The sequence below is a fragment of the Cupressus sempervirens genome, chromosome 1 (assembly GCF_028749045.1).
Source record: "Cupressus sempervirens isolate cs-2001-9-10 chromosome 1, ASM2874904v1, whole genome shotgun sequence".
Taxonomy (NCBI): Eukaryota; Viridiplantae; Streptophyta; class Pinopsida; order Cupressales; family Cupressaceae; genus Cupressus; species Cupressus sempervirens.
The window spans coordinates 824,750,687-824,822,775 of NC_143118.1; the positions used below are offsets into that span (position 1 = coordinate 824,750,687).

Sequence of the window (72,089 nt, forward strand, 5' to 3'; positions counted from 1 at the left end):
GAACTTGGGACCATCAATAGAAATACATGTAATAAATTCTTCAAGTTTTCTGTTGATCATATGTTAACCCAGTCGGAAAAAGATAACAGGGAGAAGAAGGAACTCAAAGCCTTAGTGGTGACTATGGCTGCTTATATAGATTCACTGATGAATCTCAGGGCCCTACCAGTTGTTCAAACTCCTCAATCTTTCGATCCTGATTCTGCAGACAACCAACAACTAGTTAAATAGATGCAAAAGGGGAAGTTGCTTTCAAATGCAATGCAGGATTGGGTGAATTCCATCGTCAAAGAAGGTAACAAGTTCATCCTAGATTTTACCACTATGTATGCTGAAGGGGAAACACTCTTGGGTGAAATTCAAACCCTTATTCTAGGGTGGGAAACCAAATAGAGTCGATGTCAGGGTATTGTGTTCCAGGTGATCGAAGTTGAAAAATATGGAGTGCTTAAATTCCTAAGTGAGAACCTTATGAAAATTGTAGATTCTTGTATGTCGTTCATTATGAAGAATAATATGGGCTAGAAAGAATCAATCTACAAAGAAGTTATTAAAGAAATGCAATCCATTGAAAACAAGATTATTGGGATGCATGAGGAGCTTCTTAAAGATATGAACATAGTGAATCCTATAGGAATTCTACAGTTTGATGATGGCAACATGGATTCTGAAGCATTAACAAAAAGCTTCAATGATGCTATTGCAAAGATTAAGGACAATGAATCGCCTACTGCTAGTGATTTCACCACACTAGAAAATATTGAATCCATGCTATGTTTAAACAGGAACCTCATGCCGTGGCAAAGTCTGAAGATCAAAGAATTCAAATGGCACAAAGATGCCTGTAGGACTAAGCTACTAAGTTTGAAGAACCCCCATTCTCATGCAATGCAATAATTTATGAACACCTTTAGAAGCTGGAAATTGGTAGGACAAACTGTGGGCAAGGGGGAAAAGGTCGGCGATGAAGTCTGGTCGAGATAGTTACTTCCGTTTGTGTCTTTTGCAACCATTTTAAAACTATTTTTATTTTATCGTAACTATTTCAACCGAAATGGTTGGGCTTTAATGGAGGCCTTTCAGATATGTAACAAGACTATAAATGCTAGGGCATTGAACTGATTAAGGGTTAGAATAGAAAGCTAGAAAATACTCTGATAAAATAGGTACTTTTTGAATAGCAATAGACAAATAGCATATATATATATATATATCATTGTTACTTTGAGAACATTTGATTTATCGTTTGAGATATCTATTGTTGTTTATTCTGCAATCTACATTGATCAAATTTCTTGAATGGTTATTATGAAGTCACTGTAGCATTCATTTCTTTTGAATAAGTGGTTATGGTGAAAAGACTGTGAGTTTTTTTTAATCTTTATTGTATGAATGAATTATCACCTCACTACCTAGGAGTATGTGAGAGTCCTTATGCGCTTTCTGGAAAAAGTGCAAAATTGGTTTTAATTCATTAACAAATCTCATAAAGGACGTTGCACCTATAAATAGAGAGAAAACAAATAACATGAAGTTTTCTCAACTGTTGTGAACATTTTTGTACTTTCCAAATCTTGGGCATAGAGCAAATTATCATTGTGTAATTAGAAAGACAATCTGTTCACCAACACACATGTAGGAAGGTGACACCTCACAACCATTCACCTAATAAGACATGCTTTATTAACCTAAGCGAGATTATTAAAAGTGTAGGGGAAAAATAAATAACCTACTAGGAAATAAAACACTACACTAACACTATTAATTATGCAATAAACAATGGCAACAAGTTCAACCCAAACTCTTGTTCTAGATTAACACCTCTCAGCATACTCCTAGCTATTTCCATCAACATCTGTTCATTCTTTTTGCATCTCCATTTTGTTATGGAGACTATAGACTATTTACGAGTGCCATAATCAAAAGCCCCTTAAGAATGATAAAATTTACAAATAGATAACTATAATCTTATCCAAGAAAGCAATTACCTCTCTATTTAATTTTTAAATTTCCAATCTTTTCCATTGAAAATAGATTTTTCATTACAGCTTAGTAGTAACTAATAAATCTTAAAACATTGTTTTCCCCTAGGAATGTGCATCTTCTTCAATTTTTGAATTTAAAACAAGAGACGCAATGCATCATAGTTCCTGCCTAACGCATAATGGTTGTAGGGGTGTAGATGAGTGCGAATCTAAATTAACATTGTGAATGCATTAATTTTTGTCTAGAAATGCACTTGTGATCTGATAGGATTGCTCATATTTTGTTGTTAAATTCTCATCCTAGAAATGCATTTATGATTTGATAGGATGACTCATATTTTGTTGTTAAATTCTCGTCCTAGAAATGCGCTTGTGATTTGATAGGATGGCTCATATTTTTAATCATTGACACTGGACAAAAACTAGGATAGGGATATAGATAGAGATAAATAACAAAAAAAACATATACACAGAGAAAAAAAATGATAGATAATATAAAGGAGGAAGAGGAAGAGAGATAAAATAGTAAGATAGAGTGATACCAAAAAAACATATACACAGAGAAAAAAAATGATAGATAATATAAAGGAGGAAGAGGAAGAGAGATAAAATAGTAAGATAGAGTGATACCAACATAAGCTCTGTGTGTGAGAGAGAGATAATTAAATATAATTATTTTTCTTAATAAAACAAATAGTCAAAATAAAATCATGGTTATAATAAAAAATTTAAATATATTATATTTTAATCAATGAAATTAAGAACTTAATTTTTATATTAAAACTCACATTTTTATAAGAAAAAATGAAATGTATTGAAATATAAAAATATTTTATAAGTAAAACTAATTGTTTAATTTTACACAATTAGAGAAGGTTTACTATTTAATGTTTTGTATTTCCAAAATTTTCATAAAATTAAGTAATTTTTAATTACGATATAATATCTATATAATTTAATATGTACATTTGTAAATAATAAATAGATTTAATACATATAAATTTGATGTAATAAATAAGAAATAAAATATAACTATTTAATTTTAATACATAGTTTATAAAAAAATTAATAATAATTTATATATATTTTAGAATTGAATTATTTCTTTTTTGTGGTTATTTCTTAAGTATCTTTTTTTATATAAAATATAATTATATAAATTTGATGTTGATGAATAAATATGATGTAATAAATAAGAAATAAAATATAACTAATTTAATTTTAATAAATAATTTATAAAAACCTAATAATAATTTATATATATATATATATTAGAATTGAATTATTTCTATTTTGTGGTTATTTCTTAAGTATGTTTTTGATATATAATATAATTATTAATTTAATATTAAAATATATATTTAAGTTTTAAATGTATTTAAATTAAATGATAAATTGTTTAAATAAAAAATATTATTAATAATAAATGATATAATTTATAAATTGTAACACTTATCAATTATACATATTACAAACACTATTATAAAATATAATTAAAAAATAATATTATTTAATTTATTTTTATAAAAGTAAAATAATAATAATAATTTAACTACTCTTATTAAAAAAGCAAAATTTTAATAAAATTAGAAATTCAAATACAAAGATATAACATATTGAAATTATATTAAAAAGACATATTTATTAGTTATATATATATAATATTTGAACTTATGCATTACATGAAGTTTTAGGAACAAGTTATATCAAATAGTAAAAAATAAATATCAATGTAAAATTAGTAATAAATATATTTAAAATAAGAAATTAAAAATATATAATAGATTGTGATAATTAATATTGATTAGACATGTTGTGTGAGGTGGAAGATAAAATGATTCAAAAAATAAAATCTTATCAACTTGTCACAAATGTGAAAAAAATAAAGTTGTAATTAATACAAGATGAAGTTGGAAAATATTTGTATTTTTTGTTGAAGAAAATTAATTTTGTCTTCCACCAAAAATACCAAAAATACTATGAATCAATAGATGAAAAATGTGATTTATAAAATAATAAAAAATTAGACATATAATCTTTTAAATTATTTAATTTGATTGGTTAGTGTTAATGTCATATTTGCATTGACATGAATGCATAAGTATTCCTGGCAAAGACAGACAGGAACTAATAAAAAGTTACCCACACTGATACATACCCGAGAGAACTTCAGGTTTTCACAATTTTTTGGGAAGTGAAATAATTCAACATTCCCTTCTATGCTTCACTGAAACATTGCACAGATTAAAAAAAACGCACAACACGATCATCTACTCTCATCCTCTCTTCAACTTCGTGAAAATACCGACATATGCAATTTCTAACACCAATAAGATAATCATTTTTCTTCCTGTTTCGTGCCAGAATGTTATCAAAATATTGATTGATATATTGCTGCTTAATCTGCGTTTTCCACTGAATTTTCGATCGATTTTGATATTCTAGCGCGTTCATACTCTAGGTACGACAATTACTACCGTTAAAATTTACTTTTAATTTTTAGCTGCATTTTGTCAAATCTATTAGCTGCAAATGCCATAGCTTAGAACTTTACAAAAACTGAGAATTTTTGGTCCTTTTTCTCTAATTTAATTCGACAGATGTTAAAAAATATGTGAAGAGTCTAATCAGCTTGTGCAAAAGTTCAAAATAAAATAAAATTCCGTTATATTCTAAAACTTCGTGGATTCTGGACATCAGGTTTATTTTACAATCGGCAAAGCTCAGATAATTTAAATTGCTGAATGCAGGAAACGGGCTGAAAACTTACCCTAAAATTTAGATCATTGGTCAGAGGCACGGAATTTATATGTAGGTTTTGATATTTGGAGAAATATGCAGGAGTAGAACTTCTAAAGTGAAAGGTTAAGTTGTGTATAGCTGCAAACATCCGGCGATTTTAGAGTAAAATTTAGAGAATTGATTAGATGCAGCGCTGCTTATTGAAATTAATCTGTTCATTTGTAAATTAATTTTCTAAATAGTGCTTGACATCTAATTTGGCCGCTGAGGTTATCCAAACCTTGGAAAACCATAATGGCAATGTCTGTAGCTGCAGAATGGGAAGTTCTAGACAATCGGTATTACCGAAAACAAGAAATTTATTCTATGGCCTGGCAGAAGATGGATTTAACTCGCCACAAGGTTGCCTGTGCCCGTTTTGGAGGGCCTATTGCAGTCATAAGGGATGATTCTAAGATAGTCCAGCTGTATGCTGAGTCAGCGAGACGTAAGTTACAGATATTTAATTCTGCTGGAGTTCTTTTGGCCTCTACTGTGTGGGATCGGCCCGGGGGGAGATTGATTGGCTTGGGATGGAATGACGAAGAAACTCTGATTTGCATTGTGCAAGATGGGTCTGTCTATCAATATAACATTCACGGGGAGCTTCAGCAGCCCCAAATAAGTATGGGCAAGGAGTGTTGGGAACAGAATGTGGTGGAATGTGTCATTTGGGGAAATGGAGTGGTTTGTCTTACAGATGCAAATCAGCTGTTCTGTATTCCTGATTTGAAGAGTCCAAAGGCAATCAGGCTCGCCGATCCTAATCTTGAGGAGCCTCCACTGTCTATGACAGTAATTGAGCCTCAGTATACGATGTCTGGGAATGTGGAAGTGCTTCTTGCCGTGAATGATTATGTTTTGGTTGTGGACGAGGATGGTCTTCAGCAGCAAGGGTTTGGCATTGGGCCTTTGCAGAAGATGGCTGTTTCGCCAAATGGGAATATTCTTGCATCTTTCACTCACGATGGAAGACTTCTAGTGTTGTCCACAGATTTTTCTAAAGTTCTTTTTGAGTTCAGCTGTGAGGTAAATAATTTTCCGGTTGCATATTTGTTCTTTTATTCGATAACTTTTTAACTTCACTGCAAATCTGCATGGTTTTTCTTGGTAACTTAAATAGTTTATCTATTATCGGTAGTTTTAAATTTTTTAATGAACTCAAAGAGAATGTTGTAAAATTTACCAAAAATAGTACAAAACCTGCCTGTAAAGACTGTCATTTTTGTTGAGTCCCGGCTGATAGACAGCACATTACTTGCTGTGATATCTGTCAGAGAAATGAATTCCTAAAAGTCAGAAACCAAGATGAACCAGCCTGAAATATTGTCAGCAACACTGGGGTAGTAAGAATGCAAAAGGATTGAGTATGGAACCAAAAAGATCCAACTTAATATTACAGCGGAACTCCTGTACCGTGTGCATATACTCTTGAAGAGTCAAGCAAAGAAAGCATTAAGTACTGACATAACTGTGTCATAGGATAACTGTATATATCTTCTGGTTGTTTTTTCATCTTTTCATGTCCATTTTACTTAATTCATCACCGCTACGCTTTTATCACTCATTAAAAATCATGAAATATTTGTTAGAGGGGGGTGAATTAGTTATCCTCGGGCCCTTTTAAACAATTTACCAACTGTTAACAACTACCTTTCAAGTTTCCCTAACCAGTCACTCCACCGAGGCAATGCCGCACGAACCCACTGCCTTTCTACGCTACCTTATGCCAGCAAACAGATTTGTACTTCCTACCGAGTATCAGGTTCATTAACCAAATACAACAATAATGACAGTTTTAACATGTAAACAGAAAATAACATGTGAAACATTCATGCACACATTAACACTAGTATTTTTAACGTGGAAACCTGGTTGGGGTAAAAACCACTTGGGAATTTTCACCCAAAAATAATTCACTCTTTGAACTTGGTTAAGAGCCAACCCTGTCAAAGGTTACAAACACACTTGCTAGGTACCCTGTTAGGGGATTTTAATCAAAGATCGTCTAGACCTTGTCACTCTTCAATGAGTGGCATATTTAAAGGACCTACAAACATTCAATGAAATGTCACCTTACAAAAGGATTTACAAAGAGAACTGTTAAGTCCACTCAGTTAAGAGATTTTCTGCTACAATGGTTAGAGAATAATAGTGAAATGATCTGATAAATATGCAGCTACCTCTTGTTGGTTGAGATCTCCATTATGCTCATATCTTTCCTTACTGATTGGCCATCACATCAACTATGCACTCCACTTCAATTCACTCATAGTTTTGCTCAGTATCAACTCCTTTAGCAAGTTTGCCACCAACTTGACTAGCAAATAAACCAACAACATTTGCCTCTCTTGCTTATATAGATAGATTTTTGTCGCTTCATCTCATTCCTTAGGGTTTCCATGAATTACTCTCATCCACATGATCATTAACCAAATTAGGTTCAATGAATCTGGCACTAGGTGAAACATTTTTTGAATCTTAGGCTGTATCTACACTTTGGAACTTGAACTTTTCTTGGATCTCAAAACACGTCTCAAATCTTCACTAATTAGATCTTGCCTTATTAATTCCGTCCATTGATCTTGCTAACCGACTTCATCCTTATCTTGGAATCTTCTAGAATAGTCCAGATCTTTGCTTGATGTTGTCCTTTGCACTATCTTTCCCAAACTGTTCTTCTTTACTGAACTGTGTGCTTCCTTCGCCGAACACCTCCATCACTCAGTTAATACTGCCTCGGTTAATAGTAAAGCTCACTCGGTAACCATCCTTGCTTGGTTAACACTTGACTTTCTTACTTGACCTTTCTTTCTTCTTCATTTACTGACCACCATTTCTAGCTCTGTGTAACTCACTGATTCCTTATCTTTTCACCTTCCAACTTTACTCCTTTCTTTACCAACCAAAATAACTTGTTTCAACATCATCTCAACACTTCATCACATCATGTAAAACAATAAAACCAAAATTATATTGTCATAGACCAATTCACCAGTTGTCCAATTAGGTTTACATACTTAACATCACTTCTACATCTCATCTTCTATCTTTGTGCTCCACTACTCTATTCAACATGACATCCTTCAGATAATTTGCAACTTACATGAATTAGTACCGTCAATCAGCTTGACATCAATCACAACATAACAACTAATCTAACTCTTCTACGTAGACTACTTCATAGCTTGGTTCTGACCTTGTTCCTCATCAACATCAGTTGTGTCCAACAATATTCTCTCTTTCTATCGGCTATAGAGCAAGAAGCTAGCTTTGTTCAACAAGGTCAACCCAATATCAATTTTACTAAACATTTGTTTGCTGGGTTTGAAAAATAACTTAGTTTTTATACCTATTATTGCAAATCATGGGGTATTTTGTTTCTTTCTTTGAATACTTTGCAAAACTTAATTTGTATAATATTATTGTACGCCATGATTGGAACTTCACAGTATATTCTTTCCCGCCGTTTACTAGTTAAATTGAGGGAGTAGGTTCCTCAACTGTTAACATTTATATTAACTATTCAAATAACAGATTATATTTCAAGTGTAAGTCACCATCTAATGATGCTAGAAGAAGGAGACTTCATGGAATATTCTTAGTGTTATTGTTTTTCAACAAATAAATGGCTTAACATTTATCATGAAATTATATTAATGAACTTATGTGTGCGTATATGTGGTTCTATTTGTAACCTTTCTCTGGTTTCTCATTATGTTTTTGTTGTACTTGCCTTATCCTGGTCCTTGTCTATAGTATTTATGTCTTCAGTTGTACTTGCTTAAATAAGCTGTCTAGAATGTAGGATGCCAAATCCATCACTTCTTTTGTTTGAATCCCACCAGCTGTTCTTCTGATCAAGGTGACCTGATCTCTGTAATGCCCTGCTCGAAGATCCTTGGAACAAGGATAAATATAAGCCAAGATAATTTTTAAAAAATAAGTATTGATGCACACGACATACAACATACGAGATCACGAAGATCGCGACGGAAGACTGAACAAACATCCATACACCAATGGATCTCCAAACACAACTACTAACCCAAACGACTAACCACGAAAGGACGCAACGATTTCGAATCTGAAAACATACCGAATTCGAAATGCAATTGAGGTATTCAAGAACATTGTAAATGGGTATCCAAAACACCTTAGGAAAACTTCTAGTCAAACCGAAAAGTGCCCGCTGTCCGCTCGCACAGGTTTTTTCAAAACCCAAGCGATACTTTAAATCAGCATAGAGCGATACTTTCCAGTATTGTATGACCTTTTTGATGAAGGAGTGCGATACTTTCAAGGTTTGAATGACACTTCTCCTAAAGGCGTGCAATACTTGACAAGTATTGTATGACTTTTCTCCAAAGGGCATGCGATACTATAAAGTGTTGCACAATAGAGTTTGGGCGTGCAATACTTTCTAGTATTGCACGATTCTTTCTTCTTTGGGCGTGCAATATTTTAAAGTATCACCCAATGCTAATGCATGGTGACCCAGGAAAAACAATAAACGCACCAAGGCAAACAAGGGGATAAAACAAGAAGTTAAAACGTCCACACCAGAGAGTACCTGATCCACAATCGAGGCATAGACACTCGAACAATAACTACTAGATAGAACTGCATCTAACCATCTAACATAGCAGTGAAGGGAAATAACTAAAAGCAACATCACAGTGTACTGAAACAACATCACAATGAATTGAACAACCAAACTTAGTATGCGGTTCCTCCCAACTGTAATAACATCATGAGACTTCAAAGGTCCTAGCCATCCCCTGCGTGTAACATTCCAAACTGCTGACCAAATTGTTGGACCTGTCTTATTAGCATGTCACTACTAAAAATCCCACAAATCAAACTCATCATCTAACACATGCTAAATATCATAATACAAGAATGCGTCAAATAAACTAACATCATCTAACATGATATCCAAGCATTCCAATGAAAGCATAACTCACAAGATAACTTACTCCGAAACACGAAGTACCAAGTGAAACACAAGCAACGGTCGTACTGGAGGAAAGAACCGTCTTTGTACATCGGTCCCCAACAATGGTGAAGGTAGCTATGCCTCCCAACCACATGAAATCAGTTGGTCTACTCCTGCCATACTGATAGAGATAATGATCCAACCACAAACACACTAAAGTAAACATCCATGGCTATCACTCACACCAGACAGTAATGATGATTGGAACCAAGACCATGCAACAATGCAAGTACAACAGGTCCTAGTTAGACACTCTATGGGTAACTATGTAGGGACTCTTGGTGGAGAGCTAGTAACATGCTAACAAATCGTTCCTCTTGGTATTCCCTCAAGAGGTTGACATGGTGCGTTCGCGGCTTAACTACCAGGACTATATATCACTGACCATTCCCCTCGGCTCCACCCTCGGGAGGCTGACTTTAGCAATTTTATCTTATTTAATTCTCTAACAATTTATTAAGTTATCACTTATTAGAAGCTCCCTAATGCCAACTTGGGCTAGGACACAACAGTTGTGTTAGGAGCCCCTCCACCGACCTTACCCTACATACCCATAGTCATCACACAATGAGTTTCCGTAGGCATGTATATATTCCCAACCCAACCCCAAATGAACATAACTCCATTGAAATACAAACGGGAGATCGGGCCTTGCAAGTCCCCCGACAAATGCATGTGCACATGCTTGTGTGTGGTGCACCACCAACATGAAGATCAAACACAAGGGCTGGATGAGAACACAAGCAGAAATAACACTCAACCGAATAACAACTTGGGAGGATGGATGCGACACACATCCTAATGCAACATAAAAAGTGTAGCAATGATTTGACTGACATCTGTTGATGCGAGTTTTGTGTCACTACATAACATATTAGTAATTGGATGCTTGATACAGAATATCAAATACACAATTCCTCTCTTGAAAAGTTATCTCTCATGGGACATGAGTATAACTCCAATGTTCCTTACACCGTTGGATACTCGCTCAGTTTTATCAATGTGATTTGCTGGTAATCACGTAGGCGGCCTTACGTTTTCTTGTTTGAGAAAAATTTGGATCTTGGTGAGAAAATGGAGATGGTGGTTCGGTGTGAATGCTAGATGATGTTGATGGCGCGATGATGGCAATGTAGGGTGAATGGCGATGGAAGGTGAGAATGCCGATGTTTTGGTTTACTTCTCTAACTAACCTCTTCTAAGCATGAAATTTGGCTACTCAACTACTCCTACTCCTAAGAATGGAAGGTTAGCAAATGGACGGGGATCGAATCTAATGAAGGCTAACCAGCGGCCCTACCTCCATAGATGCAACGCTTCAAAGGAAAGTAAACTAGATCACCACACAAAGCCTCCCAACCAGCCGCTAGGATGCTAGTGGCCTAGTGTTGACCCCTATCAAACATCTACCAAAGCTACCATGCAACAATCCATTTTATTTTACTCTTACTCTAACAACTTGAAATGAAATTGCTTCAACTTGAAAAGAAAATTTAACTATGTGGGAGTAGAAAACATGCAATAACACCCAATGTTCTTAGTCAACATGCAATGAAAAAGAGAGCACTTTGGTATTATTTTCGCAACAATTTCTCCAACCCCCTCCCTTTGCAAATGAGAGCCAATGGCCTTATATAGAGGTCCAAAATACAATGGACGGTAGAGATCGAAACAAGATCGACGATCCAGATTGGATCCAAAAACCCTAATTAGGGTTGCCACCCCATCGGCCAATGAGAAGATGCCACCTCATCAATGGACCAATGAAAAAAGTGCAAAAGTGGCAACCAATGAGAAGGCACCAAAATGGTGGCCAATCAGAAACAAACACTTGTCCTATTCTAGAAGAAAGAGAAAGTTGCCACTTGGGCTTACATAAGATGATCTTCTAATATAATTCTTCCTTTTTCTTTTGTTCTTTTAACTAAGGCAATGAACTTAGCTAGCCTTTCGTTAACTTCTTCCATAGGAGGACAAGGAGTGTGCTTCACTCGGAGTTCTGCTGACTTTGCCACGCTGTTTGCTGCTTGTAGTATCCTTTCGTGATCCTTCTCATATTCCTTTGCAAACTCAATAAAAGCATTGAGTGAGGAAAGGGTGTTCAGATGTTTCCTTTTGACGGCAGCCTTTCCTAACTCATCCAATCTCGATCCAAATCCTGTCTCACTGACATCCTCCTCTCTAATACCCTCAAAATCAAGCGCCACCCCAACGTCGCTCATCATGGTCGAAATGGAAGTGTCGACGCTTGGGCCGTGTTGTGCAATCTCATCATGAATTTCTTCAAGTGTTCTGAATTTGGTAGTCAATGCGACATACCAAGATTCAACTATGCTCAATCCTCTCTCATCAACCAACTGGGCTCTTTCCAAATATGCCTCCGGTAACCTAATGAATGCCTGCAGCCTAGGAATAACCAAATCCTTGATGGGAAGAAAATTCTTCCATTCCTCTTCAAATAATCTGAATTTGTTTCTAACAGTCACCAATGACTGGAATGTTGAGATGAAGGAGGGCAAGAAATTTCGCCCATCTTGGATTGTATCATAGATCCAACCCCTTACTTCATGTAACTGAGCTGATACCTCTTCTGAATTGCTCCCGCTGTCTTGAGGAAGGGCTGCCTGATGCAGCTGTTGGATTGGCTGGCAATCTCTCCAATATTTGTTTTCGGCCTCCAACTTTACTATCCTTTCGTTTGCCTTCCTCAATCTTTCTCTGATTGATGCTATGCCTTCCTGAACCTCCTCATATTCCATATCATCTGTATTTCTTCCCAAATTATGTTCTACTATTTCGTACTCCTGGGCTGCAATCTCATCCGCTGCCTTATTGACTGTTGGTATAGCAATCTGAACCCTTCGGTGACCATCACTGTCGCTTCTGATTACCCTTGCCACCGTATTTGCCATCTGTTTTTGGTTCTCGCTATCATCCTTTTCTATTAGTCCTTGGATATCATCAATTGCGTGAGCCATTACCACCTCGCCTCTCGGCATAAGCATTTGCCTTAACCATAGTGGTGCAGTGCATCTCCCCAAATCCGGATTCGGTTCGACCAACAAAGCATCACCAACGGCCTTAGACGCCTGACTTACCTCTTCAATATCAATCGGCCCATCTTCTTCTCTACTAGTTTCTGCCATATTTCCTTGCTGGTTCTCCGAGAGAGGGGAGTACTCCGTACTTTCACTGTAGCCACTTGATTCCGAATCAGAGCTCACCTCCACTGCGGCCCCTTTATCACTCGAATTGACCTCTTGGCTTCTAGCCTTAGTTATACTCTCTCTTGACGGCGCTGCCCGCTGTCTCTTGGCTGGAGGTTCCGAACGTTCTTGGCTTTTCTCTACCTCCAAAGCCCTCTTCTTGCTATTTCTAACTGTCTCCGATTGCCGGCCACTTCCTTCACCCTTCTGTCCGATTAATTCTACTAGACCTTCCTTCGGTTTCATCATCTCATAAGTAAGGAGAACCTTTTGTCTTTGTAGCTTTCTCAACTTGGCATTATACCACGACTTGGTATGCAAATCTACTGTCCTTGTGACTGCCTCCAAGGAAGGATCCTGATGATCGTCCCAATCCACTGGATTCAACTCTGTTCCAACTACTGTCTCATAGTCTTCTCTCAACACACTACGATCATCCTCCAATTGATCGGGAATATCAAGGCCTCTCCATCTGATATCTCTCATCATGTTCACCGACAATCTCGAGAAAGCTAGCTTTCTCACGTGAAAATCATCCTTTGCATTGGCCCAAAAGTCCTCTATAGTGGGAACATGCTTAAATTCGCTTCCATGAGATGCCTTGATAAGACCAACAGGGTTGAATCCTTGCCTTGCTCTGTACCATCCTAGATGATACCACTCCAATTCCTTTTCCGCAGCCTCAAAGGTGGCCCGATTTGGGCAACTATCATTGCCAATTATAATTGAGAAGGAAACGCCTGTTTTCCCCTCATTCCTCATTACTCTATCATAGTGCTCAAGCTGCCTAGCCAATTCCATCAAAACTACCTTGTTGGGCGGGTATCTTGGAAGCCTCTTGGGACAAACTGTACTTCCTACCACTCTAATGTATGTGAATTGCGGGAATTGGATGAACCAACTCCCAAACTTCTTAATCCTTGCTTCTGCTTCCGATGAAAGTCTCTTAGCAGGCGCCCCTTGTAATACCCTTACTGTCTTCATGGCGAATGCATCGCAAAACATCTTGTAATCCTTGTTATTGTGCAAATGAAGCTGCGGATAGCATTCATGCACCAAATATTGCCCCGGCCCATTACCAATCTCTCCTAAGGCCCTAAGTCCCGGACTCTCATACAATCTAGCAATTAAGTAAAACAGATAGGATCCCATGTAGAATTGCCTTTGGTTTTGAACTGTTCTAAGTTGCAACTCTAAATTTTCACTTATGATCCTAGCCCAATCAAATTTTCCTTTTCCCTTTTCAATTTCATCAATGAAGAAGTACATCCAGTTTTCGAATTGCATAGCTTGAGCTAGGCCCATGATCCGGCTGAGAAGAACAATGAGATCGCCATATTCCGGCTTGAAATCTGCCACTGTAAGCCTTGTTGATTTGTTAACTCCTTTCCTCCCTTCGTGTATCCAATTCCGCTTTAGATGTGAGAAGTAGGCCTCTTGGTTACCTTGAAATGATTTGGCCGCTTGATCCACCATTACAACTGTCATGCCCTTGCTCTGGGGAATATTAAATGTCTCTTCAATTGCTTGTTCGCCAATGTTGGCCAACACTCTCTTCCCTTCGCCAAAAATGATGGATTTACTGTCTAGATCAAATCAGGATGCACACTCCATAATCAATTCCGGACAAGGCAAAGTAGGAGGAAAAGCTGCTGCATGTACAATTCCGCTCTTGTATATCCTCTTTGCCAAGGGGGATTGTCCTTCCTTTAGTCTGTCCCTCATCCGTATCATGTCCACTGTAGCGATATTAGTATCGGTTATTTTCTTCATTTTCGAGAAGAAGGAAGTTTTGGTCGTCATATCCTCTTTGTCTTTCTTAGCGTTTGCCCGCTTGGGATTCTTACTTGCACTATCATCCTCCATGCTCGTCGCCCTATTACGGGATGGTAGAGTGGTGGACCAAAAGGCAAGAAGAACCAAGTAGTGCAATTCTTAGAAAAGAGCGAAAGAATGGATGTCAGCTTAAGCACTCCTTGCAACTCTAGATGATGACTTTCACCTTAACTAATAATCTTACAGCAACTTTTCGGAACCCGGGATATGACATCAAAGAATTACAAATCCCTTTGCAAATTAGAAAACAAAGCCTCTAAGCTTATCCAACACTTGCCTTCTATGCAAAAATCAAACTTTCATATGTATCTCTTCTCCCAACAAAATTGCCCAAATCTGATATAAAAATTGCAGCCCCTCTAGAAAATCAGAATTTTGTCTTCCACAAATTTCGGCCCCCACAAAATTCGGCTCCCACAAAATTCGGCTAAGCAAAAAAAAAAATTTGTCCTTCCACAAAATTCGCCCAAGCAAAGAAGGAGCAAAATCTGTAAAATCTGCCACCTAGGGCACAAATCGCAGCCCACAAAGTGGAGCAAAAATCTCCAAAAACGCAAAAAATCTGGCCCTTAGACAAATCGCCCAACAATGGCAATGGAGAAATTGCCCAAAAATCGCCAAAAAACTGTCTTCCACCAATTTCGCCCAAGTCTGGAAATCTGCCCTTGCTTCAAATTCGCCCAAGCATGAGGAGCAAATGAATTGATGAAAATGAAATGGGAGGGGACTCCCTTTATAGCAGCTTTCACCTTCCTCCCAGGCTGGCCGACTTGGTCCTATAGAGGAAAAAAAAACCAAAATTAAAGCTAAGTTAGTGGCCCACTTTAAATACTTTGCCAAAATTTTAATTTTCTAAAATGAAAACTGCACTTTTAATTTACTAATTAACCACAAATTGCAAAACGAAATTAAATGGTGCCTTGGGGATGCTAAAAATTTCTATTTAATGAGGGTTTGCTAATTAATACATCCTTGAAGTTGAATTTTGGCTAACCAAAAGCCATTTCTTAATATTAATTTACCAATTTCATTAAATACCAAAAGCTTTCAAGGCAAATTTAATCTATTAAAGCCAATTTTTGCAATTTTCCTCTAAATCGATTTTGCTAAATAATTAAAATTTTATGACAAAAAATAAAATTGCCTCTAGAGTAAAAATCGATTTTGCAATTTAACTTCATCTTACAAAATTAAATTCTATTTCACCAAAAAAAATAAGATTTTCCAAGAACCTAAGTCTAACGAAAAATTTCCTTATTTGAAAATCATTCAAATTTACAATTAAATCCACATTTTCAAAAGAAATCGTCGAAGTACAAAATTCACAATCTTATCCTGCCAAGTTGAAATCAATTTTGAACTTATTCGGCCTAAGGATAGAACTGATAGCTCTGGAAAATCAAGTTGAAACCGGGTGAAAAATACATCTAACCTTCTCCACTGGCCCTAAAGGCGATTAAAAAGGGGGTCCCCAAGATTTTGGGACGATGTGTGAAAACCTCACAACAACATCCTATGGATGATCCAAGTCCACGATCAATATCATGCCAAGAAAACCCGAGAAAACTAAGCAGCACACAAATTGAGGTAAAAAGCCCAAAACTCGAAAACATCGAAAATAAAACCCATTTGTTCTTTGGGGACAAGAGCTATGAAAATCCAATAAAATTTGGGTTCAGACTCCATATGCAAAAACAACTATCATAACGGTGCAAAAGCCCAAACCCTCATCCCAAAAATTGGGAAAATATTCATACCCGACCAATTGGGTAGAACCAACAAGCTAAAACGGTGGGGAACACTAGTTCTCAGCCTCTAGACAAACAACTACCAAAAACAGATACATAATCTGAGTTGAAACAAGAAAATGGGAGAGCCCTACCTGACAACCAAAAGGGCTAAAATGGAAAACAGCCAGGTGAAATAAATAATCCGTAGATATAGCCGAAAATGATAGCAAAGCAAGGTCTCCCCGAGTTGGATCCAACAAGTTCGTCCTCGCGAAGATCCCACGCCTGTAGCTCTCACAACGAACAGAAAACCAATCTTTTGGAAAAGGATTTTAGAAAAAGCTCTCAAATTTCCAAATTACAAAAATGAGAAGTGAGGAATTAAATTCCTCTTTCCATACTTATTCACTTTTCGAGTGAATAATCGATTAAGGCAAATAGCCAATTGGACTAGCTAGACTCCAAATCAACCCAAACGAAAACAAACTATTCCTAGAAATAGGAATTCATCCATGGAAAAGCTGCCAAAAATTAAATTCAATAAAATTTAAAGCTCGAAAACCAAAAATTATAGAAATTGCCTTAACAACTTTCGCGACAATGCAAAGCTCTAAATGCACAAACACGCTCACAGGTCTAGTCACATAATGCAAATGAGTTTGGATTTAATAATCACCAAAAGGTTTAATTTAAACAATTAATTAAGGATACGTCGACCATACAGGGATGACATTTGTAAAATGAACAGCTGAATCACTAACTCCATGTGCCACTGCCAGGGATATAAATCTTGCACACTAAAACACATGATCAAATGCAATTGCATATAATAACATAGTTGAAGCAATAAATGCATTAAATAGATAATTTAACCATTTACTCAATTATACTTAAACAATCCATTTACATCACTCATGTTCACACAAAGCATACAAAACATATCCATAGCATGAAATCAATCACATAACAGAATCAAAGATATGTCCAAATACCAAAGAACCAGATATCATCATAGACCTATAGTCATCTCAAAATGTCATCAACATGCAAATATGATAAACTGAACAGCATAGCATATAGCATCTATGGTACTGAAATCAAAGTATAACATCCGACACTCAGGTCATTTGAAAGTACAAATAAGAGTATCAAGTATCTCTCAAATCAAAATATAACAAGGTTTAGGCTGCGAACACGAGAGGCACTACATTCTCATAGTGGTGTTCTTACTCATTATAAGCATCCATTTTATGGCTTGACCTGCTAAATAGAACCAAATCTTCAACAACCATTTGGGTTTGGCAAACCCATTTGCGGGCTTGGGGTATTCCTGCTATCTTTAGCTCTCCCCAGGTCATCCGGACTGCTTCAAATAGGTTCCATATGAACAATCAGTAGCGAATGTGAAACGTGGACGGTTGGCAGCTTAGTGTCTGCCTCTAGCGACCTAAACAACTAAAAATTAATAGTTAAATTCAGAAAAAAGAGACCAGTGCAAAAGGTTGTGTAAGAGATAACTGACACATAATTTTCACACTTTACTCTCCAAGATTTCCTGTTTAATTTATGCTCACCATTTTTTTATCTTGAGGTTCACACTACCATAATAGCTATAGCAACTGAGAAAGTGGTATTTGGAATTTATTCTCTAATCCACACACATTGGTGTGGAATTTGTTTGCAAGTTGATTTTCATCTATTTGAATTTTGTATCACAATAACTGCAAACACCATTTTGATCTTTTTCAGAGGACTGTACAATATGTATGTTATAGTCTCCATTTGTCTTATGTTGCCTGCAGCAAACCTGCCCTGAAATATGTACTTCCTCAACATCCCAAAGCTTTATCTGTTATTGATATGAAATAGAACTCAGGTCATTGATTAATTTATTGGTGGGCTTTAATTAAAATAAATAAATATTTTCTTGAGTTAGGCATTTATAGTTGATTTTTATTATCTATCAAAGGGTGATGCCTTTCATTGTTAATTAACAACATATTATTTCAATGTAGCATGTCCTCAGTGAATTCGAGTTGCCAAAATCGGCAAATGAGTGTTCATAATGGTTAGAGTTACACCTCACAAACAATCTTTTATGATTGCTTTCTACTTGTAATATCTCAAATTCAAAATTTAATCATTCAAAGATCTAGAAATTGAATTCACATATGTTGTACCAAATTCCACTGAGAACACCAAAACTAGCTAGCGAGTCCTGCACATAAGAGGCCAATTTAGATGAAATGTTAGAGGTTTTTATTGAAACTAGCTGAATTCCACTGAAAACACCAAAACTTAGCTAGCCAATCCTGTGCATAAGAGGCCAATTTAAATCAAACCTTAAGAGAATCTTATTGAAACTGATTTTCTGATATGAGCATCATTTAATTAGGTCTGAAACTGATTAATAATAGCAGCAACACAATCTCCCAAACTTTATCATTAAACAACACTCATAAACTATCATTCTCACAATTTGCCAGAATCACTTAAAACACCGCCAATCTCATTGTTTGACTTCCAAGTGGAAATATACAGAATATATAGTCCGTTATAAATATCATAGCAGCAGCATAATGCTGCAACACGCCCACAAATAACTCACAACAACAGAAAACACACAACTATCCTCATTAAACCACTCCAAACAACTCTATTAAAGTCGTGAAAACTGAACTGAAGAAACTAATAAATCTCCTGTCTTCCTTCAACTTAAATGCAAATTCTGGATGAGATTGCCCACTGGGAGCATAGGCTTTCCATCCTCTGACAACCTGCTGTTCATGGCTTTTTGTCCACCAGCCTTACACTTCAACAAGTGTTTGTCCATGGAAAAGTCTTCCTGCAAAACTGCAAATTTGAAAGAGTAATCCAGGGTAACCTGCAAAAGACCAAAATTACAATATTTGTATCCATATGGCATGCAAGATTTTGGCACTCAAATTCAAACTTCCTCAGTAATTGTTGCTGATTTGGTTATTACTGTTGCCAAAAGTCATCTTTGAATTGTCCAAGATTCTTCTCTACTTGTAGCAGTGGAAACTTTCTAAAATTCATCATGCAATAACTTTCCACTCCCCTTTTGCTTGCCACATTTGCCCTTGGTGGGAGATTAATTAATTAGATGTATTTCAATTTCCCACTACACTCTTGGTGGGAAAGTCATTAACTAGAAACATTTCAAACTAATCATTATGGCACAAAACCCAATACCCCACCAAGTGTTTCCAAGTATATAATTTTATATTTAAATCCCCTTTTGATATTGAGAATATCTAGATACTCATATATTAAATTATTTTTTCCCTAAGTTTATTCAATTAGCTCATATTGATTAAAATGGGTTACTATTGACCAAAATCCAATTTTAAAGAAAGGGAACATGACACTTCTGCTTTTTTGTTACGATATTTGATATGTTTTTGAGAGTTCAACAGCAAGACCATGGATGTACTGAGTACTCTGTATTTTCCAGTGCAGACTATTTTATTTAAAACACTTTGAAAATCTCAGTTATCATCATCCTCAATCTGCTTGAAAAGGAAAATGCCATGTGTAATTTATCATAACCAAAATGATACAATATTAATAATTCAACCACAGTTACTTTCATGAATGTCCAAGGCAATACAATTTTTGTGGGTTCCAGGACCATTTCCTTTCCAACTGTTTTTTTGCACAGTAACAATGCTCTCTGGCATATTTCAAATTGCTGTCATTCCATTTGTATTAGCTGGGAAATAGGACTTACTTTTGATATGGGTGAAAACATCTCTGATTTATCTCATGTTTTATCTTTGGTACTTCTGTTTTATAAACTGAATTGTTTACTGTGCTGCATGTGCAGTCATCTCTACCCCCAGAGCAGCTAGCTTGGTGTGGAATGGATAGCGTACTGCTATATTGGGAGGACATGTTAGTGATGGTGGGACCTTATGGCGGCTCAGTCAGATATATGTATGATGAACCTATAGTTCTGATACCTGAATGTGATGGTGTAAGGATTCTTTCAAATTCCAACATGGAATTTTTGCAGCGTGTACCTGATTCTACTGTTTCTGTTTTCAAGATTGGAAGCACGTCGCCTGCAGCACTATTGTATGATGCTCTGGATCATTATGACAAACAAAGTGCAAAGGTATACCTTGCATGTTTTTTATCGATTATTTGAATCAAAATTTCTAAGCATTTAAATTGTACGTTTTCTGTCATAGGAATCCTATAATTTTAGTTTGAGACATCATAAATGAAAAAAATGGAGATTAGTTTGTTAACATTCATGCTGTACTCCAAACAAAGAATGCAATTTTTTTTTTTTTGGATTAATTAGTTGGAGGATCTATTGCATGTGTGCCCCTTCCACCCCAGAAAAAAGGTCGTAATGAAATATTAACCAAGACTTTTACAAAAACAACCCTAACGGATGTAAAACATAAAGCTTAAAAAATAAATAGAGAACATATTAATAATAATAGCAGCCAAAGTCTAACAGTACTGGAGATATGATCTGCTGCAGGAAGACGGGATCCAACTAAAACCAGGACTTCCGAAAACATCACATCAGGGTTCTCAACAGGTACCCAATGGTTTGTACCAGAGCTGTCTTCACCTTCCTTGACCACCGCTTCTTCCATGAGAATATGGTGTGCTGCTCAACAAGGTCTGCTTGGTTTGCCTGAATAAACAGCTCTAGGGTTGGAAACTGCTTGCCATGATTCAGCCTCCTCTATTCATGATTGGTGCCACTACCACAGATTGCTAGGATGGGCAATTGCCACAGACCTCAAGGTGATCCTTATTGAGGATTATCATGAATCCTCCTAGATCTTTCCTTACATCTGCACAATAGGCTTTGAATCTGCACAATAGGCTTTGAGTTTGGACTTTTAACAGACATAATTCTTGATGAACCACAACCAGGTCCAAACACTGTCCTCTACCAACATGTTGACACAGATATGCAATTGAGCTCTCCTCAAACTTTGCCTTGCTTTGTGTTTTCCTTAGCACCTATGCCTTTTGATTCCATCAACAGCTTCACATTGCCATACTGATGAGGAATAAACAGATGCAGAAGCCAAAGGTAGATCTTTGAATTGGGAATCATGTCCACCAAATTTGAGACAAAACCTTTTTGAATAGTTGCCTTACACCTCAGAGACCCTGTTAAGCACCATCTCCTTGGACTCCGTTGATGAACCCTAGAGCCCCTAGATTATTGCAGAAAATGTTGCTTTTGGCCTATGGTCCGTCATATGGCCTTTTGACAAGGGATCTCTTCCTATACAACAATTTTTCTTGCAAGTTATGATGGCAAGGATAATATATTGTACGCGGAAACACAACACAGTAGCTGCTTAGGTGCCAGAAAGCTAGCAAATGCCACTACTATTAAACCACCGCCACATACGTAGATATTCACCTTCAACTGTTCACAAAGTCATTCAAACTTTGGAGGCTATTATAACACAAGAATCTGATAAACATTTATCACAATAGACATTGTAAACACACTTCAGAAATGCCAATAATAAATCTCCACCGACTTTTGGTATACAGATCCCAAAATAGCCCCTCAAAAATGAACTCATTAGGGAGGGAGATAATTTTAAAAGTATTCTAATTCAACTCATGAGGATGGGTGATTGGTATATGATGCATGATCGGATCCTGATCTATGCTACAATTGACCAAATAGTCAGTTGCAGAATTAACAAATCTGCAAAAGATTTATCCTAGTGGAGCAACCTCCCTTTTTAGGAGTGTTAATAGTGATATGGAAATCTCTTACCCCAAGATTCTGCATTCCACTTGAGGAGGCTAAAGATCCACCTCCCATAAAACTTCCATTCTCTTTCCAATGAGCCATACCTGCCCTTGCAACCCAGGATTCCCTTGCTAAACACTATCAAAATTAAATATAATGAAGCTTGGGTGAGGAGACTGTTAAGCCTCATATTTATTCGTAGCTGAAATGCTATCCTCAACTCTCTTTGATTTTAAAAAAAAAATTCAAATTGGCCTCAGATTTATTCCATATTAATTTTTTAAGAACTATCTTTTTGATTGTTAAAGTTTGTTACATTTTTTTTTTGTCACTTGCAATATTTGTTCTACTGCAAGGGTGTGCTATCATTGTATATTTCGTAGGAACTCAAGTGTCAAAATGGAGAAGATGGATCAAGGGGTTTTTAGACAACTTAGAGCTATGTTTGATTCAAAATATTCACTTCGTAACAAGTCGTGTCATAGTTAGTGTTTGTTTTGGTTATATCTTGCAGTAAAGTTTGTTTACCGCATAGGGTAAGAAGTTCAACACATGTATAACACGATTCAATTCAGAACAGGTACTTTATTCATGTATGCACTTGCTGATTACAATCCGATTCCAATGACTACAATGATCTCTGATTTACAATGATGATTCCAAAGTCCATCTCGGACGTGTACATATACCTTTCCGAAGGGGTGACTCAAGCGTCACGCGCCCGTTCGGATACTACTCTACCCGTCGGCTACACTATACATTTTACCGACAACATCATCCCCCCCCCCCAAAAAAAAGGTCGTCTCCGGATGACAATTACAAAATATTTGAGACAAATTAACAACAAAATACATTAATTAACTAACTACAACAAGATAGATCTGTTTCTGTCGCATCACTTTCACATTCATCCTATGCCTGCACCAAACTGGTCTCCAACCCACGTATCTGTAGCCTCTGCTAACACAATACTATCTCCTTAGTTGACCTTGATAGCCACCTGTGCTGCTTTCTCTGTTTCCAACTCTTGGTTACACTGAGCCAAGTGTCGCCATACTGCCTTCAATTGGATGATCAGCTCCTCCCGAGCTCTCTACGCATCCACCAAGACAGTCTCATGCCCAACACCTACTCCGAGTGCCTCCTCTGACACACAAACACTCATGCCTACAGCAGTAGCTCTAAGCCTCATCAACTGGTCACACTTCCCATGATTGATATCCGCAATGATTGGGCGTCTAGGGGGCAACACCTCTAGCGGGGTCGAGGGGCAGCGCCCCCGCGGGGTCCTGGGGCAGCGCGAAACCCACACAAAACTGCATGGAACACACTATTTCTATCATTTTCTTTCAATTCCACACTCTTTTTGGCAACTGCTTATGTCTACCCTTCCTTTTGGCATCATGCATTACTCATTCCGAACTGTTTCAATCTGTCGTCGTCTTTTTTTTTTTAGCTCTTCCACTTCCTCTTTCCTGTAGACTTGCTTTGTGAATCGGCTACAACAATTCCTCTTCCTTTTCTGATACCCTTCGTCTCTGAATACCTTATTTTCCTTGTGGCTTTATTTTGGTCACCACTCTGTATGATGGCGTTCAGCTTGAGACCGTACGGTCTTATTCACCTTGCCCTCAATCCGTGTGGTCCTATTCACCTTGCCCTCAATTCGTCTTTTCGACCATCGTACGGTCGCCGTACTGTTTGTTTTCCTTTTGCTTTGGGACCGTACGGTCTCTCTTTTAAAATAAATTTCACCGTATGGTCTTTTCCATGCATAGCAGGCCGTACGTAGCAGGCCGTACGGCTTGATTCTACCGTACAATGGTCCAAGAAAACCTTTCAATTACCTTCCTTCTTCGAGTCCGTACGAAGTCTCCTCTTAGGCCGTACGGTCTTTCATTTAGCTTTCTTGTGTCTCTGTCAGGCCGTATGGTCTTCCATTTAGCTTCCCTATGTCTCCTCTCAAGTCGTACGGTCTTCCATTTAGCTTCCCTGTGTCTCCTAGGGCCGTACAGTCTTTCATTTCACTCTTCTATGCTGGGTCTGACCGTACGATCTTCTTTTATAGTCTCCTAGGGGCCGTACGGTCTTTTCTTAGTCTTCTCCAGGCATCAACAGCGGTACGGTCCTTTCTTTTCATAATTTACAACTTTATTACTTCAAGGTAGTATAGTATTATATATATATTTTTAACTTTGCATTACAAAGCTCGAGTCCGTACGGTCATAAAGGAAGGCCGTACGGTCATTAAGGACTCTTGTTCAATTCTTTCTGAACTCACTTTATTAAAATTTCCTCCCTTTATAATCATTTTGTTATTTTGCTCCATTTTTTGCATACTTTTCATCTGATGATGTTTTCTATAGTCATACTACAGGCTTTTGTTCCTTCAGAATTCCAATACGTTTTATGCTTCATGTTTCATTTTATCACTTCATACTTTTACAGTTTATCACTTGATATTTTAACTATATTCGGCTTTTAATATTATACATATGTACATTATTTACAGATATCTTTTCTTCGTTCATTCCCTTGCGCACGGAGGATCCTTCCTTTCCCTATATATTTTCAACTTTGATCCATTTACGGCATCTGGTATTTCTTTTCCGTCCAGTGTCCACAATTTAATTGCGTTGTTATACCCAACTTCCCGTATCTTGTACGGTCCAACCCATTTAACTTTAAATTTTCCAGGCCTTATTTCATTTCGTCCATTATACTTTAGTACTAATTGACCAGGTTGAAATTTGTTTAATTTTAAACGCTTCTGACGCCATACCTTCCACCTATTTTGTGCAACTTCCACGGCCCATGCTGCATAGTTCTTATTCCTTTGGTACGGCCGCTTTCGTACGAGTACCGCACTTTCAATTAATGGTATCCGGTGGACACATAGCTCTGGTGGTACTCCTTTTAAGTCTTTATACGTCCAAGCTGCTGCCTTCAATATTGGGTTTCAATCATCTCCTACAAGAATGTTCTTCGGATTTTCCTCATCACCCAAGTTCATTGTTTTCATCGTCAGCTCTTCATACTTAATCGGTTTATCTTTACTGGACGTATGGGCAGGTGTTTCATCCACCTGCGCTTCCCCCTCCTTGAGTTCACTATACTCCTTTGGAAATTCATGGCCTTCTTTTCCCTCCTCGACACTCAAAATATTGCAACTTGGAAAGACCTCATAATCTTCCATTTGCCAATGTAGCAATCCGTTTACTGAATCTAGGTCGTCATCAGTTGACCCTCCTATTCTCAGCACCCCTTCATCATCTGGTTCCATCCTCTTTTTCCCTTCGTCATCACTCTCGCCACCGCCTTCTGAGTCCGACGACGCGGCTTCTTCTCCTACCATCTGTGTATGCAAATCGATTATAAATCTCCCACCTCCCTTCTCCATTGACAGGGTGTTCCTTTTCCAATCATGCTTTACCTTAGCTTGCACCAACCACCCCCGTCCTAGGATGGCGTCGTACCCTCTTCTCTTTAATGGAATAACTACAAAATCCAGTAAAAATGGTTGTGTCCCAATTGTTACCGGCTGCGCCATTAGAGTGCCCAAGGGTTTTATCCCATGTTGATCTGCTGTAAGTAACTGAAAGGTGGGTGGCCATAGTGTTGGTTGTCCAAGTTTTTTCCAGATATCTTCCGGCATCACATTCACTCCCGATCCTCCGTCTACTATTGTATTTGTTAGCATCGTACCCAGAATGCCCATCTCCACCACTGCTGGATGTCTACTTGTCGTAAGTGCTAGTAACATCGGATTTGTTGCTGCTGCTGTGGTTGTTGCCTTACTATCCTTTGCTTCCTCCATTACTCTCGGGGACGGTGTCATATTTATAATAGCCGTACGTAATTGTGGCATGGTGAGAAAAAGATCATTTAATTTAATTGGTACTTCCATTTGCATTATCTGTTTCACCATACTTTGTTCCGCCAAGTTTCTTTTCGGAGTTACAGTAGTGTCTTTTATTTGTGACTTCTCTGCTATCATTTGCTTCTCTATCTCCCCTCGGGCTTTCTGTAACCTCTCCTTTTCTTCTTCCGCATTCGGATATTTTGCCTTCCTCGCCTGCTCCCGTGTGATCGCCAACACGTTCTCGTTACTTGTTTCAATACTTAATAAATTTACACTTTGTTTAGGACATTTCGAATCTTCATGGTCCCCTAGACCACACCATCTGCACAGTAGCTGCGGCGCCTCTTTCGTAGTACAGTCCCTCGCAAAGTGACCCCAAAGATTACATGCCCGACACTGTATCATCGGCCTTCCACTTGCATCATATTGTAATCTACTCCGGCCTCCATTGTTGTTGTTATTGCTTTCGCCCCTTCCGCGTCTATTGTTATTTCTATATCCCCCTGAAGTTGCATTATTGCCCGCGTTATTGCTATTGTTCGACGCTTCCTACGTGAGTAACACCTGTTGGTGTCCTTTTGCTTTCAAATTAAACGGGCACTCTTTCAGGGAATGCCTCGCCACCTGGCAGATGTCACAAAACTGCTTCTTCGGGCATGAACCCTTTGTATGTCCGTCCTCTTTGCAATTTGTACACCGCAATTCTCCTTTTACTGTATCTGGATTCTTTTTCAAATTTTTGAATTCTTTCATCATCCGCAACATGTCTTTCTGTAGTGCTTTCACCTTCTTGTTCGATTCTTCATCACTACTGCTACTTTGCGAAGATGAGCCATTCGAATCCGATGATTTATGTTTCTTCTTCTTACTCGTCTTTTGTTCGCTTTATAAATCCATAGCGCGAGTATATGCATCAGTGTACGATGATGGTGGTACAATCTTCATTTTCTTTTTAAGAGCCGACCGTAGCCCCTCCACGAACCACCGTTTTTTCAACCCATCCGCTGGTTGACTCTCCATCTTTCCGATCAATTCTTTTAGTCGCCTGGCATAGGTTCGGACTGTCTCATTCTTTCCTTGTTTGGTGCTGTAGATTTCTGCCACTTTCATTATCATCTCGGAGTAATCTGAATTCTGCTATAAATTCTTTTTTAACATTCTCCCATGTATCAAGTTTCTGAGGACTAGTGTCAGAAAACCAGTCTATCGCCACACCCTGTAGGGTCGCTGGAAATTGTCTTACCCAATCATCCTCATCCGTCACACCATTTGCTGTCCGTATGGTTTCACACGTTTTACAATGTCTGATAGGGTCTACTAAACCATCACCGTGAAACTTGGGTAACTTTTCTTTAGGGCCAGCCATTGTTACTTGTCTTTGATTCTGAGGTACTTGTGTACCCGCGCTGTTCTAAGCTCTCGCGCTGTTTTGGACTCCTGCGTTGTTCTGTGATCCCGCGCTGTTCTGGACTCCCGTGTTGTTTTGTGCTCCTGTGCTATTCTGGACTCCCACGTTGTTCTGTGCTCCCGCGCTGTTTTGGATTTCCGCGTTGTTCTGGACAACAGTTTTGTTCCCAACAACCACGTTGTCTGGTGACAAGTCTTCAAGTGATGTTCTATTCTCCGCCTGTATCCGTTCGTCCGGTGTATCAGTAACGAAGAGATCCCTCCACGCTCGTGCTCCCTTGGCACTCCAAGCCGTGCGAGTTGCTTCCCTTCCGTTTGGACACTCTCCCCTCGGCGTATACAGGTTAAGGAATTCTTCCCTTGTTTCCTCCACCAAATTCAAGCGTTGTCGAGTTTCTTCCAGCAATTCCTCAGCACTCCTCAGCCTACTAGGTGAGTGCACTCCCTTCGTCTGTGCCTCTTCACCCCTTTGGTGCCCCTCGGCAATTTGCTGAAGTCTCTGTCTGCGTTCTACTTGCTGTGTTAAAATTAAAATTTCTTTTGCTGTACTTAGTTCATTCTTATCTTTCACCTTATTCCGATCTTTGTTTGGCAAATTCGGCATCAATCTTCATATCATTCCTTCGTTCCAGGTTCATCTGGCAACGGCACCAAATGTTTACCGCATAGGGTAAGAAGTTCAACACATGTATAACGCGATTCAATTCAGAACAGGTACTTTATTCATGTATGCACTTGCTGATTACAATCCAATTCCAATGACTACAATGATCTCTGATTTACAATGATGATTCCAAAGTCCATATCGGATGTGTACATATACCTTTCCGAAGGGGTGACTCAAGTGTCGCGCCCGTTCGGATACTACTCTACCCGTCGGCTACACTATACATTTTACCGACAACAAAGTTGTGGCAAATTTTCCTTGTATTTAATAATGGATCCCTTTGAAGCTTTTTGGATAATTGTCTGGACTATGTTATTTTATTTTTTGCACGCCATTATTTCTCTTATTTGTATTGAATGTATTTTGAATATTTTATATTTTCGAATGACTTCACACTACAGGCTGACGAGAACCTAAGATTGATTCGCTCTTCCCTCTCTGAGGCTGTTGAAGCTTGCATAGATGCTGCAGGTCATGAGTATGACATTTCACGACAACGCACGCTCTTGAGAGCTGCTAGCTATGGAAAAGCTTTTTGCAGGTATGTTTATTTTCTAATGGTTTTATCTGTCCACATCTAAGATGAATTATTCATGCTTCACAGAATGGAAGAAAGTAGGAAGTTATATTGATGTCCACAAGCAAAGGAAATAGTTCGGTGGGACTCAAAAATGCGATCAGTGTTAAGAGAGAAATAGTAGGGAAAATAGATCCATGGTTTTCGAAACCAACTCAATATGAAGTAAAAAGAAAGAAAGGTGAACAATGGGGAGGGATTAGCTTAAAGTGGCTAAGCCTTGATCTTTACGACATTGTTCAAATATAGATAGCCCTTTGTGGGAAAGACCCCTCAAAGAAACAAGAAGCCATAGACATATTTGAATAACTGGACCCTTGTTACTGCAATCTCATTGGTATTTATTTTTGAGTTTTAGCCACTAAGTCAAAAATTTACTCTATTTCAATTTTCAATGCATTATTTTTGTCTTTATACTCTTCCAGCCAAAGCAAGACCCTAAGCAAATATTGGATGCTTGCAATGCTTCTTTTGTTTCTTCTTATTCATATTTTGACTTTGATATGCATCACAGACTCAATTCTATGATCATGGTGGATTTTAATGTGTTTTAGTTGCTTTTGGCAGTCGTTTTCCACGTGGTCGTATTCAGGAGATCTGCAAAACATTGAGAATATTAAATGCTGTTCATAATTATGAGATTGGTATTCCGCTCAGCATACAACAGTACAAAGTCATTCTCTCTAACCTGTTACCATATTTTAGTGTCTGACACCTCTTTTTATCATAAGCTAAATCTGTATTAGTGATCTATTTTGCATGACAAACTGAAATTCTCTATATAATCTGTTCATCTTGTCTGATTTGGGTATGGCAGGTTCTGACAGCACCAGTTCTGATTGGTAGGCTAATAAATGCATTCCGACACCTTTTGGCATTAAGAATATCTGAATACATCAACTTGAGCCAGGTATTAATTATTGCATTTGTTGATTTTGCAAATGAACGATAACTTTTACAAGATATTGGATTATAGTTCTCTTGTTCAATGTTTTGATAGTTTAAAACAATTCTTTTTGCCCATTTGTTTATTCCCCAATATCATTGAACAGGAACCTGTTGTTATGCATTGGGCCTGTATTAAAATCACAGCGGCATCAACCATTCAAGACGCACCTCTCCTTGAAATGTTGCTTGAGAAGGTCAAATTTTTATTCTTCACCCTTCTTTAGCCTGAAGTGGTTTATATCAATCTTCATTGCTGTGACTTTTGACATTATTTGATAGCTGAGGAAATTAGACAGACAAATTTACAACTCTCATTCTTCCAATTCTTGGCATGTTTGTGTGACCTTCCAGCTAAAGATATGTAAAGGAAGTTCCTATGCGGCCGTTGCTGCCCATGCAGATAGGAAAGGTCGACGGAGACTAGCTGCAATGCTTCTTGAATATGAGCCACGCTTTTCTGAACAGGTTTAGAATTTTTACTGCTGAGGACTCTCAAAAATATAGAACTATTTTTCTATCCGGTACATTTTCTTTGAAATTGTGGGGGTTTAAATCTCATTCTGACTCACCTCTTGATATTTTTTAACTTTCCTTTTGAATAATAATAAATCCCTTTTACTAAAATTTTACATTACTTTTTGCCATTTGGTGTTAACAGTCTTCTCCAGTCTGTTGTCATTTTCTGTCAACCACACATTGCATAATAAATGATTTATTTAAGCATTTTTCTCGTAACTTACATCAAGCATTTGCAGGTACCACTCCTGTTAAGCATGGGGGAGGAAGAGCGAGCCCTTACCAAGGCAGCAGAAAGTGGGGACACAGACCTTGTTTATCTTGTGATTTTCCACACCTGGCAGAGGGTAACTCAAATGACTGCTCCTCTTGCTTTTGTTTTTGTGTCCAAATAATAATTATTTTAAATATAGACATTTTAGACACTGATGTACAAGGTGATATCTCTTCCGCATTATATTGTATATCATAACTTTATTTTGTCACGATCATTGGACTGCAGAAGCCTGCTTTGGAATTTTTTGGAATGATTCAGGCAAAGTCCCTAGCTCGTGATCTCTTTATCAGATATGCGAGGTAAATGTTGTACCTGATGATTTAGTTACTGATCACGATTGAGCTTATTATCAATCTTTTTATTTGCTCTTGTTTTTGTACAGAAATTATGACCAGGAGTTCCTAAAAAACTTTTATTTGTCTGCTGGCCAACTGCAGGTGGGTTCTCTAGTCTCTTGGGAGACAATTCTAAAATATTTTGTAGAGTTGAATGTTTCTATGAGTTTAGCACAGCACATCCATCTCTTTTTCTCTGCTCCACAATACTATTGTTTTATACAAAAGCTATCAACTGCTGATGTAGTTAATGGCCGGTTTTCATATTTGTTTCACTTATTTGCAGATAATCCTTGTGGCTTCCTGAATATTATCGTTCACAGAAATGGTTTAAATATAGCAAGGGACAAGAATGTTGTCTATTGGGTAAAGCAAAAACTAAATATGCTGAATCTCATTCTTTTAATTAGAACAGCAAATATCTCCAAGAGTATAACTCATGTTTCAGTGTATGATTTGTTGCAAGCAATCATATCCTGGGTGCATCATTGAAGCAGAGTTTACTGTGTAGCACCCTGGCCTTGACTATAACTTCAGGAGTGCTTTCTATATGCGCAGAGACTAATATCCTGGGGCAATCCAGCCTCAGATTAATTCCTGAGTCTGTCATCCATACAGAGTTTTCTGGCCAGCTTCTTTACCTTGAGTGTATCTTCGGGACCAATTTTTTTAATTTCTCAAACTAATATTCTTGGGTGAGTCGGTCTCAACTTGTTAGAGATAATATACTTGGTGCACAATAGAGGAAGCTCAAACCCCTGCTAGCTCTTGAGAGCCAAAAAATCACCTACTCAAATAAAATAAATGTCAAAAATAGCCTTATGTGGTCGTTTTTGATCTTTTAGGGCTATTGGGGAGGTGGGACCCACTAGGCGCCCAAGCATATGTAAAAAAATAATGTTTTTGCTTTATTTTTATTTTTGGTTTGGTCGCACAAAAGAAAGGGGATGAACGATGGACATTTGAGGCATCCCCTTTCATCTCGGGGATGTCTATACTTCTCCCTTTTTTCGACTAGGAGCCCCCGTGTTTCTAGGATGTCTCTTGACTTTTCTGGGAAATTGGGGATGGGGACTTCCCATATCCATCCCCCTGTCTCGAGGATGTCCCCGTTTTTGAAACGAGGTGTTTTGAGGGGAGGGGGACGCATCTTGAGGAACGTAGGAAAAATAGAATACATCATTCGTTAATGAACTGGAAGGGTCTGCAACAATCAACACACAAGCATTCCACAGGCAACCAATGAAGGAGTACAGTTGGCACTCATGGAATCCTTTAATCAAACTTTGGTTAGCGAGAACACAAGAGTACATGGAAAGTATTGTTGCTAATGTGGAATGGTCGCAGAGTATGGGAAACTTGCAAATATGCGATATCCAAATCCATAAATTTGTAGCTCTCGTGCTATTCATAAGAATAGAGGGACTACTTCGAAGGGAAAATAATATATAACCCCAACAATATATAACAAATCCATCAACGCCCAAAGAGAAATGTGATCTTTTTCTAGAGTTTTTTTGGAATTTGATTGGGTAGCATTTTTAGCATCAACGTTTCGGATCACACTCAGTGATCCATCATCAGGATGAACAACTGGAGAATAGAACAGTAAGAATAGAACAGGGAGGCTAACTTACTGTTCTATTCTCCAACTGTTCATCTTGATGATGGATCACTGAGTGTGATCCGCAACGTTGATGCTAAAAAATGCTACACAATCAAATTCCAGAAAAACTCCAGAATATTATCATGGATTGTGGAAATCTAATGTCAATTAATGTGATCTTTGTCACAAAAGTTTGTGGGTTGACCTCGTCAACCCTTCAATTGCTTGCCGACTGGGTGACGAGGCAACATTTCTTTGGTCAACAGTGATTTGGTGTAATTCGAATACTCTATTAGATTGCCGATATATGAATGCATTGATATTAATATGGAGATCAGTTCTCACTCCATGCATAACATCTGAAAAAACAGACTGACGGTTATTTGTGAACCAAAGTCATCAATTGGCATAACAACAACACATTAAAGGGAGGTGGTTTCACTTAGAATCATATAATTAGACATGGTAGGTAGTACCAAGACATAAGGGCAACTATTGGTCTAGCATGTCAATAGGATATAGAACATAGAAACAAATAAGACTTATAGACAATGAAATTATAAGAAGTGAGTAAAGGAGGAACATTGAGCGCCTATGGAAAGCCTTGGTGATTTGAACATCAACAGCCGTAAAATATTTTAAGACAAGGATTTGATGTGAATGAAGAGCTTGCCGCAATATGGACAATGAAGAAATATGAAAGCATCGGACCCATATTTCAAACCAACATGCTCGTACATGGTCAACGGATACGAACAAAGACTACCATCAACAATTTCACATGCCATGTCAGTACTGGGGACCCACTGCCAATCAAGTGGGAAGAAAATAACGCCAACATAATATAATAAAAGACTGCCAAGGTACATGTGAGTAGAGAAAGGTAAAAATCAAGTATAGGTGTACTTGTTTAGTATATATCATTATATATAATTTATATTTAGAAACATAGTATTATCTTATTCATTTATGAATATATATGATGAAGAGTTGTCATATACATATACACATATTTAAAAAGACATATTTGTTATTAGAATATCAACGTTAATTTCTACTATTATCATTACAATCATTCATTTTATAATTTTTATATTATGGTGAGCTAGTACAAATCTAAGTATGTGATCTATAGTAATGGACATATATGTTTTTCGATTCCATAACCATTTTGATAATGAAATATGTATATATGGAAATAAAGAGTATATATGGGAGAATCAATATTACTAAAGTGGATCAAGTATTGGTTCTGAGGGATATTATCCTTTGACTACAACAGATAAGAATTTCTGATTATTATATCATGAAAACTACCTTTATTTACTTGTTTTAGTTAATCTTTTATTTGTATTTCTATATGTACTATAAGAGCTATTTGCCTTGATCTTTTCCTTTTTCTCTAGGAATGTTCTTGCAGAAAATGGAAGATTGTATCAAGTTTAGGGGGAGTCTTGTTGGGTGGATAGTTTGCAATTGATAGTTATTCAAATTTAGTCATAGAATAGGATGACCAGCCATAACTGAGACAAAGTCTCTCCTACGTTGAAGGAAAGGCTCCCACTTCTCATTGTCCCTTGGATCAACTCAAGGTAAGCAAGAAGTTAGAGGTTTTTTGAAAGGTGTTACTAATATTCTTTCCTCTTGTTTTAGAAAAGAATCCACTTACTCGCGGAGTGGGTAATGGGCAAGAAGAACCTCTAAACTACACTTCTATCTAGGAATTGGAAACAGTGATATCGATACCAAACACCAACTCGTAGGCTGATTTAGAGTGTACCAACTTAGATCTATGTCTATTTTTATCTATTCCATAAGAAAACTCTCTACCATTAGGGCTCATAGACCTCTAGAAGTAAAGAACTTCTAACTATTTGCATGAATTTGAGACAATAATGTAAGCTTCAGTCACAACTTATAGTCTATATATTACCACAATTGCTCCTAGTCACAGCTTTGTCTCCAATTGCTTCTTAGATTTACTATGCTCTATTTAAGCACACAATAATAACATGAATGAAAAATAATAGAAACAAATCGTAGTCACAGCTTCCAATTCGTTCCATTACAATTGTTTCTAGTCATAACTTAGAATCCAAATGCTTCTTTCTATTCACTTTTCTTTCAAATTTGTACTACACAATCACAATAATGCTTGCTTAAGTTTTGCAGAGCTCTCTTGTATATAATAAAAGATGAGATTTACAATGAGAGGGGCACTCCTTATATAGGAGAAGTGAGAGAGGAGGAAAAAGTAGGAGCAACTCAACCACCTTGACCTGGTAAAACTAGGAAAGAATTTTTTTTGGATTACATGTACTCAGTATTCATGTAATTGAATTACATGCAATTGTGATTACATGTAATCTATCTTCCACATCTACAAAGCTAAAAATGCTAAAAACTACAAGAAAATGATAGAAAAAGTTGAATCAATCCTAAAGATTGTCAACAAAAGCTTTATACTTTGCAATACAATAATGAAGCATAGAAAAATTTGAAATCTTCATCTATGAAATGGCGTCAACCTTGACTGCATTGGCATGTCCTATTTTTACAACCCGATAGTTTCTCGTAATGGAATCCCACAAGTGCTTTGCTGCAACTTATATGTGACAAACTTGTTCATTGTATGCACTCCAAAATCCTCTAATATCAAATTCAGCATTAACTTTGTCAGTGAACTCTGAAGTCATTTATGCTTCGGCGAACAAGTTGTCATCCTTTGTGAGGACTTTGCATCCCATCTATCTTAGATCACCCATGATCTCTATTTCCATAGCCTTACAACTTTCTAGGGCTCCCTATGTCCTTGCCAAAAGCTTTTCCATCACCTATGCCTTGTGACCCATGATTCTGTGATATTCGTAGAACATATCCAGGGATGGAAAGATTTCGTATGTGATCAAGACATCTAAATCACCTTTTGACATTTGATATCAGGTGCCCAAATCTTCTTTCGAGGTATTGATTTCTTGATTAAAAGTGGCAATCATATCATGGAACCTTTTGTCAACACCTTTGATACATTTAAGGACATTGAGTGCATCTTTAATTGACTGAACTCCCTATAAGATAACCTCCTTGAACCAAGCCTTAGTTGTCTTACCCCTTCAATTCACCTGAGCTGTTTATGATGTGATGACCACAGGCTACGAGGATTGTTGGTGAATGACCTCGTGAAGATGAGCATTCTCCTACGTCAACTGATTTTTTCTCTCCTAGAGCTTGTTATTACTCTTTGACAAATTAGAGAGTGCGTCATGAGCATCCTGTAAACACCCCAACCATGATTATTTCCCAAGTTCAATTTTGGTGAACTTGTAATCAAAGCGATTAAGCTCTTCAAATGGTTTATCCACCAAAGGTTTTGCAATCTCAGCATACTTGGTTTTCTCAAAATCAACAAGGATCCTTGAGACAAACTTTTCCTTTAGAAGCTTATACTTGTTTTTCTTTGTAAGGAGATCATTTGGGGGCAGCTCGATCTTTCTCCACTTCATGTTGATGTTTCTTAACCACACAGGCAGGCAAAAACCTTTATCTGCTGAGACTAGAATAGTGGCTATGACAAACATTGATCCTGATTGTATTTCTGTCGTTGTAGTGAACACCTCAATTTGCATAGCTGGAACCATGGGTGTCCTTTGGGATGATTTTGTCATGAACATCTCAAACCTTGCAGCTGAGGTATCAAGTTTGGAACTTGTCCTTCTGTGAAAGTTGGAAAATCCTCAAACATAGTTCTCAGGTTCTTACATTGTTCTGTTGTGAGGATAAGAGCTGTAGAAGAGATAGGGAGTTCGGACATATTCACTTCTGAAATGGAAATTGTAGGCTTGAATACAATGGAGAATGAATCTACATCATTGTCTACAACATCCAAGAATGGTTCCTCTTGGGTAGATGACTCTTGGTTGCTTAGCAACTGTGGAGGAGATATGATCATTATCTCTCCCTCTTCCTCTTCTTCATTTGATTCTTGCGCTTGCAGGGGTGCTTGAGAAGAATTTGAGGGTGAAATCACAACTTTTCCACCTTTGAGCACCAATATGAGAGTATAGCTCGCTTTGAGGAGGATAAACTGTCTTTCCTCTTGATGTCCACTTGAGACTTCCTTCCAATGGCTCTGAAATTAATGCAATCTACTCCAACCTTCGGATGAACTCTTTTAAGACCTTTATTTTTCAACCATTTGTTGGTATTCAACAAAATAGGTTGGAATCTATCAAAGATAGAAGTTCCCTATTTTTGTTGTCATTGAACAAGAATGGGAAAAAGCTTTTTCAGTTGGCTATTATGATATTCAACATACGAGAGCATGCCATCATCCTCAATCTCAACCCCTTCTGGAATCTGAATCGTGTTGAGGTTGATGATTTGCTGCAAAGTAAGCTTGGAGTAGTCCATCTTGATAATATCTACCTTGCTATGCAAGTCAATCCACACATCCTCCATGCGATGAACATGGGTGAATGCCCTTTTTATCTTTGAATGCATTCCTCTGTAGTTGAAGTCAGATCTAGCCTTGAACTTCTTCATAGTAATGAGTTTTGAAGTTCAGACTCTATAGCTTTCACCTTACACACCGGGTAAGTGCATATCAACTAATCTGGAAAGGCTTGGCATTGTTAATGTTGAATCCTGGCCTGTACTGGCTGGCTGGTTTGGTATGTTTGCACTTCCATCAGCTGTCGGGCCATTTCCATGAGAACTATGCTATCAATAGGATATCTTGGCAAAGTGTATGGTTCTCCTTCAAAATAGCTAACTCTTAGGTAGGTGAAACTTGGAAATTGCAAGAAAATGCACCCATACTAATTTTCTCTCTCCCATGCCTTATCTGATACTCTTTTGATTGCCAACGCTTTGTTGAAAAGGCACTTGAAATGCTTGAAAAATAGATCCCACACCCTTCTATAGTGATGCTTGCTCTTTGTTAGTGTGAGTAGATCACAATAGTTCCAAATGGGAATCAAAGACCGATCTCCCTTGGTAGAGAGTCCTGAGGATGTCCCCATAGCTGCAGCAATATAGACCAAGTATGAATTTATGTGGAATGAGGATGATGTCCCCACACGAATCAGTTGTTTGCATAATGTTGTGCTTATGATCTCTCCCCAATAGATGAGTTCTCTGTGTTCAAGAATCTGATAAATGAACTTAAACATCTAGATCTCAAAGTGATTGGATTCTTTGAGACCACAGATCTTGCTGAGAAGAGTTATCAAATCATTGACCTCTGGTGAGAAGTCAGATTTGTGTATTGTCCTCGACCATCTAGAGAAATTTGATCTCTTATTGACCAACCATTTGTTATTTGTATGCCTTGATAATCCATCTTGCTTTGATTCCACAGCTAGACAGATATCTCCTTGGATAAATTTACACATTCTGGATTTGCAAGAACCTTGAAAATTTGTTCAATTACATGCGGATCTAGGCTGAAAAGTACTACACCATCTGCATCCTAAACTGTCTTTGACTTGAGGGTAAAGTGGTTCACACATTCCCAAATGAACTCGAGTTCAAGGGCTTCCATAAGAAATGTAGACACTAGATGGATATGGCTCCTCCTGATATGCTACATGTCTTTTTTGGAGGAAGGTTCAAGCCTCTACAATAAATTGTTTATGTCAACATGACCAATCCCTGTATTTGAGATTTGATCAAGAGTAGATGAAACATGTGACGGAGTTGCGTGGACTAGCTCCTTATCATATTGGTACATTATTTTTCCTTTGGCCTTTGGAGGTGTGGACATATCTCGTGCTGCAACATGGAAATTCCAAAGAGTAAATATATTGTTTGAAGGGATTGGATCCATGAAGGCTTTGGATTTTGAGTTGCCATGGCAGATCTATGAAAAATGGGTGTTCGAAGTATGGATTAGATACTTATTGAACACATTTGATGTTTGGAAATGAATTAGGACAGCATGTATTTTGGACAAAAAGGGCCAAAATCGGGCTTAGAATGATGGATTGCATGTAGGTGAAGTGGGGTTTTTGTTTTGAGTGACCAAGAATGCAAGTTGGATGCATATGGATATGTACAAAATGATAACTTTGGTATTTAAAAGTGTAACCTTTCATCAAAATTGGATCTATGAGAGGTGATTATATGTGGTAAAAATGCATCATTTTTACTTGATAAATATGCAATTGGGTTTGGAAGATGCAATTGCATATGTAGGAAGATGGAGTTGGAATGTATTTGGAAAAGGGATTGGCATGGAAGATGAAAGCATGTATAATGTATATGCACTTACATTCTTGGGTGAAAATTCTCAACTTTTCTCGATAAACCAAAACAAACAAGATATGTACAAAAACTAAAAAAAGAAGAAAAAAAGACATACCTCTTGATTTAACTCAAGTTTTGATAACTCCAAAACCTCTCTTTGCATGCAATTTCGTTTTTGAGATGGAAGAACTTTGCATTTGCAACAAAGATAAAGATTTCAAGCTAATTAAATAACTTAATGCAAACAACAGGCTGCATTTGAACAAATGGATAGCAATGAGCCAAAGAATGCTGCAAATTAGTAAAAAAAGCAAGAAATGCAAGCAAAATCAAATCCTTACACTTACTTGGAGATCAATGAGAAAAATGTGAAAGAAAGAGAAGCTAGGATGAACTTGTCTTTTCCAAAATTGGGTTCTTCAAGTGAATTTGCGTGTGGTAACCAAATGTCTTTGAAAAATTCAAAGGTTAGCTTCAAATTGTGGTTGCAAGATACAAATGCATGTGCAAGGGATTGCCAATGTGATTGCAAATGTCTTCCTAAGTGCAGATCGCACTTATGAGAAGGATCTTCATGTTTGAAAATGTATCAATAAGCAAATTGTGGTCTCCAAGGGCAAACACATGCAATGTGTTGAAAATGCTTTCCCACTTTTTCTTTATGCAAAATCGGGTTCTTGGAGCCATAATACATGGGTATTTTTACCTTTTAGAGGCAAATTGTGGTCTCAAACACCAAATACATTTAATGCCTATTTGCATAATTGCAAATCGTGGTCTTAGACACCAAACACATGAAGCCAAATGCATGCTTTTAGGTTTTGCAATGCAAATTGCACTCTTAAAGGGCAAATACATATGGCATTTTTGGCTAAAATCCACGCCTTCCATGTAAATCAAGGTCTTGAGATGCAATACATGCCACATTTTTGGGTGCAAGAGGAAAATTGCACTCTCCAAGTGCATTTGCATGTTTTAAATATGCAAGGAAACACATGCATTTGGGCATTTTTGAAGTCCAAGAGAAAAACGTGGTCTTGGAGGGCATTCGCATGTGTATAAAGCCAAAATCGCACTCTCAAGATGCATATGCAAGTGTTAAAAAGCCAACAAACGTGCTTGTTGTGCAATGGGGTCTTGACAAATGATTACATGTGATGTATTTGCTCTTAAAGGCAAAATCGCACTCTCTAGATGTCATTGCATGTTTTAAATATGCAATGCATTTACATATCTAAGCCAAAATTGGGTTCTCTAGATGCATTTATATGTATCTATTTAATAACATGTAATGGCTTTGCATCACTTAAGTTTTCTATTTAGCACTTGTTTAATTGATTATTGAGCAAATAACACTTAAAGGGGTCAAATACAATATCTACACTGTATAGTTCACATATGTATGTGTAAATGTATTCAAAAAGTAACATTTCTCTTAAATGTTTTAAAATAAAACATTAAAGTAAATCTCAACATTAAATTAGATTGTATAGTGCATAAAGTCACTTAAGTGAAAAATTAAAAAGCAACTCAACATCAAATTATAACATAAAGTGCACTATAGTCACTTAAATCACATAAGTGATAAAGTAACTTAAAAACATAACATAAAGTCATTTTAAGTTATATTTTTCAAAAAGTGCAACTCAACATTAGAATATAACAATATGCAACTGGACTTGGAGAACCCACTTTTTATACACTAAGACCTTGATATCTTTTGACTGATAACTTTGATTAAGCCTTAAGAGAGAAATCAAATCAAAGGGAAAATCGAAAGTAAGAGATTGAAGTAAAACCAAAAGATTAAAACAAACACTTAGAAATGCAAAAAAGGACTTTGAAGGCCTCAAAAATCAAGTATAGGCTAAATAACTAAAAAATGAAAAAGACTTGACAATAGCCTTTAGTAAAAGGATTCATTATATCAATCAGGAACAATTGGTTAATCAATCTTGGCCAATTAAATAGTTAATGATCTCAAAGAAATTCCAAACTCTAGAAAATTTTGTACTGTTACCTACATTATGATGACAAAATGTAGGACAAGTCTAAAGCAACACTAGATGAGGAACTCAAAAGATTGATATTAAGAGAGAGTTTGGAAATCCATGTGTGATTGCATGATTTTAATGGGCCTACCCCTTGTGTACATCATGAGGAAGTGATGACTTCAAAATGATTATCACTTGTCTAGAATTTATTAAAAGATGACGATCTTTCAATAACTTAATCTTCTATTGTGATAGACATTTTATGATGTTTGAAAAAGATCATAATAGATTATAACTTGCATGGTGGATTAAGTTCCCTAAACAGGTCCTGTCCTTCTATTATGATAAACATTTTATGATGTCTGAAACATATCATAATAGATTATATCTTGATAAGTAGGAGGTATTTTCCATAGCAAGTCAAATTGCGATATTGCTATCAGGATTTAAATGTGTAGTTTTTGGAGTCAAACTCATTGGCCCATGTTTCATGAGTAGCGATTCAAACAAATCCATCTCTCATGAGAATAAATGGAACACTTAGCACTCATTGGATCTAGGTGATGCTCACAGAGGTTATATCTAGCATGGTGGATCAAGTTCCTTTACAAACCATTAATGTTTCTATTGTAAGTATTATTGAGTATACGTATGCATATATGAACATTTTTTGATTACTTGGTGGATGTTATGCAACTTGATGTTTAGGAAGCCAATGCTCAAAAGTACTTGTTGAATATTATGCAACTTGATTTTCAAGAGGCTATTACTCAAGACTACTTGTGGAATATCTTGCAACTGATATTCAGGAGGCCATTACTCAAAGAGTACCTGGTGAATGTCATGTGACTCGACATTCAGGAGGCCATTACTCTTGATATCATGAGATGATATTTGAATGATGGATATTTTCTGATGAAAGATACCCTTAATCTTGATAATTTGATATTAAATTGAGGTGATACCTAATCATGTGTTTATCCTCCCTAGAGGGAGTGTTCATTGTTTGTAGCTTCAGTCGGATAAATACTAGCAAAGATATGTATGTATATATATTTAGTATATATGAGATGCATATATATAATGATTGTCATCATGTTAATGAATAGACATGTTCCATGAAGGGACATGTCTATTCTTGACTCATTCTCCATATAAATATAAGAGACTGCTGCCTTTGGAAAGTACATACCAAAACAGGCAGTGCAAATACATTTGCAATGATTAAAAAACTAACACTAATGATGTCCAATGTCTTGAGGATTCCCTTGGCTAGCTGAGGGTTTGCTCTCACAAGTTGTGCCTTGAGATTGATCCCCATGTGCCATGGGATGATAGGGTTTGTCATGTGTACCTCCTTCAAGAGTTTGAAATTGAGAAATGCTCTATTTTTAGCTATAGATTGACTTTGAGATAAAAAGCGAGATATGGTTATGTATTGTGTCTTTATCAATTTTCTATTAGTTATTGGGTCCTATTGACCTTATCAAGCATAGATCTAAATGGGAGCCCTATAGTTGCAAGCTGATTACCCCATTTTACACAATAGAAGCATTGGAGGCATTAAATGACCTTCAGATACAACCAATTCACAGAGGAGGAAAATTTAGTTAAGACAAAACTTCTAATGCCTCTTACTGCCAGGACAAACCTGCAAATTCTAGTCCAGTTCTCGACATAGCAAAGGTGCTTTCTCATGTTTGCAAATTGGATCATGGAGACAGACAAACATTACCAACTCTATTTGGAATTGAAGATTTGTTGGTCTTGTATGTTTGGGAAAGCTCTAAAGTGACTACTTGATTTTCCTCTTAGGATTTTCTTAGCCTAGCCTTTTTTGCCCGAAACATTTGGCAAGATTTCAAGGTTGACAAAGGCCAAGAAGAATTAAATGAAACCATAGGGTTAACCTTGACCACCGTGGTTGGAACTTGACTTATAGGGCCATAGGGTTAAAAACTTAAAATTTTAGATAGCAGGATCAACAATTTGAATTTTGAATAGACAGTTGCATGCACAATGTGAGCTGAGAGATTTTGCACCAGTTCCAATGTAGATGACCAAATATGAATGTAATATTTGTTTATTACATTCGTCCCCAATAGATGGCACAATGGCCCTTGAAACTCTCTAAATAGAGGGGCCAAAGAAGTGGATAAATTGGGCATGGTAGGTTTTTCTTGGTCACAGGCTCAAACTCATACTCAACACCTGGTCTACATGAAATTTTAGAGATCTTTTAAGGAGCTAAAACTTTTAGGATTTGACTATGTACCTTTCGTTAAATCAACTTTAAAGACATATTAAACAAATAATTTAGAAGCTACTTTGGTCACTGATAGGCCAACACTGGGGTAAATAATATGAAAAAATTAACAATTTATGATTGAATTCGGCTGGTCTATACATGTCAATCCAAGAGCGTAAGCTTGTGAAAGGTGTCCGAGCAGTATGCCATCAAGGGATGATAGTTATGAAATGAGGGATTATGAATGCAACTACAACAACCAAAATTGAATCTATGAACAACCAAATGAATCCCAGCAACAAAAACTGTCACTTCCTGGCGATAGGAACATTAGGAACAAAACCATATTCTTGAAATAAAAACAACACTAATCTATGGATAAAATAATAAAGAAAACATTTCTGTCTTATATTCTAAATACTAGATGACTGATCAAAAACTCACTAACTAATACAAACATGAAAATATAATGTGATGATAATCTAAGAAAGAAATATAAATTTATACAAAATAGAATAACACACTAATGAAATACATCACCGTGTTTCAGCATGGAGCGGGCCCTTACTCCTGGTTTGCATGGTGAGTAGAAGAAAACACTGTTTCTAAGCTGTTTTAATCATGCAAAGTATCGCTTTATTCAAACATGGCACATGCTGATACAATATGTTTGCTGAGAGGTTCCTTGCGGAAATCTGTGCAGAAATAATGTATCATGCATAGACTCCATAGTACAATATATAAGAGAATTCAACTTCTCTATTGCCGGCTATTTCCATATATGAGACTGCGATGTTATAACCGTTTCCACCAAATGCTCGCAGTGCAACAGTGGAGAAGTGGGCATGGGAATTGGGAAGTTGCGGTTCAAACCGTCAGCCCTCCTAGTTTCATTTTATGGGCAGCTCTTTGTATGATTTTGTCTTATAGTGCAAATAAGACAAAAGTACATGACATATGAATTTGGTGGGCATTCAGCGCCTTCAATTTCAAATTGACTACACACGTGTTCCAACGGCCATGCATGGTTGAGTGGTCATGGGAATAAATAGGATGAGGGAGGTTGCAAGATGAAACCTCCTTCATTCATCTTTTAACAAAGATTCCACTCTCTTTTTACTATGAATTAAATAGAAGTTTGTTACAACAATAAATAAATAATACAGAATTACATTTCCATGTGTTTATTAATGGCCTCATTTATTTGTGTTCTTATCCACATGAAATATTAAATTCCGTTGTATAGTAAATGTTAGTAAAATACAATCAAATATTAATTGTTCAAGTATTTTATCTAAAAACTGAAATAAATATTACTTATACATATTGAAAAATATGCAACTTAAAATGGGAAAGTGGGATATAATAGAATGGAAATGGAATAGGGAGGCGAGTATGAAAGCTTAAATGAAGTTTGAAATAATGGTGTAATTTAGGGCTTGAGTAGTTCGCATCAGTCACATACACAAGTACACATCTAACAATGGTTGCAAGGCTTGGGCTTGGCAAATTGAAATTAAGGAGTCAAAGCTTTTAGCCTTACCCTTTTATTATGCACCCTTCACCAAATCAGCTTTAAGACTTTAAACTGATTAAAAAAAGCTACTTTGGTCACATATACAAAGTATACATTGATCAAATGACAACAAAAGTGAAATTGAGTTTAAGGAAACAATATTTTTTAAATGTATAAAAAATTTCAACTGTTTCAAGTGTACAAAAACTATGAATTATGACATACATCACTTAAAAAGATGAAGTCGAAAGCACAACTATGGTTGTGACTAGCTAACATCACTTGACTTAATGTTTGCACCTTGATGGTGGGTCCTATGCCTATGCCATAGATTTCTTGGCATTGATGCCGCCGTGATATCTGCTTGTGTATTAGACTATTAGTGGCATCAACATCCAAGTGATTTGGTTGTGCTTAATCCTCCTTTACCATGGCTTCTGCCTCTACTTGAAGATTACCCTCATCAAACCATGCAAGGTGACATGACCCTCAAGCTTGGTGTTCCAATTGCCATTAATTACAATAGAGTCACTATTTTGAGAGTGTCTTAATTATCTATTGTGAATGATAAAGTATCAAATCAAAAATTCTCTTACCAAATTTAACAAATTAATTTTCGAATAGTATATTTATACATTAGGTGCACTGTTATTCCTTCACCATTTCCAAAACATTTACCAATGCTTTGGCATCTTGAAACTTTGTGGACTAATAGGTCAAACTGCTACAAGACAGAGCCTCCAATGGAAAACCAATACTCTACATAGAATTTGGCGATTTTCCTTTTAACGGTTTACATATCTCTTAGACAACGATATTTTGATAAGTAGGAGATATTATTCCACAAGTCAAATTGAGATATTGCTATCAGGATTTAACTATGTAGTTTTTGAGTCAAAGTCATTGACCCATGTTTCATGAGTAGTGATTCACACAAATCCATCTCTCATGAGAATAAATGGAACACTTAGCACTCATTGGATCTAGGTGATGCTCATAGAGGTGAAGCATCGAGACTTCCCGAGAGGTCACCCATCCCACTACTACTCCAGCTTGAGCGTGCTTAACTACAAATTTTCCTCCATAGCTAAATCCACTGTGCTTGCAACTCCATTTGCAAAGCCTTGACCAAGTGTTGTGCCTTGTGAGCCATCTAGTGGAAAGCCCCTTAAGCTCATCAATTGATAAGTAGGAGATATTTTTCCACAGCAAGTCAAATTGTGACATTGCTATCAAGATTTAATTGTGTAGTTTTTGAGTCAAACTCATTGACCCATGTTTCATGAGTAGTGATTCACACGAACCCATCACTCATGAGCATAAATGAAACACTTAGCACTCATGGGATCTAGGTGATGCTCGCAAAGGTGAAGCACCAAGACTTCCTGGGAGGTCACCCATCCCAGTCCTAGGATGGGTGCACTCAAGCTGGAGTAGTACTGGGATGAGTGACCTCCTGGGAAGTCCTGGTGCTTCACCTCTGTGAGCATCACTTAGATCCAACAAGTGCTAAGTGTTCCGTTTATTCTCATGAGAGATGGATTCATGTGAATCACTACTCATGAAACATGGGTGAATAAGTTGGACTCAAAAACTACACAATTAAATCCTTATAGCAATATCACAATTTGACTTGCTGTGAAAAAAAATCTCCTACTTATCAATTGATGAGCTTAAGGGACTTTCTAATGAATGGTTCATAAGGCACAACACTTGGTGAAGGTTTTGCAAATGGGGTTGCAAGCAGAGTGGGTTTAACTATGGAGGAAATTCCATAGTTAAGCATGCTTAAGCTGGAGTAGTATTGGGATGGGTGACCTCCTGGGAAGTCCCGATGCTTAACCTCTATGAGCATCACCTTTATCCAATGAGTGCTAAGTGTTCCATTTATTCTTATGAGAGATGGATTCAAGTGAATCACTGCTCATGAAACATGGGTCAATGAGTTTGACTTGAAAACTACACAATTAAATGCTGATAGCAATATCACAACTCTTATGTTTTTCCATCATTTCTGAGCTCTGCCTCAATAGACACATACCACAGGTCATTCTTTCAAGGCCAAGCTAAAAGAAATGATATTTGAGAATTGGGATAACAGAGAATATGTAATGTCCTTGCTGGCTGACGACCTAGTATTTCGGCTAAAAATTGGTCGGCATTCCTTTGTTGTTTTGGCGAGCATTTACCTAAGCCAAATTTTGTGGTGTCCACCAGCATTGACTGGGGTTTATGTCCCATCAAAGTACCAGCATAGACCAGGCCCCTTGTAGACATGTGGCTACCAGTTCCACCTTTTGGTTCGGGTACACATGTCCCTGCACGATGGAGGTATGTCTGTCAAGGTTTAGCCAATATACTAAGTTTTATCTAGTAGGGACATTATATGCCAACCATAGTTGGTGGCGCTTGACCTTAATGTAATGTCCCAATTTCGACAAGCTTAGAAAAAGTTGAAATTTTAACTTTATTTAATTATCTTTTATGTTGTCTAAAGTTAAATTTGGAAATTAACAAATAATAATTATTTAATATTCACTGATTTTGAGTTAAAGTAAAATATAAAATAAAATCAATTTATGGACTTTTAATCTATTTTCTAGAATATTCCCAAATTAGTTACAAATGACAAACTCTAGAAGTGTCATTAAGTTTAAATAAAAAGGGGTTTTTGGGAAGAATTGAACATGTTGAATTTTGGATTTTGAGAGGAAGCCTGTCTATAGAATTGCTGGGACAAAAACCCGGTGATTTGGTTGATTGGACACAAATCCAACACGATTCTTGAGGTGGATTCACAATGGAAGTCATATTTGGGCAAAATTTGTAAGTCTCCATCCGAGACAATTTTGTGAGTTTATTGATTGAAGATTGGGATATCTGCCAACTAGTTTGTGATCAAAGGTTGGTGTTTTCTTCAGCTTATGATGCCAAATCGAAGAGGATTATCTCTAGCTGAATAATATTGGTTGGAACGACATTTTCTGTTACAGGTAATACTTTCCCTTGGTATTAATATCCTTTAGCCTGCTGCAAGGCACACCTGCAGGCAAGTCGTGTATTGCCAAATCGAAGAGGATTATCTCTAGCTGAATAATATTGGTTGGAACGACATTTTCTGTTACAGGTAATACTTTCCCTTGGTATTAATATCCTTTAGCCTGCTGCGAGGCACACCTGCAGGGAAGTCGTGTATTCCCAAACAATTTTTGGTGGTTTTTTATATTATTTTCTGTTGAGGATGATGAGCTTGAACACCATGTATGAGACGAACATGCAGCTGGGTGCATTAGGCTCTTTCTGGATGCTTGGTTTCAAAAGCCAGTCATCTACAGTAACATAATTATATCAGATGCTGGGTTTCATTTGCTGGCCATAGTGCAGTCTAGCAGCACTTTGGAATAAAATGTTATGTCGCCAGAATTTCTGAGGGTGAGCAGGCTAATCACTCTTATTCTCGAGACCCTAAAAAGACAATATCAGTATTCTGCAACAGGTAGATTGCTAGGAGTGTGGTCACTGAAATTTTGAATTTTCATACCAATTTGCCTTCATTAATTGGCTAAGCTCTGAAACATATGTAGTGGCTAGTCCGATTCCTTTGTTGTATTAGTGAAATCAAAGCTTATGGTTAGTGGATAAAGCCCAAAATCTGTAGTCTGTTCAATGTATAAGGTATTGTCTTCATCAAGCATGAGGAATTGATAGTTTTCTGCTCATTAAGTACAGACAATCAATTGCAGATTTAATTCTGGTGCAGTCAACAATTAAGTAAATCAGAGTATGTTTAAAATTCAGAATATTGTTATGAATAGCTATTTTGTTATGAATAATCTACAATCGATAGAAAGGAACATTGTAGCTTTGCTTTCGATAAGCCATGCACTCATAAAATTAAACCAGTAAAAAAATTTGAATAAACAAACCTGCAATAAAACCCTTCTTTCCAGAGCTATGCAAAATGTTTGACAAATTTGTATAAAGAGGAATGCATGATTTTGGTGACATTATTTTGGGGTTTTAGTCTTCAGACTTCAGCTCTAATCCTAAGCGACCACTATGCCATGAGTATGAACTAATGGTCAATATGCCCGTCAACATTAAGAGTGATTTTTTCTTTCCATCAAAGTACTAGCAAAGTATAGCTATTTTGTTATGAATAATCTACAATCAATAGAAAGGAACATTGTAGCTTTGTTTTCAATATGCCATGCACTCTTATAAAATTAAACCAGTAAAAAAATTTGAAAAAACAAACCTGCAATAAAACCTTTCTTTCCAGAACTATGCAAAATGTCTGACAAATTTGTATGAAGAGGAATGCATGATTTTGGTGACATTATTTTGGGGTTTTAGTCTTGAGGCTTCAGCTCTAGTACTAAGCAAGTAACCAATATGCCACGAGTGCGGACTAATGGTCAATTTGCCCGTCGACATTAGGAGTGATTTTTTCTTTCCCTCAAAGTACTAGCACAGGTTCACCTCCTGGAAACATCATCGTCATTCCCATCATCTTCTTTGGGCACATGCCTGCTAGCAGAGTGGAGGAATGTCTGTGGGGTTATGGCCAACATATTCAGTTTTCATCCCGCAAGGGCACTACAAAATGATGGACTCTATCAATAGAAACTTGAGATAGTCAAATAGATAATCAGCAAGCTCATTGTGGTTTGTGACTGTTTGATAAATGTGATTTGTTCTGCTGGCAGTTCAGCAGTTCCCCAATGATGGGAGGGCATTTATTCTTGTGGAGACAAGCCTGGTGATACCAGAGCACAAGCAAAAACCAACATATGATCTGAGCGGCCTGTGAGACTCAAGAAAAATACATTCTCAGGATTTCTTATTCCTGTTGATCAACTATGATAGTGACCACAGTGCAAGATTCAATGTTCATTCTTTTAACAGTCCAAAATGCTGGATATGCTGGTCTTATGTAGTATAATATATCTTTAATAAAACTGATTTTGCAACTATGGGATTTGATTACATATTTGTTAATTCACAGTCGGTCATTTACAGTCAAATCAATTCCAATTATTAGTCACTAAATAAGTTGTCGGAAAAGGTGTGACACCCTCACTCTTGGCTGGGGTTTTTGGGAAGAATTGGGAAGTCTAGGGCACAGTGAATGAGCTGTATGCATTGTCTTATTTGTGAATAATCACTCGTTCTTGAAATGTATGCGAAGGTGTGTTTTTCACTAGGAAAACAATGCATGCAGTTCGAATGGAGAACCCAATGACAATTAGCCTCCTGCTTATGTACCATTTTAAATGTACATTAAGGTATTTTTCTCATTTTGAAGAGTTGTCTAGTGTTGGTACCCTATAAGTTGTAAATAGTACTGTCACATCATTTGTTCAGTTGCACAATCATTCACCTGTAGATAAAACTCTGATGGCTTATCTTACTTTGAAATATGATCATGGACATTTTGTTAACAAATGCATTTTTAATGGGTCTAGGTAGAATTCTTGTAATACTGGCATCTTTTCTATTCAACAGGCCATTTGTAATAGTTTGGTGCATTTGTTTGTGTCATAATTCTTTGTACTACTTATTGTTTGTATGCTAAATTAGACCACACCCATACGATATTGAGTCTAAATGTTTTGATAGATGCACCTCATATTTTTTCAGGGCCAATGTTGTATTTGATTGGGTCCATTATGACCCTCACAGTAGAGCATTCTTGTAAAAATGGAGATGGCTATCTAGAATCAAATTTAAATAGAATGCCACTGTATTGGGGATTCCAACCAGGGATTGTATACAATGTGAAGGCCATTTAGGTCACTAATCCTGTTCTTTTGAAGATAAAATTGCTTATTAGCACAAATTTATTTGGAAAAGTTAAAAGCAGCTAGGCATTTTTTGAATTCCTTTGCCATTGAAAACTCAGCTTGTAGGTGAATAAGAGGTAAATGCCTAGAGGTGTTGACTTGTCACACTTTTCAATGCATCATTCTTCTCAAGGAGATGCATATGACCTCAAGTCAGTAAATTACATGTGCAACTATCAGTTCTTGCAATGTTCGCAACTGTTATTTTATTGGAAAAAAATTCTCATCTTATGTTATATATATATATAGAGTAATCTGCTTTGCCTTTTGTCCTAAGTTACTGATTTAGGTTAAGGTTCAGCTTTGGCATTGATGAATTTGGCTATAAATTATTTATACAATATTATAAATTTATAAAAATAATGATAATTGGCCCAAATTATTAAAAACTAAATACAAAGAAAGATTATAACTGATTATTCAATATTAATTGTCAATTGTTAAAGATGGATCAAAATGGTTTATGTTAGGACAACTGCAAATGTAATAATAATATGAATCATCATTTTCCTCTTTCACTGAAACCAGCGACTTTATCTGCTAGTTCATTAGAAGCACTAGCAGCACTAGTGTGTGATGGCCTCTTTGGGACACTCTTATATTTTTACAATTCCATATAAAAATTAAGAAATGCAATATAGTAAATAGTATAAATGTACCAATTGAAATGCCTTATAACAAGATAAATCCTGGTTTAGTTCTGCCCCACAATATTAGTCACTTGGAAATTGGCATTAAATTATAACTTAAGTAACATGTATTTTTGAATAATCTTTATTATACATCATGAAGTCATACAACATTCTCATACATCATAAGTCATTTAATATTCCCATATTAAGACCTTAAGGCATTAGCCATTCCAATATGGAAGAACCCTTGTCAAACCAAGACCAGGACCAGATTGGGATCCATATCCAGAATGGAACTGTGGGGGTTCTGCTAGGGCTTTGGCTGATCTTGCTAACAGAGGGTTTGGCATTTTCCTCATATTGATGGTATCTCAAATTCAATTATGGCATTCATACATCAATTGAATGTGTACTGTTTTTTTGTTGATCATAGTGCCAATTCTATGGGGTGTATGTAATAAATATTTCTACTTTGTTCTCTAAGAGCCTCTCTGTCTTTTCCTAGACAAGTCTTAGTAAAATTGTAATTGTATTTTGACGCAAATGTTCGTGTCCACCTTTATATAGATCTGTTAAGTGATGCTTTTTGAATTTAGGAAAATGTGTCCTATTGCAGGAGTTAGCCTCTTTGCTATGGAAGGAATCATGGGAATATACTAAGAGTCCTTTGGCACAGCGGGGTTCTCCTCTTCAAGGTCCTCGCATTAAGCTTATTGAGCAAGTGCACAAACTTTTCTCAGAGACCAAGGAGCATGCCTTTGAATCAAAGGTGGCAGAAGAACATGCTAAATTGCTCAGGTATGCACCCTATGAAAAGATATCTGTATTTTCCTGTATTAGTATTAACTGAATTTTCTGTTCTAGAACTCTTGATGTTCTGACTCTCTGTAGGCAACAACATGAGCTAGAAGCAACCACCAAACAATCTATATTTGTTGACTCAAGTGTTAGCGACACAATCCGGACATGTATTGTACTAGGCAATCATCGAGCAGCTGAGAAGATAAAGAGTGAATTCAAGGTTTGCTGACTGAGTGCTATTTTCTCTCAAAGTCTGTTTCAGTAGTATATTTTAATACACACAATTCTTGCGACAGGTTTCTGATAAACGCTGGTACTGGCTGAAAGTATTTGCCTTGGCAACTACAAATAATTGGCTTGCTTTAGAGAAATTTTCCAAGGAGAAAAAACCACCAACGGGTAATCCCACTGCCATGCATTTTTTTATGGCTCTTTTAGCATCCCTCAAGAACATTGCCCTTAGATATTCTTTTCTTGAAAATAACCCACCCGTTTAAATGTATTAAATTCAATTTTCTAATCACTAAACATGTGCAATTATGCAGGCTACAAGCCATTTGTGGAGGCTTGTATTGAAGCAGGAAATAAGGATGAGGCATTGAAATACATTTTGAAACTTGCAGATCCTCATGAACGTGCTGAGGTTTGTGACACTGTTAATATTATTTTTGTGACAATTTATATCAGCCTTCAGCCAGATGCTTTTGTTTTCTTCTATTCTAATTTCATTCTAAACCTGTTTTTGTTACCATTCCCAAATTTTTAAGTTGAAATATTCTTTTTCTTCAGGCCTATGCTCGCATAGGTATGGCCAAGGAAGCAGCTGAATCTGCTTCCCAAGCAAAGGATGGTGAGCTGCTTGGTCGATTGAAACTAACTTTTGGGCAGAACACAGCAGCCACCGCTCTTTTTGACACCTTACGAGATCGCTTGTCTCTACAGGGTGGTGGTTAGATTTTTGTGATGGTCTGATGTCAAGCTCTTGTTTTATTAGAGTAACAATTCCGTGTCTGGATTTTCTGACAAACTTATTGCAGAGACATAGAAAGCTTGAGTGACGAGGTTGGAAGTATTCTTGTTTGCATATATTGATCAAATATCACGAGGGTTTCAATTGGATTGTAATTTCTGTGAGATGGCACTAAACTAAATAGATTTATGGACCTAAATTTATTTTGAAGAACAGGATATGCATGGAAGTGAAACTGGTACAGATATTGGGAAAGTAGCCATGCCATGGAGATGTTGAAACTTGATTTACAAACCATAACAAATGCTGTAAAGCAATTCAGCATCCTGGTTCTTAGTAAAGTTGTTGGTTATTTATCTGAGCTCAAGGCCATTCTTTTATAGGCCCCACTAGTGGTTCCGTAATCCATAGGCATGGATTTCATGTAAAAAAAATGTTTTGAGTGTATAAAGGACAGACACCGATGTCTTATTGAGCATGATTAAGCCATTTTTTGTCCTTTGCATATTTGAATCAAGCAATGATTGTCTGTCCAAAATGTTTTTTAAAGTTTTGATAATTTCATTTTCGAAATGTTTAGCAAGATCCAACAGAATTTATTGTATTTTGGAACAGTGAAAGTTTATTTTTTCCTATTTGATATTTGCAATTAGAAATCTCTCTGTATGCTGGAAATGATGCATTTTAAAGGTTTGGATTTTTCCTTCTCATTGGATGCCCGGATCTGGTCGTATTCACACCATGTTAATTTCGTTTGAAAGTCTCTTACACATTTGATAACTATTCTTGCACTTTGTTAAATTGTTTAGATGGGTATCTATTTTGTGTGGCTTGCACACACTTTTTTCTGTTCTTTTTAGGCAATTCTACTCCGGGAAGAGTATGATAACCCATCAAGATAGAAATAATAAAGCCTTGAACTTACCATTCTGTTACAGTACTGATTTCATTGAATTTGAGCTGATGAAACAGGCTTGCGAGTAATACAGTTATTATGAATCATAGTGTCTCTTAAATGTATAATTGGCTTTACTTTTTGCCAGTGGTAATGCTAATGTCATGCAGAACTGAGATGGCATTTTGGCCTTATGCTGAGCTAGAGCGTTATTATAAAGTCCGATTGAAATGGTATACAAACCTACTTTTGCTTGCTATGAATTCTTTTTGAAAATACGTTTGTAATTCTCAAGTGAGCTCCGTAGATAATGTGCTTTGAATGTAGACGAGGGAAGCCTATCTACAACCTCACTGAACAATGGCCAGGGAAGTGCAAAAGCCATTTTTTTTGAACTTCGAGGGGTGGTACTAAACTTCCAATTTGGTGTCTCGGTGGTCCTCAAAAGATATCTTTACCTTTCACATCGTTTACGAAACCAATTATTTGCCTTGGTCAAATAAATGCAGATCGTTGCATAGAAGTGGATTGAATATAAGTGTCTTGAGCATTTCTAGCACTAGCTTAAACATGACTGAAGTAACTGAAAGTGTGGCCCATGAATGAGCATTTTATGGTTTATACCCTTGTGCCTACAGTGAAAACAATTCATGTACTCATAAGTCTGACTGTTTTTCTGAAGAGTAATTATTATTCGCAATACATTGGCTTGGTTAAGCTTATGATTTGAGTTTTTCATTTGTCGTGAGGCATTGGAGAATGATAGCAAAGTTTGGAGTATAATGGCTCGAACATGTTACGGTGAGTCTGTCAACATTGACGTAATTTTTATCTTAAATGTGACAACCATTTACATGAGGCATCATTAATATTAGTATAGATATTTTAAATAGATCTATCTAATGAAATGTTCAAATATCAAATAGAATTAATTTATTATATTTTAAATTTTGTTGGCTACATATTACATATTTTTTCTATCTGCATTTCTTTTCCACATTTCCAATCAATTTTAAAAATTGAACTATTTACATCTAACTTTTAAACCTTAATCATTATTTAAATAATTCATTAAAAATATATTTTCTAACTAAATTAATTGATTTTACGTTTAATAACTTTGAAAAATATATTTATTATATATTATAATTATAAAATAATGGATTATAATCTGTTATAATTTTAAAATATTTTCTATATCATAATCTTATTAAAAACTTATAATTTTGACATGAGCATATCTTGGTCTTTATGTGTTGTTTATATTGAAAATATTATGCTTATAATTGACACTTAACTCCGCGTCACTTGTAGAATGCCTCTTTATATTTATTAATTAGTTAGCATTGTTGGTTATAAAATTCAATAATTATTCTAGAATGTTAGTTGAATCATTTTGTATAATATCCAACATCAAGATAAAATTGCCAATATGATATTTTAATACATCTATTAAAATTGAATGATTTTTGATAATTTATGTTCTATAAAATTTTACTTTGAACAACAAATTATGGTCTAGATGCAAATAGAATTGAATTATAAATCTATTTCTTTCATATTCTTTATTATTTCATAAAAGATCATAATGTTGAATGTCCCTTGAGCTAAACCCATTTCTCCAATTGACTTGAAATTGTAATTATACCATAAGAATAACCTCTTTCATCAAGAATAATATTTAAGCTGATAGGATAGGCTTACTCCTATCAGACTTGTCGCTAGAGTGTTTTGACTTACTGACATTGTTGGATGTCAGCTCTTTGCCAACTCACAACCCACTTAGTCCATGTGTATTTTGTGTGAAACCAACCAATTTGTTTGCTTAACAAATCTTCCACTCTATTTTTTCTTGGGAACCCTAAAAAAGATCAATTTTGTCAAAATTTTATGGTTATATCTACTTTGAAGAACACCAAAGGAGGAGGAGAATGCAAACCCAGCCTACCAATAGGGAATAGTAATGACGCTTGGTAACAAGTTGATTGAGTATACATGGACGAAGTCCAAAGGAGGCATATAGTTATGAATGCTCTTACCAAGCATGCTCAACAACTGGATGGAAATGAAGGCATATAGCCATGAATGCTCTTACCAAGCATGCTCAACAACTGGATGGAAATGAAGTACCCAATTTTTTGAAATAGGTTTCTTAGGCTCTTCATAAATCTAAGCCAATTTTCGTATCTTGTCATGTAAATGCCATGTCTTTGTATGAGGAAGTGGTTAGAAGGCAAGGATCAAGTCTGGTATGTCAATTAGGGATATAATTTGCATGTTTAGAATAACACTTAATTTGGTGGGATTCAATGCTGGTTTACAAAAAGCTTGTTTGCTCTATGACCAATTATGCCATATCTATGTCTAAGAACATACGAGGATTGATATAAGAGATTAAAGAACCCACAAGTTTTAATCATCATTTTGTCTTTTTATGTGGGGATCCAGGTCCTCAGATGAACAATCCCCAGAAGACACATGTTCCCCCTTTCGAAAAAACTGGGAGAAGCACCAAGGTGTTTGCATGCTTTGGTGGAGACCCCCAGATGGAAATTTGCCACTCAAGCTTTGGTGAACCAAGCATGTTTGCAAGCAATGAGAGGGTTGTTAATGAAGGGTTCACTAGCAGTGGGTCATATGCAACTGCACAGATACTTTCAACTGTCGTATATGTTTCTAATCCAATAAATTGACATATATCTCCAATAACATGCAATGGTCATCTTCTTTTGATAATTGACCGATTTACATTTTAATATGATCCAACATGGATATCATGCCAACAACTCAATGATGAATCTATAACATAGTACATTCCTTTAGCGTGACCATAATGCCAAACAATTCTCTCATTATGATGCGATTAAAGTTACCGCACAAATGTCAGAAATTTGGGTATATAATAAGCAAATTCAAAGCTTCATTTTTTTGGACAACTTATTATATAGTCCATCGAAGATCGTGCTCCAAAAGCAAGAGAATGCATAATCCTCATTTTCCAAATTTGACAAACTATATCTGCCTGTTGTTTTGACTTCTAAAAAGTATAAGTGATATTCATAAAATAGTATGTTCAAAAGCAAATCAAAACTAAAGAAAGCATAGACTTTCTCAAGTTTCTAATTTTTAAACTTATTCAGGCAAAATGTGATTGTTACTCTACGTGTTATACATGAAGTCTTATTTCTTTTAAATTAAATTTCAAATAATTAAAAATATTATGCTATGAATAGTTCATTTGGTAAATATTTCCACAAACAAAACATAACAAATCTATTTGCTCATCAGTTATTTGCATAGGAAGCATGGAGTCATCATTATTTTTATTGCATATGACTTCAGGATTCACATGAAGAAGTAGCCAACATATAATAAACACAACTTTCAATCCCACCTTTCATTTTAGTTGTGCACCAAAAATATCCATTACCAGAAAAAACTTTGTAAATAAACAAATCTTTTATACTTGAGAGGGTTATTCTAAAACCTTTATAAAATACTCCATAAAAATGCTTCAAAATTAAAGATATATTATTTTTAAATCTATAAATAATTGTTATAAAATTTAGGAATGTATGATTGAATTTAAGGAAGAAGTTTGTTGTAGTCATGTTAATATCTAAGTCAATGAAGGGATATTCTTAGGTGGATTCTTAAAAGACAATTTTGCACAATCTATATCATTCTTAATAGGCGGATAAATATTTCTCATTTTCATGATAATGTTTAATTATTATTTTATATTAGATATAGAATGATTATTATATAGTAAAGTAAATTTTGATATTATAACTAAATATGATTAATTTGAATAATTAATAAATAAATATATGTTATTTTGATTTTAAAATTTAATCACAATTTAAAGCATTTTAAGAATTATAATGTGTTAATTTTTTTTGAAATATTAATAAGATATCAAATTATTTAATTGATTTTAAGATCAAAGTATTCATAATAATAAAAAAAGTGTAATATGATATAAATGTGTGTGTAGAGAGAGAGAGAGAGAGAGTACATAGATTGAGGTAGAATAAAGCAAGGTAAAAAAAAAAAAAAAAAAAAAGAATTTTCTACAGTTAGGTTTGAAAATTAATGCATTTAAGATAATAATCAACTTTTACAATACAAATTAATTTCTAACAAAGCTGTACTAGATTTTCTTATCATAAAAACTTGAGGCAATGCAAAATGATAGCTACTAAAGGATATAGTAGATCATATTGAAGATAAATAGAGTGTTAGCTCTATATATTACCTTCCTGCCTTATACCTCTTAGAATAGTAGGGTTAATTCTAAATGGTTGCAGGCTGAAAAATAAATAATTGTGCATGTAATGCATCTCCAAACTTAATTCTTAATAGTTTCTTTCATTAGACTGAAAAATGAATTTTTAAATTTAGACAATAAAATCTACATATATTCATATGTACATATATGTAAAAATTAAGAATACAATAATATTATTTAAAATATTTAAAACTATCAATCCTTGCACCCTCAAAGATAAAAGATAAAGTATTATTACTTATTTCTAAATATGACATCAAGATCATGACGTGAGAAGCGATAGGAGGTTATCTTAACCGTGAATAACTTTAAGATAGTCAAATATTTGTGTTGTTTCACATTTGAACATGTCACAGATTTGAAGTTCTTTATCTGCTTCGTTAAAAAGCTTTTCAGTGGCGTTGGTAACTGTGGACGATTCTCTGAAATTGAAGCGCAGCCGTTCGAATTGTTCAGTTGAGGCGTTATTCAACATAAAAGACTCCAAATTAGATATGTTGAAGACAACCACAGAGATGAGGGCAGTCGAGAAAATCTATCAGCTCCTCTGCTTCCTCTAAAGCTCCACGGACACCCCACTTAACTCCCGCGTAGAGTGCTGTTCTTCAGAGACGGAATCATCCATTCAATCACTTTCTTCAGAAATTCACCATTTTAAAACAATGGGTTTGGTGAAAAGCACGAACTGGTGGTGGAGAGAGGGATTTCATGTGGATATATGAAGGGAAATTTGAGAGGTTCGAACTGATGACTTCTGTACTCTTACATCATGCAGATTTTGCTTATGAAGAGAGATCTCATCTTAGATATAATCTCTGCCCTAATTTATCCATACAATTAAGATCTCAGAAATATAATCTTGGCTTCCATGAACACAGCGTTAATATAACATTTTAAAATTGAATTTATATCTGATTAACACTGCCACTCTTAAATATCACATACTAACATAAAAATTAGCACTGCCACTATTAAATATCACATACTAACATAAAAATTAAGCTTGAAAAAATAAATTTAACTTTGACTATTTAACACTTTTATGTAGAAATTAAGTCTTAATATGTGATGAAGAGCCTGCTGCCCAGATTATGAGGGATTGACCAAGGGTGATTGAACTGCCTACGGCTTCCAACAAAAGATAAATTGACTCCAACAGAAGAAATACCTTATACAATTTCCCAAATCCCAGTTTGGTACTTAACGACTGTCCTTACTAGACTGACAACAAACAATTCAGTGGCCATGTGAGTGGACAGACTAGTAAACACGACTGCTATATTAGTCCAAAATCCACTCGTAGTAGAGGCTATATTGGGCAGCAAAGGACACACAAAAATTTCATTTCTTTCTTTCTAAATTTTCTACGTAACATTATGGCTGTTTATTTGGCAGGGAAAATCTGCTTCGGGGGAAGTTGTTGATGAGGTCAATCAATCAGAAGGAGATGTTGTTGTTGCTGCAGTTGATCAATCGGGAGATGATCTTCCGGTTGCAACAAACCCCACGTCAGAAGAAAATCATTTAGAACCTTCCCCAGGACTGTACAGAAGGCTGTCCTTTTGTTTATAGGGACCTTGGCGCTCATGGTAGCAATGCCTTGATTGCTTCCTTAAACATATTTTTCTTGTTGGATTGCTTCGCTTTGGTTGCTTTATTAGTTACAACTATGACTAATCTCGCTTTCAACCTATTTTCTTTGGATCTTCTTCCTTTCGACGGACTGGAGCAATTCGGGCCAGTGTACAATTGGTCTGTGGGTTCAGCTCGACTTCTACTTCTGTATCCTGTTTTAGGTGAACCAAACAGAATTTCTGCTTCCATTCTCCATTCCTATTCTTCTTCTTATTTTTCGTTCTAATTTTCAATTCTTATACTTGTAACCAAACAAGCTCTTATTGTAAGTGCATTTTGAAAGATTTTATGTTATTGTGAAGTGGTTGATAAAAGTGGAAAGCTGAAACTTTATGTTGAAGTAAAGTTTGACGAAAAAGTTTAATCTCTTTAAGCTAAAGTTAAAGTCCTTTGTTTGGTTTATAAGAAGGCCAAAATCAAGGCATGGTGTGTGCAAGATCCTGGTGCTTGCGTGATTTAATGATTAAGAAGTTTTAATGTGTTTTTAACTATGGCTGCCAGTGACGTGTAATATTGTAGTCAATGAAAAAATCAATGGTTCAAATTATGCTAATTGGAAATATGAGATGGAGTTAATTTTACAAATAAAAGGTTTATGGGAAGTAGCCATAGAAGAAAAACATATAGATCCAGGTCAACATGACAAATGGAATAAAATAGATATGAATGCACGTGCTACACTTTAATGGAAAATTAGTCCAGGGATTAGACCTCATTTCCAAAGTTTAGAAACAACAAAGGAAATATGGGAAACTTTGCAAACAATGAATGAAAGAACAAGTTGAAAGTGATGGACATTGAGAGGTAATTAACTAATTTGAAAATGAAAGTAGGAGATATCATGAATAATCATATTGCTAAATTGAAAAAATTTAAGAAATCAACTTGCAATATAAAGGTTGAGTATGAAGATGATGAAATCATAGATTTTTCAATTGGAAGTCTTCTAGATGAGTTTAATAATTTCATTTTCACATTGTAACTAACTGGAAAATTTGAGAACATAAAACTTGAAGAAGTATATGGTGCTTTGTTGAATGAAGAAGAAAGACTTAAAAAGTTTGCAAGTGAGTCTAACAAGAGTCAGACATTTGTAGCTAGAGGAAAATACAAGAATTACAACCAAGGAAGATCATATCAAAATCAAAGAACTAATGAGTAGAATCAATATAGAAATAATCAAAGACAATGGACTCAATAAAGGGATAATCAAAATAGGCAAAATTACCAAAGGAAACTGCAAAATGAATGGAGGAATTACAATTACAATTTTAAGTGAGAAAGTATTATTAAATATTATTGCGTGGACAAGGATATAAATGTGATCAATATTTTAATAAATCACAAAGGAGATTTAAAAACAAGGCATTCAAATTTTGTTCAAGAAGAGGGTGATTATCATATAATGATAGGTTCTTTAGCTACTCAAGGCGATTCACATAATGCATGGTATATTGATTCAGGAGCTATCCAACATCTAACTCACAAAAAAACATCTTTAGCTCTGTAGAAGAAACAAATGGTGCAAGAATATTTCTTGGTGATGATAGTTCACATGACATAGAAGGAATAGGTACAATTTCAATGAAAGGAAATGATGGTAAAAATTTGAAGATAACTAATGTGAATCTTGTACCTAAGTCGACCAAAAAACTTCTTTCAGTGAATCAAATAACTCAACATGGTTATAAGGTGGAATTTTATTCATGTACATGTTTAATCAAGAAAATTAATGATGGATACAAAATAGTGGCTAGAGGAGTTGAGAATGATGGAATATACAAATTTCTCACATCTGTTGATAAGAAGGCTTATATCACTACAAGATCATCCTTAAGTGAGTTATGTCATCCAAGATATGGTCACTTAAAATATCATAGTTTGGCTATGTTTTCAAAGATGAATATGGTTGATAGACTAACTTGGGTAAAATTCAACACAAATGTGTGCACAAGATGCATGGCAAGCAAAAGTATAGAACTTATCCATAGTGATTTATGTTGCCCTATGAATCCAACATCAAAAGGAGGAGCTAGGTATATTTTAACATTTATTGATGGTTTTTTAAGGAGAGCTTGGGTTTACTTCTTGAAACAAAAGGACAAAGTGTTTAACAAATTTGAAATGTTTAAAGCTCTTGTGAAAATGAAAGTGGGAATAAGATCAAGAGAATTGGAACTAACAATGGTGGAAAATATGTAAACAATAAGTTTACATAATTTTGTGATTATTGATGGGATCAAGAGAGAGATGGCAACTGGATATACTCCTCAACAAAATGACACTACTGAAAGAAAGAATAAGACTTTAGTAGAAATGACACGTATGATACAATCCAAGAATCTTCCTTTTTTTTTATGGACTGAAGTTGTTAAAAATTGCATCTCATGTTTTGAATAGGTCTCCCATGAGTGTTTTGCAAAACATTACTCTCGAAGAAGATTGGAGTGGGAGGAAACCCATTAATAAGGATTTTAGAATGTTTGGATGTGAAGCATGTGCTCATGTACCATATGAGATTAGAGAAAATAAAATTGATACGGAAATTGTTAAGTGCATCTTCATGGGCTGTGATGACCAAAGAAAAGGATATAGGTTGTATGATCCTAGTGTGGAGAATGTGTTTACAAGTAGATATGTCAAGTTTAATGAGGGGTTTGATGATGTAACAAAATCCTCTCCTATTCCACAAGTGGCCATAGATAATCATGACTCTTTTAATAATTTTGAAATTGGTAAAAGTTACAAGGAAACCTTTGATATAGTTGAAGAGTGTAGTCCTCCTCTAAAGACCAAGAGTATTCAAGATATTTATCAAATGATTCATCAAATTAACTATGCCTTAATGATCACCATAATGAAGACTAATGATCCTCAAACATATGAAGAGGCTAAATGAAAATATGAAGGGGAACAAGTTATGCAAAATAAGTATATTTCCTTGATAATAAAACATGGGAATTGGTAGAGTTGTCAAAGGGTAAGAATGTGGTTAATAATAAGTTGGTTTATAAAATTAAGTTCAAGTTAGATGGGAGTATTGAAAAACATAAGGCAAGACTAGTGGCTAAAGGGTATTCACAAAAAGAGGGGATTGATTAAACAATGTTTTTCCCACTAGCAAAAATTAGTACTATCAAGACTATTATAGCATTGAAATCTCATTTAAAGTGGTCTATTCACCAAATGGATGTTAAAATGAATTTTTAAATGATGAGATTGATGAAGAAATCTATATGACTTAGCCGATTTGAAACTTTAGGACAAGAACACTTGGTTTGCAAATTAAGGAAGTCTCTATATAGTTTAAAACAAGCCCAAAGGGCTTGGTATGCTAAAATTGATGAATATTTACAAATTCAAGGCTTCCATAATATCCTCATGATCCACATTTATATGTGAAGTAATTTGATAATGATGGCATCATAATTATTGTTCTTTTTGTCAACAATCATATTATTACAGGACACAACATGGATCAAATCAATAACATCAAATTAAAGTTGCAAGATACATTTGAGATGACAAATCTTGGTTTTTTGCACTATTTCATTGACATACAAATATGGTAGAAGGATGATGGTATTTATCTCTCTCAAACAAAGTGTGCTCTAAACTTGTTGAAAAGGTTTAGAATGGAAGATTTGTAAGAATGTGTCTACTCCAATTTCTCTAGGATTAAAATTGAGAAAGGACATGGAAGGTGAAGATGTTGATCCTACCATATATAAGCAATAGGTTAGTAGTCTTGTGTATTTGACAAACACTTGTCTCGATATTTCATTTGCAATTAGTATAGTTTCTAGATTTTTGAGCTCCCCTAAGGTCCCACATTGGAGAGCAACCAAATGAATACTAAGATATGTGAAAGGGACTTCAAAAATGGACATATATTATTTAACTTATGGAAATCTTCCCTTTATTGAGTACTCAGATGTTTATTGGGTAGGATGTGCAGATGACCGTAAGTCAACTATAGGTTATATTGTCTATCTTGATCATGTCTCATTTCTTGGTGCAGTAAAATGCAATCTACCATTGCTCTATCTACTATTGAAGCTGAATACACCACAACAAATGAAGCAATGAAATAAATCACTTGGCTACAAGCTATTCTGTCAGTGCTCAAGCAACATTAGGAAGCCTTGATTTACTTCATTGTGACAATCAAAGTGTCATCCCATTGTCTTAGAATCTATTATTTCACGTTCACATCAAACACATAGAGGTTTATCATCATTATATCTAACATTTGATCCAGAAACAAGTGATTCATCTACAATATTGTAAAACAAAGGACCAAATTGATAATTTCTTCATGAAAGCTCTATGTGAAACTATGTTTGTACATCTTAGACATCTTTTGGGTTTCTAAGCACTAACATGATTGTCTTATGGTTGTCCTTCAGGGGAGATTCTAGTGAATTCCAACCATTGTATTTAGGAAATAAATGATTGTAAATGGGTATGTAATAAGGTTTTAGATGGGGATCCATCATATCTAGATTATGGGGGGATATTTAGATAGTTAATATAGATATTTAGCATAGTTAGTGTAATTAATTTATTTATGTTCAAATAAATTAATTGCTTCACCTACTATGGTCGACACACAAAAAAAATTCTAGAAAGACATTAAAAACATGTGTAGCTGTCCACAACTGCTTTTTCTGCTACCCAACATTAATGTTATACGTACTTCTTAAACTACCGTATTATATACATTTATTCATTTTTTTATTATAAATATAATATTCAAGCCTGGGATATCAGTGCTCAAGATTGGTAAAATACTTCATCTAGTTTATGTGTCTAGTGATCTATTTTCAATTAATCCATTTTCAATCATTACTTGGTTAGAAACCAATACTTTCAACTGTTGGTCTTTGTACTATGGCCTAAAGAATTTGATTTCCACCATTTTTTATAGTCAAATTTGTAAATTTTTGAGTGTCTTAAAAAATTTCTAGGGTTTCTTTTGAATCTCCCAAGTGCTTTATCATTTTGAAATAAAATTATAGATTTTTGGTGTGTTTTTCAGATCTCAACTAGGTGAATCTCTGTTTTTCTGAGTGCATCATTTTTTATGCCTCAATTTATGAGATTGTAGATTAAGAATCTAATTTTAGGTTCTTTCTAAATTTATTAGGTCTCTCTTTTGGGTGTCCTTTCATTTTTTAAGGTCTTCCATTAATCTACCTCAAAGTTCATGCCTTCTTTTAGATATTCACATTTTTTGTTGATCTTAGATTGGTTTTGACAATTGAGTGTCAACACACTTAATATATCTACTAAGTTCATGCCGAGCTAGTAATACATGTCGAGTATAATATGTATAGGTGCCGAGTTGAAATGAGTGCCGAGTCACTTATGTGTCGAGTCACACAAGTGCCGAGCAGATAGACCATGCCGAGTGATTCAAGTGTTGAGTAAGTAGTTGATGTCGAGCAATTCAGGTGCTGAGCCAAAAACAAAACTATAGTATGTGCCGAGCATCAGTATTATCAAGTGTCAAGTAACACAGATTAGATCTAGTTGTTTTTGATGGCACAAACAAGTATGTAAACCATTTTTATGCCAACTTATGGATAAACCTCAAAGCTTTGAAGATAAGGACGAATCTATTTGGATTCCCTATGCAATCAACATGCAACCAATCAAAAAATTAGAAGGGATTAAGTGGCAAAATGAATGAATCTTAGCTGTAGATTCATACCTAACCCTAAGCCACCAAAAAATCTTTATAAGGAAGATGAAGCCCCATAATTCAGTATGTATGAAGGTATGCATGCAAGAAAAGAATAGAAGGAAGAAAGGGATGAATTGATCAGAAAGCATTCAAGGTGACTTATTAGAGTGAAAGAATTGTAGAATCAATTAGCAGAACAGAGGATTGAGGATACATCATTGAACAACCAGATCATAAAGGACTAAGAAGGACAAATGGTGATCTAAAACCAACAAGTTAAAGTTGTAAGTCATCAAATCAAACATTCTACTATGACTTTCTAACAAATGTATCAATACAGTGAAATCCTTTTGACTAAGGTTGATCTAACAATCATTGTAAAATCCTTTAATAGGATGACATTCCAAGTGCATTTTCTAAAGTCCTTTAACTAGGCATACTTCTAACGGGGTATTAAAATCCTTTAACAGGGTGAGATTTAATAGTCTCTTATAAGCCTTTAATAGGGCAGGCCTTTCATAGGGCAGATCATGTTTTATGGTCAACTTATTGTAACCTTAACAAGTGATACTTTATTGCTACAGTAGTGAAGAATTGTAGGTGTCATCCCCACCCCAATTTTACCTTCTCATTTGGAGGGTTTCTAGGTAATCATATTAGGTGTTAAGTATGTGTATGATTATATGTTTTGATGCATTTTCTTTACATTTCATTTCAATTTATTATATACATCTAATGAATGAGATAAGAATTTTAAGTGCTGAAGTTTGAACTTCTGATTCACACACCCCTCGGCTTAGAAGTGTATGTTTCCATTTGTAATGCCAACAATTGGTATCAGAGTTGAGTTCTCAGGAGGAGAAGCTTTACAGCTTGGAGAAAAGATCTTGAAATGGAAGTTTGCAAGTTGGGAAAGACCATTGAAAACTAGGAGATTAAGATACATCTGATACTACATCAACTGAATGAAGCCAAAGATGCTTTGAAGAGTTCCCTGAAGAGAAGGAAAGAGATTGCTATAGCAGGAAATGACACACAATACAAAGAGATTGACACCACAAAGTTATTTGTAGATGGTAACTCTAGTGAATTCAATGCAGCAATTGCATATCTGATGGCAAAGAATAGAGCAAAAGCTGAAGAGATCAAAAATCTCAAATTGGAACAAGAATCACAAGCTATACTGCTATGTGAGGTGGCTAAACAAAAGCAGAAAGCTAGAGAAGACAAGGCCATGATTGAAGAAGACAAAATAATTTTGGTAAACAGATTGGAGGAAAAGTTAGTAGAGCTATCTAGGATCTCAAACATGCAATTGGACACCTTAAGCCAAATGATGAATGATTATCATGAGTTGAATGTCAACGACATTGAAATTACCACACTAAAGTTGCAGAATGACCTGAAAGTGAAAAGGAATTTGCTGAAAGTTTCAACAAGCCAAATGAAACCATCAAGTACTTTGAGCAAGTATTGAAATCCCCTAGATCCAGTAAAGATACATCAGGATTGGGATACATAAGCATTGAAGAAGGAGAATCATCTAAAGCTACCAAGGAAAGGAACAGTAAAGGTAAGAACTCTAAACCTACTTGTCATCATTGTGGTAAGAAAGGACATATAACTAATGTTTGTAGGAGTAAGAATGGAAGTCCAAATGCTAAGCCAAATAATATGACTCATTGTCTCAAGTGCAACAAACAAGGTCATTAGGCACATGAATGCAAAACTAGAACCATGTATGCACCAAAATTTGAAGGACACTACTACAATTGTAAAAAATATGGACATAGAGCCTCTAAATGCAAATCCAAGTCCACATGGTCATCAAGTAAGCCAACAAAGCTAAGAAGCTATGAAAACTCCTATAACTTGGATTACTATACAAGATATAGCTGTCACTATTGTTAGGAATATGGACATGTCCCTGAGAACTGCATTAGAACAAACTTCAATGGTAACTACAAGAGATGGTTGAGTCAAACCACATGTTTTAGCTATCACAAGACTGATCATATTAGCAAGCATTGTCCAACTAGGTCCAACGCACCAAGTTCTAAATTTGAAAAGGTAAAGGCAAGACAGATGTTGAGCACATTAGGAATGAAATGAATAAGACATGGAAGAAGAGAGATGCTGGGAGTACATCAAATGGAGAAGGGATCACTTCACTCAATGGGTCAAGTGGTCACACTTCATCAAACTAAGCAAAAGGTGGTATGTAGGACTGATATTTAAAATGTTTTATGAAACATTAGTTCCAAGAAATATTAGTACTGAAAAAGATAGATCAACATGAATAAAGATGCAAGATAATGAGGAAAGTCCAAGGCCAAATCTTCAAGTTCTCACATTGCTACCAAGTATGAAAGGTCCACTTTAGATACCAAGTAAATACTAGTGTGTGCTGAGCTAACAGTCAAAGTTAGTTGGAGCCAAGTCAGCAATAGCTACCGAGTGGTGGTAAAATCAATGGATGCTGAGTGAAATAGAAATCACATTGAAGCCAAGTTTTACAACTGTACACAACTAAGCATTAATTGTAGAGTTTTGAAGGGTATATGGTTGATTTTCAACTATTTTTCATCATTACGAACCCAAACAAAGAAAAAGTAGAGAGAAGAAGCGATCTACAAACTAGTTTGAAGCATTTGCACAGATTATAGCAAAAATCAAGTGCTAGTTCATTGATTTTAAAGGTATTCTTCATCTGTCGAGCTATGCAATTTTATTCTTGTTAAACCCTAATTTTACAGAATGGCATCTAGTTCACAAAACTGCGAAGGAGAAAGAAACTTTTGAAGTCCAATTAGTCAGTTATGAGGTTAAACAACTGGATTTTAAGGCTATACTAGAAGTTGCCTATACAAATGACCCAGCTGGAGCATTATCCATGATCTCACCTAAGGTTACAATGGCTCAAGATGTGAGGAAGTGCTATAATGACAAGTAGGAGCCATAGGATACATGGAAATAAGACAAGCATATGACAAACTATGTGAAAATGAAATCCGAATGGAGGAATTCAAGATTGTGGAGAGAAAGGATTTGACCCGTGCCCAAGATTTTCCCATGGTTTTTAAAATAGAATGTATTAAAATAGTTTTGAGTAGAATACATGATGGATGTTTGTGGTTAGAAGGTGGACCCATTAAAATTTCAAAGAGAATTGTCCATAGGGTTACTGGTTATCCAACCCTAAATCAGCCCAAGACATTAAGAAGTGACTCCAAAGAGGAAATAAAGAAAAATATAGGTGCAAAGTGGGACATGCCTGGTATGACCACTGACACCATTAAAGACCCTTTGCTTGATTTTTCTAATAGAGTCATATCCCACAAATTCTATCAATCAATCAAGTTAAACAGTGTGCCCTGCATAGCAGTGGATGTTGGATACAAGATTGTGAAGAAAGATCACACCTATGATCTTGCAGAACTTCAACTTCAATAAATAAATGAAAATCTTGGAGCTATTAGAAGGTCAAAGAGTGCTCAATGCAAGTTTGGATCAATACTTATATGTATGTTTTTCTATGTGCAAAATGAGTTTCCATCTTTTGGCAAAATAGAATGGAAGACAAATATGTCAGTTGCTGTTCAAATTAATGAATATATTGAGCAAATGGGAGACAATTTTGAGTCAATTATGACAAGCTATTTTGAAGACTTTAAGAAATCTATGAAGTAGAGGTTAATGATTCTTGTTTCCCTAGTTGAGCAATACTACAATGACATTTATTTCCTTGTTGATATTGATTACACATATTTTTAGGTTGCAGTACCTAGGCTTAGATGGCTAAGGCCCCTAGGTTATGAAATAAATGTGGATGAAGCCTTAGCTACCATTACCGCACTCCTTGTTGAAGAAATTGACAAAAGTGTTAAAATATTTGGCAATTATGATGTTGTGAAGTCAAAGGTTGAGATGGAACTAAAGAAAGCCTCTACTTTGAAAAAGAAGGATAAAATGGTAAGGAAACTGAAGGAAAAGTTTGGAGAAGATGCAGGTGATGATGAAGAAGAAGATGATGAAGAAGATGAAGAGGAAGAAGAGGTGCAAGGTGAAGAACCTTTAGTTTTAACACAAGGCATGGGTGAAGACCAAGAAGAAGAAGGTGCAGAGGAAGAAGAAGTCAAGGAAGCACCAGTAAAGCCAAAACCTAAAAAGAGAAAGGCTAAGGCATAGCCTATAGCCAAACCAAAGGCAAAGAAGGTTACCAATCCAAGCACAACAAAGCCAACTACCCCAACAACAAGAGCTAATACAAGGGCCACTACTCAAAAGGCCAAAGAGCAAGCAAAGGAAAAAACAAAAGAAATTGAACAAAAGGGCCCAACACAAAGAAACAAAAGAGAAAGAATGTTGCATAACCTAAAACAGATGATGAAAAGACAGAATCGGAAGATACAAGTCAGTTTAGGGTGGTAAGCCATGCACGTAAATCTAATCTTGAGAATATTTGTGATAATATTAAAGATAATGCAGATATGATAGGATTAAAGATTGTTTTTGGTAAACTTGCTAGAGAAGAGTAAAATAAGGTAGAAGAGTCAATGTATGCCATGATGTCTAAGTTCAAGAATACTCCACTTGAATTAGATAACACAATGCCCAAGGAGCTATACACCCTTGTAGAAAATAAGTGGCATTATTGCTTAAACCTTGAAAAGAAAATAAGGGAATCAACCCTAGCCCAAGTGATGCCTGACCTAACAAAGGGGAAAATTATCAAGGCAAATAAGAAGTATGGTAGTAGATTTGCACCCAAATACATGGCATTCAACATATTCCAGAACATCATTGAAGATGTTGTAAAGAAATCCACTCAAATGTGGAAATTGATATATGGGTTAACAATTGTTAAAGTGGGAGAAGAGGATCCCTTTGAGGGAAGAAATAATGGAGAAGGAGAGGAAGACAAGGAAGAGGAGCCAAAAAAAGAAAAAGAAGATACCAATGTGTAGGAGACACAAAAGAAGAAAGATGAAATGGCCACAAGTGACAAGCAACAAGAAGAACTGAATGTGGAAGACACACAAGTGCCATCCATGAGCCCTCCACATGATACAAGCACACCTGCAAAAACCATAATAGTAAAGGATGTTCCTGATAACTCACCTCAAAACATCAACCCATTGATTGTAGAGGATCTAAAGAAAATCCTTGACCAATCCACACTACAAGCTAGATTGTGTGAGAATCCAATATTGGTCAGTGTTGAAGAGCTTCAGAAGGCAGTAGCTAATTTAACAAGGGATAAGGTGAATCCACAAGAACCACCCTCTGCTGTTTCTTCAACTACTAGTACTCAACCTCTAGTGAAAACATCATATGATATATCTGCAAAGGTTGACACTACTGAAAAAGTTGACATGGTTGAAAGACAAACTTAGACTACTCAAGAAGAGAAGTCTTCAGAAGCACAAATAGGATAGATAGAGGTATCTGTGCCTTAAAAAAAAACACAAGGAGTAGGTCAAATATTAATGATCGATCAAGAAAAAAATGAAGAAAAGGACATACCAAAGGAGAAGGAGCAAGAAGCCATACAAACATTGGTAAATTTACCAACATTTGGCACTCCAACAAAAGTCCTTCAGAGACTAAGCATTGATGCAATGCCACTTCATATTTCAGCACTAGGCTCCAACTCATCTAAGGTTGCCAAGTTATTTTACAATGGAGATGCAATTTTAGATGAAGCAATAGCGATACCAAAATATGACTATGCAACCATGACACTAGAGAAAATAGACATAATGCAAGAAGCCTTAGAAAAGAAGTAACAACAAGAAATACTTAGAAAAGAGTACAAACAAAGGCAAACATTACAAGATATTAAAGACATCTTTTTAGATGCTTTTAGCTTGCAAATACCTGATGAATCTAAGCCAATATTAGAACAATTATCACAAATTGTGGAACAAGTGAATAATGAAGACCAAGAAGCCAATGTAAAATTAATGGAATGGTCTCAAAGGAAATTCAAAGGGAAAGTCAATGAGAAAATATTAGGTGATATATCATTCTCACAAGTTAAATTGGCCACAAAAATTGAGGAAGTGAAAAAGGCACTTGAGAACATATTCTCATTGTACAAAAAATTGTGTGATCCCACACTCTTCACACAGGAAACATGTCATAAGATTTTGAGTATGGAGAGCAATTTGAAACTATCAGGTATGCAATTACCTAAGAATCCAGCTAAAAGTGAGAAGCATTTCCATTCATTGCTTCAAACACAAAGTCAACTAGTTGTGTTAACAACATAAGAGGCTAATATAAGAGCCAAGTTGACTAACATTCAAGCCTCCCTTATGCCTCATATGGAGAGACTCCACAAGGAACTAGGATATGCAGAGACATTGATGAAGAAAGATCCAAATCTTTCAACATTAGATGAACTAGTTCACCTTGCAACAGAGATAGCCATCCAAATAAAATCATTAGATGTTGCATTAGATAACTAGGATGCTGCTCTAAAGATTATAATGGAAGTCCACGAGAACTTTTTGGAAAAATACACAATCAGTGTATAGACCCTTCAACATAAGTGTCAAAAAGGGGGAGATAAATATAAAAGGGGAGATAAACAAAACAAGGAGATAACCCAAAGGGGGAGAGCACAAAACAAAAAGGGGGAGCAAACAACAAAAGAGCAGAAATTGATTTCATATTAGATAAAGTGTATCAGTCAATCAATATTTTTGAAGCCAAAAGAGTATCAACAAAAGACAAATTATGGAGTACAAATTTTGGATACAAAATAGACACATTAACTCAGGCAGAGTCACAAAATTTTGAGGTATATAAGTCTATTA

At 36.0% G+C, this 72,089-nt stretch overlaps 1 protein-coding gene across 1 annotated transcript; it reads left to right on the top strand.

Annotated features, from left to right (window-relative positions):
- Positions 1–4,114: 4,114 nt before the first annotated feature.
- On the top strand, positions 4,115–53,233 carry VCL1 (vacuoleless1 (VCL1)). Its single transcript, XM_089790612.1, has 16 exons — positions 4,115–4,446; positions 4,736–5,795; positions 20,388–20,678; positions 28,645–28,784; positions 29,388–29,493; positions 29,638–29,730; positions 29,873–29,962; positions 30,120–30,233; positions 30,524–30,631; positions 30,787–30,860; positions 30,944–30,998; positions 51,601–51,782; positions 51,876–52,005; positions 52,082–52,184; positions 52,331–52,428; positions 52,575–53,233. Exons 2-16 carry the CDS (start codon positions 5,022–5,024, stop codon positions 52,737–52,739), a joined length of 2,523 nt encoding a protein of 840 aa, XP_089646738.1. The 5' UTR covers positions 4,115–4,446; positions 4,736–5,021; the 3' UTR covers positions 52,740–53,233.
- The last annotated feature ends 18,856 nt before the right edge of the window (positions 53,234–72,089 follow it).

What these genes read in the sequence shown, in the direction of transcription:
- VCL1 (XM_089790612.1), top strand. Translation starts at nt 5,022, where the DNA reads ATGGCAATGTCTGTAGCTGCAGAATGGGAAGTTCTAGACAATCGGTAT. An exon ending in GAACATGCTAAATTGCTCAG is followed by an intron (nt 51,783 to 51,875) that starts GTATGCACCCTA and finishes GACTCTCTGTAG; the next exon opens with GCAACAACATGAGCTAGAAG. An exon ending in GGAGAAAAAACCACCAACGG is followed by an intron (nt 52,185 to 52,330) that starts GTAATCCCACTG and finishes GCAATTATGCAG; the next exon opens with GCTACAAGCCATTTGTGGAG.